Source organism: Coregonus lavaretus (assembly GCF_964263955.1).
Source record: "Coregonus lavaretus genome assembly, contig: HAP1_SCAFFOLD_255, whole genome shotgun sequence".
Classification (NCBI taxonomy): domain Eukaryota; kingdom Metazoa; phylum Chordata; class Actinopteri; order Salmoniformes; family Salmonidae; genus Coregonus; species Coregonus lavaretus.
The window spans coordinates 428319-499797 of NW_028157546.1; the positions used below are offsets into that span (position 1 = coordinate 428319).

Genomic DNA, 71479 nt, shown 5'->3' on the forward strand with positions numbered 1-71479 from the left:
TCCGACTTTGCAATTTGGCCAGACAGTGACGACCCTCTAAAGAGTAGGCTAAAGCAGGGTTTCTTAAACTACAGGTCCGGACCCAAAGTGGGCCCTGGGTTTGTGAGAGGTGGGTCGCGAGTTATGAGAATACATCTATAATCACACACTATTTCTTCTTAATTTGGGTCGTTGGAAGACGATTTGGGTCACGGTCAATTTCTCATTTGGGTCTCGAGCTGATAAAGTTTAAGAACCCCTAGGATAGATAGTAGCAAGAAGCTACTGTTAAACAGTTTAACTTTTTGACCTACTGCATAGTAAAACCTAGATATGTAAAGAGGAAAAGTCATTTGTTTCCTTTGGAGTCTGTCTGACCTACAAAGCGTTTCCATATGTTATTGTTGGACCTCCAAGTACCCCATATGGGGAATATGGGAAGGCTACTGCAGTCAGTCAAGTCTGCATCTGAAATGGCACCCTAGTCTCTATATAGTGCACTACTTTTGACAAGTATGGAATAGGGTGCCATTTGAGACACATCCTAAGGCTGCAGCGGTGATGGCATTTCCTTCTGGCTTCACATCTAGGCCACCACAACACGGGAGGAAGAAGAGGTTAGATTAAGAATAGTGGGGTTTAATGTTGATGTTTACATTTTTCACAGCTCTCCCTCTCTTCCTGTAGCCCATGCTTGATTTGGAGTGTGGGAGTGACTTTTTTAAAGTTTAAAATCAAACATTGCTAAACTTTGATTTGGATAAACATATTTGTCTAAAAACAGGTCAAGTTAAGGGTGACTAGCAAAGATGGCAGTTGGCCTGCAGTAAGATGGCAGTTGGCCTGCAATAAGATGACAGTTGGCCTGCAGTAAGATGGCAGTTGGCCTGCAGTAAGATGACAGTTGGCCTGCAGTAAGATGACAGTTGGCCTGCAGTAAGATGACAGTTGGCCTGCAGTAAGATGACAGTTGGCCTGCAGTAAGATGGCAGTTGGCCTGCAGTAAGATGGCAGTTGGCCTGCAGTAAGATGGCAGTTGGCCTGCAGTAAGATGGCAGTTGGCCTACAGTAAGATGACAGTTGGCCTGCAGTAAGATGACAGTTGGCCTGCAGTAAGATGACAGTTGGCCTGCAGTAAGATGACAGTTGGCCTGCAGTAAGATCGCAGTTGGCCTGCAGTAAGATGGCATTTGGCCTACAGTAAGATGGCATTTGGCCTGCAGTAAGATGGCTTTTGGCCTTCATTAAATGACTAAAACAAACAATGTGTGGTCTGAAAGGTGCACTAAGCATTCCTTAGTTTGCAAGTCACCCATTGGCCCACATCTGACCCTTTATTATTTTATAGATATGCCACAGCCTTTGTGAATGTAGCATGTGTGTTTCACTAAGGCATGGCTGTCTAGTTTATGGCTCAAATAGGGCTACAATCAATTCTCCTATCTGTGGGTTGGATATGGCTACTTCAAGCTGGTGCAAACAAAGCTTTTGGACAAAAGGAGCAAGAAGTTGTTTGAGATTGACGCATGTCCCAACCCTCCCATAACATCCACAACTCCTACATGGAAGTCTGTTGTTGGCCACAATGAGAGTTCAGTGACCAGCCGGAGGAAGACATGACAGGGATGTAGCTCAGTTGGTAGAGCATGGCGTTTGCAACGCCAGGGTTGTGAGTTTGATTCCCACGGGGGGCCAGTATGAAAAATACAAAAAATAATGTATGCAATCACTAACTGTAAGTCGCTCTGGATAAGAGCGTCTGCTAAATGACTAAAATGTAAATGTAATGACAGCACCCTCCTCAGGGGATAGGTACTCAGTGTAAAGACAATTAGTACACAGCTGGGCCCACTAATTGCTTTGTGTCTCACTCTATAAAGGTGTGCCAGGAGATGAGCTTGGGGCTGGGAGCATACACGGGGACCTGTGAGGATGTCGTACTTGCCTACTTCAGAGAAAGCGGCTGCTTCTGATTCACCTTGGCTCTGGGTTAAGCAAGGCAGGCTATAGGTAGAGAGAAGCGTTCCCCCTGTAAATGTTATGTGTAGACGATAGTCTAAAGATGCGTGAAGCCTTTTGTTGTTTTGTTTTCCCTGTTTGGCCACGGCCTTTAGGTCAACTGCTTTGTTTATTTGTATTCCTTTTTTTTCGCTGTTGTTTCAGCGGTGGACGCTACCCTGTACTGGAATCATTTTGTCAGGTGAAAGAACCCATTTATTGACAATAAAAAAAGCAAAGGAACCACAACCACTGCCTCCGGTCTGTTCATTTCATGCCTCCCGCCTCTGTTAGGGTGTTTCGGACAAGCTGATCTGTCACAATATATATTTCAAGATTAATACTATTTGAACCCAGGTCTAGACAAATCCTTATAGGCCTTTGTGAAAGGCCAGGGTTTTGTAATGAAATAGTAAAGTAGAAAATATACATTTGTCAGATCATTTTGGGTGGGTTTGACTTTGAGGAGAAACGTGAGTTGTTTGTTAGCTGCTTTGTTGCAAGATTCCAAAAGTGACCTCAGAGCAATAAATATCTTACAAAACATCTTGAAAGAAGTAATGCCTGTTAAAAGTCAAGGTCATCAGGTCAAAATAAATGTAGTTGGGAAAAGCCCCAGCCATCTAAAGTCAATTCTAGGTATGTGAAGTAGAAAATAAGAGCCAGGATTGACTTGACAAGATGAGAGTACAAATATTAAATAATTCAAGATCACATGAAACTGTTATCTACAGACCATGGAGTCTATAGACTGTATGGCAGTGGAGGCTGCTGAGGGGAGGACGGCTCATAATAATGTCTGTAAAGAAGCAAATGGAATGGCATCAAACAGATGGAAACCATGTGTTTGTATTTGATACCATTCAACTTATTCCACTCCAGCCATTACTACGAGCCCGTCCTCCCCAATTAAGGTGCCACCAGCGCTGTATGGTACAGAATAGATAGGTGCTTTTTTGCGATCGTTACTTTTCTAATGTACTTCTGCGCTCTTGTGGAAGTCGTGATTATTGCGCTAAAAGTTCCTACCTACATTTCTGCATCTGTTGCGCCATCTCGTGAAATAATCGAGCAGTGTGTCCAGGCCACTTTTTTTCCATACAGGTGAGTGCGATGCTGTAAATGTTTTACCTGGAGGCCCGTGACGTCAGATCTGACGTATTCCTTCAAGAACAGGAACCATGGAAGCCATGAGTACATTTATCCAAATGTAGACAACTTTAATGGCGAAAATAAACGCTTAAAAATTTAACTTGAATCTAAGCAGACAAAGCTTGTAGTGGTTGAAATACTTGCGGAGTGATCCATTTGGTACTGATAATGTCTGCCTCAGCTGTCTTCGTTCTGGACTTGAAAGGAAAGGTAAGATCACTTCTCATTTTGATTGTAGCGATTGATAACGTTATAAACAATGTCCGTTTTAGGTTGACTTGATCTTAACTCGCTTTTGTTTGGGATTGTAATCGAGTTTGTTCAACGTTTGCACTTGCCATAAAACATGAATAGATGGCCAAGTCGTTAAAGATTAATTAGTAGCCTGTGACAGTTCCATTCAAGCTTTGCACAAGTTACTTCCGGACACAAGTGGATGGAAACAGGTCATAAGGCCAGTGGCTGCATCCTTCTTAGACTTGACAAATTCTTATACCGGGGTTATGAAAAAAACTGCCACAAAATAATGATATATCATTTCCAAACATGAAAGTGAATATAGTAAGTGAGTCAAAGTTGCCTGGCACCTGTCATCTTGTGTACATGGGGGGCCAGTATGAAAATTAAAAAATAATGTATGCACTCACTAAATGTAAGTCGCTCTGGATAAGAGCGTCTGCTAAATGACTAAAATGTAAATGTAAAATGTACACTGTAGAAGGATAGTGCAAATATGAACACATTATAAATCACGTTTGGTTTGGCAGACAACACTGTAATTCCTATTGTAAACAGAAGAGAATGCTCTCTTCAGTTTTCTTATCCACAAACAAACATTGAACACAAAACCAGTATAGCCTGAATCTCTCACAGCTAGAGGTGTAATTTGATAAACAGATTCCATCCTTCTACAATAGGCCTAGAAGTCATGGGAGGGGAAAGAGGACATGGTTTCAGGTGGCACAACAGCAAAAGGTTGTACTATGCTACATGCAAATTAGTAGGCCTAGGCAACTATATTCAGCCGCCGTCCGATTTTGGTCGGAGCAGATGGTCGAGGGGCTAGAACATAATTATAATAATTTGTACACTGCAAATTGACCATAACTAAGCCCAAAAAGAGGTTGTATTTGAAAATACATTTACATTTGTACATTTAGCAGACGTTCTTATCCAGAGCGACTTACAGTTAGTGCATACATTATTTTTTTCATACTGGCCCCCCGTGGGAATCGAACCCACAACCCTGGCGTTGCAAACGCCATGCTCTACCAACTGAGCTACATCCCTGCCGGCCATTCCCTCCCCTACCCTGGGCCAATTGTGCGCCGCCCCATGGGTCTCCCGGTCGCGGCCGGCTACGACAGAGCCTGGATTCGAACCAGGATCTCTAGTGACCACTGCGCCACTCGGGAGAGAAATAACAACTTCAATTTCATACCTTGATTACATTGAGACATGATCACTAAATTAAACTCAATTTAAGCTGAATTCTTGGTGATGTTACCTCATCACCTCTCACCCATTGACCTCTGTTACATTACCTCATCACCTCTCTGACCATTGACCTCTGAAACATAACCTCATTACTTCTCTCACCCATTGACCTCTAGTAGGACCCAGAGTTTTTTTTACAGTCACGTTACATGGTTAGGAAAAACTCAGGTGCCTTAAGTGTGACCTCTGACAAATATGGTGTGTTATTGTTGTTATTTCCCTATTCATTTTCCCCTTACCCTGCAGGTGCTGATATGTCGGAACTACAAGGGCGACGTGGACATGGCTGAGATTGACCATTTCCTGCCTTTACTCATGACACAGGAAGAGGAGGGGCTTACTTGTCCAATCATGTCGCACGGCAACGTTCACTTCCTGTGGATCAAGCACACCAACCTGTACTGTATCCTTATAACGAGTTTAGTCGCTAGCCAGTTAAAAGTTAATCATTAACATTTTGTAACCTGTATAAATAATGTGTTAGCTTTACTAATGAGAAATGCCACAAAAATAGAACCTACACAAAGACAAATATTTATTTTTCCCTAGAGTAAAGATGATAATGAACTTCTTAAACATATTACCCTAGGAGCTTAGAATAAGCCTGAATGTGTTCTATCTACCTTGACGTGACGCTCTAACAGTGGTGGCCACTACCAACAAGAACTCCAATGCCTCTCTGGTCTACGCCTTCCTCTATAAAGTGGTTGAGGTGAGTCAGAGGTCTGTCTGTGTTGTCTTGACAACTGCATTGCTGTCATTTTCACTCCAATGGCTAAGTCAGAAGTGTTTTTCTCTACCAAAAGACCTGCATAATTTGTCTACTGGTTTCTCCCTACACATTTGACATAACATGTTCCTAACATTATCATAATTCACATGTTATTATTGAGGTTGCCAATCGATGTTATTTTGTTTCCAGGTGTTCACAGAGTACTTTACAGAGTTGGAGGAGGAGAGCATACAGGACAACTTTGTAGTGGTCTATGAGCTACTGGATGAGCTCATGGACTTTGGCTTCCCCCAGACCACCGACAGCAAGATCCTGCAGGAGTGAGTGACACCCGCTCACTTACTTACTTGCTTATGGCTGTCCATTGATGTCGATGATGATGCTGCTCACATACCCTGTTACACACATGTTCCCTGTTACAATATAGTAAATTAGTCATACAGGTGTACTGGGTAAATGCATGCAAAGTCACACGGAGACACAAAGGTACAACTTTAATAGACAGATACTGTTTCTAGACCCAACACCACAAAGTAAGGACAAGTTTTGGGACTTCTGAAAGTTCAATTGTTTTCGTAACGTCAGACTGACTGTCTCTACTACAGGTACATTCAGACTGTTATCTTGACCCCAGATCTGTTTGTGCTGTCTTGCCAACTCCTGATCCTTGACATTTATTGTCATACAAAACAGATCTGGGATCAGGCTACTGATATCCATACTGTCTGTCTCTCCAGGTACATCACCCAGGAGGGCACCAAGCTGGAGGTGGCTAAGACCAAGGTTCCCACCACCGTCACCAACGCCGTGTCCTGGAGGTCAGAGGGCATCAAGTACAAGAAGAACGAGGTCTTCATCGATGTCATCGAGTCCATCAACTTACTGGTGAGTGGTATACCATAAGGATGTTGGGTTTGATACATGTAGATGTTAGACAGATTTGAGCTGGTTTCATTCTGTCTTCATTTGCAGTGTAGTGAATTTGAATTTGCTTGCATTTGGGCAATATCAATAATTGTTATAATTGATTTGGTGTATAATGCTTGAGTCTCCATAGGAAGATATTGATAACTGAAAATGAAAATACCAATAACCTTTGCTTTCTGAGTAATTGATTATTTAAATGATTAAAGCTGGAATCCTTAATTGGTGGAACTGCCACGTCTGTTTGCGATATTACAACAACAAAGAAGTTACTGCAAACAACGAACACTGTTTTTTTCCTCAGACACCATTGCACGCGCGAACAGCAGAATATGTAGGCCTACTGCAATTTTTTTCCTCCTACTGCCGGACGCTCCTCTCCTCCATTTCTCCTCCACAAAACAAAAACAATACCAAAGGCGCTGGGGTGAACAGTGGCGCTGTTTCCCCTAATGTGGATTCGATCTTTAATTGACTGTGCATTCTCTCAATAAATCAACTCGCTACTGTATAAAAAGTGTGAGTCTCCATCAGAGGTTGACCCCTGTGTTGTCCGTTGACCCCAGGTGAATGCCAATGGCAGTGTGATGAGCAGTGACATCGTGGGCACCGTCAAGCTGAAGACCATGCTGTCTGGCATGCCTGAGCTGAGACTGGGACTCAATGACCGGGCACTGTTCGCCCTCACTGGCCGTATGTACAGTACACACACAGGCTAGCAGTGAGCACACACACACAGTCACCGCTTCTCAGATGCAATTGCATTTTAGATGTTGATGAAAATTAGTGTGTGTGTGTGTTCAGGAGACAAGGGGAAGACTGTAACAATGGAGGACGTTAAGTTTCACCAGTGTGTTCGTCTGTCCCGTTTCGAGAGTGACCGCACCATCTCCTTCATCCCTCCTGATGGAGAGTCTGAACTCATGTCCTACCGCATCAACACTCACGTGAGTTACATTAATACATTCATATTGTATCCCTGAAAATGTACACGTACAGTGAGGGAAAAAAGTATTTGATCCCCTGCTGATTTTGTACGTTTGCCCACTGACAAATAAATGATCAGTCTATAATTTTAATGGTAGGATTATTTGAACAGTGAGAGACAGAATAACAACAACAAAATCCAGAAAAACGCATGTCAAAAATTTTATAAATTGATTTGCATTTTAATGAGGGAAATAAGTATTTGACCCCTCTGCAAAACATGACTTAGTACTTGGTGGCAAAACCCTTGTTGGCAATCACAGAGGTCAGACGTTTCTTGTAGTTGGCCACCAGGTTTGCACACATCTCAGGAGGGATTTTGTCCCACTCCTCTGCAGATCTTCTCCAAGTCATTAAGGTTTCAAGCCTGACGTTTGGCAACTCGAACCTTCAGCTCCCTCCACAGATTTTCTATGGGATTAAGGTCTGGAGACTGGCTAGGCCACTCCAGGACCTTAATGTGCTTCTTCTTGAGCCACTCCTTTGTTGCCTTGGCCGTGTGTTTTGGGTCATTGTCATGCTGGAATACCCATCCATGACCCATTTTCAATGCCCTGGCTGAGGGAAGGAGGTTCTCACCCAAGATTTGACGGTACATGGCCCCGTCCATCGTCCATTTGATGCGGTGAAGTAGTCCTGTCCCCTTAGCAGAAAAACACCCCCAAAGCATAATGTTTCCACCTCCATGTTTGAGGGTGGGGATGGTGGTGTTGGGGTCATAGGCAGCATTCCTCCTCCTCCAAACACGGTGAGTTGAGTTGATGCCAAAGAGCTCCATTTTGGTCTCATCTGACCACAACACTTTCACCCAGTTCTCTTCTGAATCATTCAGATGTTCATTGGAAAACTTCAGACGGGCCTGTATATGTGCTTTCTTGAGCAGGGGGACCTTGCGGGCGCTGCAGGATTTCAGTCCTTCACAGCGTAGTGTGTTACCAATTGTTTTCTTGGTGACTATGGTCCCAGCTGCCTTGAGATCATTGATTCCTCACCATTCTCATGATCATTGCAACTCCACGAGGTGAGATCTTGCATGGAGCCCCAGGCCGAGGGAGATTGACAGATCTTTTGTGTTTCTTCCATTTGCAAATAATCGCACCAACTGTTGTCACCTTCTCACCAAGCTGCTTGGCGATGGTCTTGTAGCCCATTCCAGCCTTGTGTAGGTCTACAATCTTGTCCCTGACATCCTTGGAGAGCTCTTTGGTTTTGGCAATGGTGGAGAGTTTGGAATCTGATTGATTGATTGCTTCTGTGGACAGGTGTCTTTTATACAAGTAACAAGCTGAGATTAGGAGCACTCACTTTACAAGTGTGCTCCTAATCTCAGCTCTTTACCTGTATAAAAGACACCTGGGAGCCAGAAATCTTTCTGATTGAGAGGGGGTCAAATACTTATTTCCCTCATTAAAATGCAAATCAATTCATAAAATGTTTGACATGCGTTTTCTGGATTTTTTTGTTGTTCTGTCTCTCACTGTTCAAATAAACCTACCATTAAAATTATAGACTGATACTTTTTTTGTCAGTGGGCAAACTTACAAAATCAGCAGGGGATCAAATACTTTTTTCCCTCACTGTATCCCTCATAAATTACCTCTCTAAAAAACCTAATCCCTCCCTCATACATTTTCACTCTTCCATTGCACTGTTACGCTAGTGTACTGAAATCAATACTTGAGTGAGCTATAAGCCCTGTCTGTATCAAGGACAGTGGTGTAGTAGAGGGTAAAAACTGTTTATGCACCATTTTTTATTTTGCGTGAGCACTTACCCACCTTTCTCTGAAAAATGCATTGAAAGTAAAGAGTGTTACTTGACTCACCGCAAACAGCGATCAGCATTTACCCACCTATTTTTCTACCACTACATCACTGATCAAGCAGTATAATGTCTTTCCAGTTGGCAGCAGAACTAACTACATGCTGTGTCCCTACAGGTGAAGCCTCTGATATGGATTGAGTCTGTCATCGAGAAGTTCTCTCACAGTCGAGTGGAGATCATGGTTAAGGTAGTGTTATATAGTAACACTCAATGTATGAATCTATGCATTGTCCTATGCTACAGTTGCCTTTTCCACTTCTATAGGCTAAAGGTCAGTTCAAGAAGCAGTCAGTAGCCAACAATGTGGAGGTGCGGGTGCCCGTCCCCAGTGACGCTGACTCTCCCAAGTTTAAGACCAGTACGGGCCACGCTAAATACGTCCCTGAGAAGAACCTGGCTGTGTGGACCATCAAGTCCTTCCCTGTAAGTATTTCATCCAAGCAGCGCTTCTGTCTCCAGCCATTCTTCGCTGTATGACAAGACTCAAGGCCAAATATATATAGAGCCATTTTTTTTCCCAAGCGAACGCCACGTTCGAGGGATGCGCGCACATCTTTGCAACAAAAAGCTGTGTAGCAGGATAGCTAACCTTGATGTCGGGACCTTAACAGTGAGTGAGTGATGACCATGACAACACGCAAGACTGATGGCTATAGCTATGTTCAACATGTATATTATTCTCCTGGCTTTATCTAGCTCTATTTGTGGCATTTTACCTTGCCTCACTGGCTTGCTAACTTGCTAGGTAATTAATCCTCCGATGACATCTGCGATGTTGTAGACGATAACCATCTGATTAATTGCACGAGCTGCATCTGAAGTCAAGGATTTTGTATCCCACTCCCATGTAAATAAACCCCTTTCAGATTCTGAACTGTGCGCAACTTTTCATGACGTGGCCGCCGGTGGGGAAATGGGTCTATACTGTACCCTAGAATTTAGAACATGAAGGCTCCTGACCTGGAAAAAAACTCCAGGCTCTTAGTCTGGTCAGGACACATCATCAGGAGGAAAAACTCAGGGCCCTATACGAACCATCTCTCTCTTTCCCTAATTTTTCTCTCTGTATCTCTCTCTCCTCTCCCTCTTTTTCTCTCCCCCCTGTTTCTCCCCCCAGGGCGGTAAGGAGTTTCTGATGCGGGCCAGCTTTGGCCTGCCCAGTGTGGAGAATGATGAGATGGAGGGCAAACCTCCCATCACTGTCAACTTTGAGATTCCATACTTCACAGTGTCAGGGATACAGGTGAGCCATGTGTGTGCGTGCATATGAGTATCCTGTATTGACCTTTGAAAACAAGCTTATGCAGAACCAAAGTGGTGACTTACTTAGCATAAACTAGCATAGGCTACATGTGCCTGATTTGGTTAGGCAAAACAAATATCTCAAGTTACACTGACCTGATCTCTCTCCTCTGCTCTCCTCTGTCGCTCTGTGTGAGTTAAGGTGCGGTACATGAAAATTATAGAGAAGAGTGGTTACCAGGCCTTGCCCTGGGTCAGATACATCACACAGAGTGGAGGTAGGACTGCCATGCTCTTTAGATATAGCTTACTCATGTATAGAGAAAAGAGTCCCATCATTTAGTCATAGAGAAAAAATGATTTTTACTTTTTTAAATTAGAACTATAGTATTTATCCTATAGTATTTTTATTGTTCTGTTTTCTTTCATTTAGATTACCAACTACGGAGTAACTTCTAAACCAGGGGTGGCTAGCTTCTTCCTTTGCTTCCAGAGATCATAGCTCAAGGATCAATTTAATTGCACACACAAAAAAAGGAAAATGTCTTTGAATTTCACTGAAATGCTCTGCTTAATAATGTTACTGTATAAGATTGTTTGTGATTTGTACTTTTATTTCATGCAATGTAATTTGAGATTTAACTTGAGATTTTAATTGCTTTACTCATTGTTTAAAAATAATGTTGATATTAAATTATAGCCTTTAAATACATTTGTATGGGTGGGTTTCGTTTGTATATTATTACATTTAATGAACAAAACATTTTAGCTATAAATTGATTGTTTTCTATCATCCAAAATAGTAGCCGCTATTTTAGCCAGAAAGTATATAAAATCACATATCAAACGTTTTTCACACCCATTGGCGCGTTTTAATGACACAACTGTCAATCGCGGGCATTGGTGAATGATTTCTTCAGTAACCCGCCTTTTTTTCTGCCTGACTTTAGGGATTTACTATCAAATTTCAGAAATATGAATGAATGTACCTTGAAGACGTCAACGTCCGCAAAATTGCCCGCCTTCTACGCTATGGCTTCTTATTGGTCGACTCTACTGTTACCACAGTGATACTGTAGCAACTAAGTCATTACTCCACCCACCTCGCCATTCAACGCGCTGATTGGTCGAGATACGTTCTGTCCAATGTTTGTAAATGTTGGTTGGGTAAACGGTAGTGTAGTTCTCAGCGCGCAAATTAAAGGTCCTGCAGCCTTCAAAGTTATTAAACATTTACCTGTTGTGATTTATTTGAAAAGTACCTCGAAAAAGGGACAGAAAAGAAGAGCCAGTAACAGTCGGGATCTTTTCAAAACGGACAAGGTAACTACCTTTTCCTATGAGTTTTGATTCCCCTTAGACTGCTAGCTAGCATTATTATACTGCGCTAGCTAGATAAACAGAATTGGGCTCCACAATTTCAAAGAAATAACATTGTAAAGTATTTATATTGTTCTCCTTTTGTTATCACTATAATGTGTTGGTTGACCTACTCGCAACTAGCTTGCTTGCTAACGTTTGCCGGTTGGGGATAAATGATAGTGAGCTAGCTAACGTAGCTAGCTAACGAAACGAGCTGGTTAGCTTAGCTAGACTCGAACAGTTAGTTAAAATTAGATACTGGGTAGCTACTCAGTTGGCTATTTCTTCTATTCATATTGTAGGGAGAAAATATAGAAAGGCGTCTACAATGGTCCTGAGTCAGAGTGATGCGGCCAAGAGCCTGACCGCTGCCGCAGCCAAGGGAAATACGGACGAGGTCCGGACGATGCTGGGGCCGGAATGCAGAGTGCACCCCGATACTGTCAATGAATTTGGCAAGACCGCTCTACAGGTAACTAACTGGTCCTCATTGAACTGTCATTGTGTCCTAGCCTGTAATATTTAGACTCAAACTGTGTATGCTTTGAATGTACTATAGCTAGCTAGCTAGCTAAGTCTGTGTGGGTGGGAGAGGGAGACAACAACAGATCTGTCTGCCCATGGTTGCTTCCCCAGAATGGTTTTCTTATACGTTGTTGTTTGAATGAAGGACAGTGAAACCAGTGTTCAACTATTTTCTTTGAAGCATCATGTAACAACCGTGTCTATTGCTCGTTAATAGCTATTGTGTTGGACAACCATTCTGACAAATGTACCTAACCTAGCTAGCTATATAACTATGTTCTTCTTTATAATTCCCCTACATAAAATTCAATTGTTACAATCCCATGAACTCTCTCCCACTAGGCCTATGTCAAACACTGCATCATGTGATGAAAACATTTGGTAACGCCCTCTAACATCAAGTCTCCTTCTGTTCTCCATAGGTGATGATGATGGGCAACTCCAACGTGGCCAGCTTACTGTTGGAGCACGGAGCTGACCCAAACATCACGGACCGGCGAGGAGTCTCACCGGCGCATGATGCGGCACGCACTGGCTTCGTGGACACACTCCGGGTTCTGGTGGAGTTCGGCGCGTCAGTCAACAGGCCAGACCACACCGGCACCCTACCCATCCACATCGCTGTCCGAGAGGGCTACCGGGACGTCGTTGAGTTCCTTGCGCCACTCTCCAACCTCAAACACCGCAACACCAGTGGAGAGACAGCGGTGGACCTCGCCCGAGCCTCATCGTCGTGTACACCGGATTTGGTGGAGCTTCTAGAGAGACAGCTGGAATCTAAACTGTTCTCTCACTCCCCACCTCTCCCTCTTTAGGAGGAGTTAGATGGACTCTAGCACCAACCCCCCTCTCTATGCTGAATTGGATGGTGCATAGACTCCCCTTCTACACCTACCTTACCTACACTCTCCTCTCAAAACCTGGTGACTTGAATTCATTGATGTAAACTTTACATTGTAAAGTATGATTTTTAGTAACTGGTCGAGGTTGGCTTTTGTTTACCGTCTGTTTTGGCAGCTTATGGAAGAATAGGTATGGTGGACATTATTTGGACACCGTTTTTGCACAGAGCAAAGCACCTTTTGATGGTAAATTTGACCCCCCCCTTTTTGATTCAGGAGTGCACACTTGTACAAAGCTTTATTATTCAGTGTTTGGGGTGATTTATATTGCATTATTATTCCTCATTGTGAAGGAAATTGAACTGTTTATGTGATTTTTAAAAACTTTGATATTTTGACTTGACATGGTGTATCCCATGATGATTGCATTGCATAGTAGTTGTGTTTATCTTTGAAAACGTGTCTTTTATTAGGCGTATTTAGAATATCTGGAATTTTACATGTATTTATTTATTGAAAATATTCTTATGAACTTTTGTAAATAGCTACATTTATTGTTGATTGTTTTTTTGAGATGTTATTTATATACAAATACTATTGAAAACAAAAATAAGTATTCATTCCTTCTTGGAAGACTGAAGCACAAAATAAAGTGTTTAACTTGACCTTTTCTTTTTGTTTCTATTCTATGGGACTTGGCTAAAGAGTTACTGTTGGTAAAATAGCAACAACCGGTTATACAATTATAATTATGTCTGACTATTACAATTCAGAATCTTGATCAAAAGAATCTTCTATATTATTACACCCATGAAATCCATATACAAGGAATTTGATGAAAATTGCAGTTCTCTATTGTGACCACAGGAGATCACTATCCAACTAGAGTTGTGGAGCCAAGAAGGGAGGCAAACCCATAGAGATAGATAGAGGACTCATCTTTAGATCTGTGCGATTATAGCGTCTGTGACAGCATGGGCAGAGCCATTGAGGCTACAACCCATAGGAATCCCCACCCAGTTGACTACTTTAAAATGGCAGAAGCATGGTGGTCTGCCCAACGCATCACCGGGGGCAAACTACCAACCCTCCAGGACACCTACAGCACCCGATGTCACAGGAAGGCCAAAAAGATCATCAAGGACAACAATCACCCGAGCCACTGCCTGTTCACCCCGCTATCATCCAGAAGGCAAGGTCAGTACAGGTGCATCAAAGCTGGGACCGAGAGAATGAAAAACAGCTTCTATCTTAAGGCATCAAACTGTTAAATACCCATCACTAGCACATTAGAGGCTGCTGCCTACAGTGAGGGGAAAAAAGTATTTGATCCCCTGCTGATTTTGTACGTTTGCCCAGTGACAAAGAAATGATCAGTCTATAATTTTAATGGTAGGTTTATTTGAACAGTGAGAGACAGAATAACAACAAAAAAATCCAGAAAAACGCATGTAAAATTTTTTATAAATTGATTTGCATTTTAATGAGGGAAATAAGTATTTGACCCCCTCTCAATCAGAAAGATTTCTGGCTCCCAGGTGTCTTTTATACAGGTAAAGAGCTGAGATTAGGAGCACACTCTTAAAGGGAGTGCTCCTAATCTCAGTTTGTTACCTGTATAAAAGACACCTGTCCACAGAAGCAATCAATCAATCAGATTCCAAACTCTCCACCATGGCCAAGACCAAAGAGCTCTCCAAGGATGTCAGGGACAAGATTGTAGACCTACACAAGGCTGGAATGGGCTACAAGACCATCGCCAAGCAGCTTGGTGAGAAGGTGACAACAGTTGGTGCGATTATTTGCAAATGGAAGAAACACAAAAGATCTGTCAATCTCCCTCGGCCTGGGGCTCCATGCAAGATCTCACCTCGTGGAGTTGCAATGATCATGAGAACGGTGAGGAATCAGCCCAGAACTACACAGGAGGATCTTGTCAATGATCTCAAGGCAGCTGGGACCATAGTCACCAAGAAAACTATTAGTAACACACTACGCTGTGAAGGACTGAAATCCTGCAGCGCCCGCAAGGTCCCCCTGCTCAAGAAAGCACATATACAGGCCCGTCTGAAGTTTTCCAATGAACATCTGAATGATTCAGAGGAGAACTGGGTGAAAGTGTTGTGGTCAGATGAGACCAAAATGGAGCTCTTTGGCATCAACTCAACTCGCCGTGTTTGGAGGAGGAGGAATGCTGCCTATGACCCCAAGAACACCATCCTCACCCTCAAACATGGAGGTGGAAACATTATGCTTTGGGGGTGTTTTTCTGCTAAGGGGACAGGACAACTTCACCGCATCAAAGGGACGATGGACGGGGCCATGTACCGTCAAATCTTGGGTGAGAACCTCCTTCCCTCAGCCAGGGCATTGAAAATGGGTCATGGGTGGGTATTCCAGCATGACAATGACCCAAAACACACGGCCACGGCAACAAAGGAGTGGCTCAAGAAGAAACACATTAAGATCCAGGAGTGGCCTAGCCAGTCTCCAGACCTTAATCCCATAGAAAATCTGTGGAGGGAGCTGAAGGTTCGAGTTGCCAAACGTCAGGCTCGAAACCTTAATGACTTGGAGAAGATCTGCAGAGGAGTGGGACAAAATCTCTCCTGAGATGTGTGCAAACCTGGTGGCCAACTACAAGAAACGTCTGACCTCTGTGATTGCCAACAAGGGTTTTGCCACCAAGTACTAAGTCATGTTTTGCAGAGGGGTCAAATACTTATTTCCCTCATTAAAATGCAAATCAATTCATAACATTTTTGACATGCGTTTTTCTGGATGTTTTTGTTGTTATTCTGTCTCTCACTGTTCAAATAAACCTACCATTAAAAATATAGTCTGATCATGTCTTTGTCAGTGGGCAAACGTACAAAATCAGCAGGGGATCAAATACTTTTTTCCCTCACTGTATATACATAGATTAGAAATCACTGGCCACTTAAATAAATTGAACACTAGTCACTTTAATAATGTTTACATATCTTGCATTACTCATCTCATATGTATATACTGTATTCTATACTATTCTACTGTATCTTAGTCTATGCCACTCTGACATTGCTTGTCCATATATTTATTTATATCTTCTTAATTCCATTGCTTTACTTAGATTTGTGTGTATTGGGTATATGTTGTGAAATGATTACATAGTACTTGTTAGATATTACTGCACTGTCAGAGATAGAAACACAAGCATTTCACTACACCCGCAATAACATCTGCTAAACACGTGTATGTGACCAATAAAATTTGATTTGATTTGGAAGCCCTCAAGGGCAATGTCCATGCTAAAACGGGTTATATCCATGAGTCTATCTCTATGGGCAAACCGGATCAGGTGCAGGTGTCCCCATAACACTTGTGAGATAACAATGTGGTGGTTTCATACAATTTCAAGAACATTCACAAATTCATATGTAGATTATAGTCAGAAATATTTGAAGGTTTATGAGTCTTCTCTTTGTGACTGTCATACCTTTGTATTTTAAACCCAATCAGTTGTGTTATTAATCTATTGTATTAGCATTTCTAAAAAAACATTTTATAGTCACAAGGCCTTTTCAAACTGCATTTTCGTAGCTCTGGGCTAAGGAGGCTGTTAGCCCTGGGCTAAGTGCAGTGTGAACGTGGCTACAGAGACCGTACGCTTCTAGATAGAGTCCTTTACCTGAGGTAACATTGTCCATTGTATTCTGTTTTGCACTCATGAGTGTTAACCCCAAGGTGAGTCAACAAGGACATTTCTAATGACTCCACAATGGAATGTACTACACAGGGAAAACACTAAGGTAAAGGCAGATATCTGGACACCTGCGCACGGACGCACGCACACAGGGCTGAATGAAGGCTCTGTTTGGTTAAGTGTGGTCCAGGCAGTTTACCCAAGTCCAGGCATTGAAGGGCACTGCCTGGCACAATGGATGTGTTGTTCGACTATGTGCCACAAGCCAAAATTCACCTAACAAAACATCCTTATCTCTTCTTCTCCTGAAAACTTCATTTACTTGGCATTTATCATTTCAGCATGCAGAACTACTTGTTATACTGTAGGCTATAGATAGACTAAAGCAAGCAGAGGCTTGTCAATGGTTGGGGGGAAATAATCTGATCCTAAATCTGTGCCTATGGGCAACCTGTATTTGGGGCTGAAATAGTGCTTAAGAAGTATGGTGACATGATGATAATGTTATGATAATAATGAACCTTCCTAGTCTGTTAACCAGTCGGTGTAGCTATCATTCCACTCCTTGCCACTCCTTGTTATGCTAAACATCTTTGGCAAATGACACGGAGAACAAGGAGTGGAATGTTAGCTAAACAGACTGGTGCCCATGCTAGATCTTTCCATCATACCGGATCAATTTATGTATATTTAGCATGCATGATGAAGTAATATAATGAGTCATTATGAGCTTATCACATCTGTTAGGATAGGAAACATTGACACAGTTCCTGCCTCCCAGATATAGCCTGGTCCCAGATCTGTTTGTGCCGTCTTGCCAACGCCTATGGTCATTATCACGCCAATGACCATAGGCCTTAACAACACAGCACAAACAGATCTGGGACCAGGCTATCCCAGATATACAACACACTGAGTAACTTAAATCATGCAGTTGTTAAGCATTTCTCAAGTTTGCTGGAATTAAATTATATTGCTGGGAGGCACCTAGAGGAGATGAGATCAACTCCTATTTGTGTAAATATTGCATTATGATGACTAGACCTGTTGGCTGGTACACACCGAAACAAACATAACATGATACGCATTCAGAGACTTGTTATCATGCTCTACTTGCTAAGCAGCACAGTTTAGAGTCAACACCCAACCTATTACTCCTTCCGGGAACAATCCCTAGCCCCTCCTGTGTAGATCTGATAGTGATTTGATAGGTGTAAACAATATGGTAAGAACTTCACCCAGCCTATTCAAATGCAAGAAGAAGCAATTACCACACTTTGTGTACCTATCGAATTCTATCAGATCTACCGGAGTGTCTAGGCCAGAGGTTAGGGCTGCGTTAGGGCTTGTCTATGGCTCTGTCTCGGGGGGTTATTATACTGGGTTGTGTCTTGACTAATCCTGGACGTCATTTCCAAACTCCAGATCAACCTTTAACTGACACTACTGCCTGAAAGGGAAAGGAAATGATTGGCAGAGCAGAGTGGGACACGTGTGTGTGCATGCGCATACCACGGACACACTGGCGTGACAAACCGTGTTGTCTGCACACCTTTGGACATTTCCACTGGGTGCTTTCTCTCCCTCTATCTCTCTATCCACTCCCCCACCTTCCAACCTAGCCTACTCCCCTTGCTCCAGCAGGAACAGGGAAATGCAGTTTCCCTCCATTGGCCTCGTCTGTGATTGTGAGTGTGTGGGCTGGCCTGTGTGTTTGGTGATTACTGAGGTATGTATGTCCCTGGCTTGGCTGATATGAACCCTTGTTATGGAGACAAAAGGCAGGACATGACTGGGCTCCTTCTACAGGAGGAGAAACACAACACACTGACAACAGGAATGCTTTGGTGTGTTTGTGTGTGTTTACATGGCTGTGTCTGACCCAGTCCATTGTGACATTGTCCAGTAACTTGCATCTGTAAATAATCAGAATGGCCTGATGCCTTTTGTACATGTATGTATGTTCTAAACTGCCACCTGATACCTCCTAGCAGTGTTGTAGTACTCCAGTCCAGGACTCAGACTTGCGTCACGATTTTTGGACTCGACCAGTAGTGACTGTCAGAAACCTCTCTTTGTTGCATAATTTACTGTACTAGCTACAACAGCAAATGTTAGAGAGCTGTATTATCTAGTTATCTGGACAATGTGCAACAATGTAACATAATTTGCATTTAAAAAAAGGGTTGAACAGCAGCTTAAAGCACTTCCAAGGGACTCCTGACTCGAGTATAAAGGACTTGTAGTCGAGGTTTAGTGACTTGACTACATCACTGCCTCCTACTATCATTATAGTATAATACTGTAGTGAAGTATGCAACCTGTTGAAAGAGCTGAGTCCTCATACTGCTACAGTATTACTACAGTTCAGTACTGTCAGCTGACTCCTCATACTGCTATAGTATTACTACAGTTCAGTACTGTCAGCTGACTCCTCATACTGCTACAGTATTACTACAGTTCAGTACTGTCAGCTGACTCCACATACTGCTACAGTATTACTACAGTTCAGTACTGTCAGCTGACTCCTCATACTGCTATAGTATTACTACAGTTCAGTACTGTCAGCTGACTCCTCATACTGCTATAGTATTACTACAGTTCAGTCCTGTCAGCTGACTCCTCATACTGCTATAGTATTACTACAGTTCAGTACTGTCAGCTGACTCCTCATACTGCTATAGTATTACTACAGTTCAGTACTGTCAGCTGACTCCTCATACTGCTATAGTATTACTACAGTTCAGTACTGTCAGCTGACTCCACATACTGCTACAGTATTACTACAGTTCAGTACTGTCAGCTGACTCCACATACTGCTACAGTATTACTACAGTTCAGTACTGTCAGCTGACTCCTCATACGGCTACAGTATTACTACAGTTCAGTACTGTCAGCTGACTCCACATACTGCTACAGTATTACTACAGTTCAGTACTGTCAGCTGACTCCTCATACTGCTATAGTATTACTACAGTTCAGTACTGTCAGCTGACTCCTCATACTGCTATAGTATTACTACAGTTCAGTACTGTCAGCTGACTCCTCATACTGCTATAGTATTACTACTGTTCAGTACTGTCAGCTGACTCCACATACTGCTACAGTATTACTACAGTACAGTACTGTCAGCTGACTCCACATACTGCTACAGTATTACTACAGTACAGTACTGTCAGCTGACTCAACATACTGCTACAGTATTACTACAGTTCAGTACTGTCAGCTGACTCCTCATACTGCTATAGTATTACTACAGTTCAGTACTGTCAGCTGACTCCTCATACTGCTACAGTATTACTACAGTTCAGTACTGTCAGCTGACTCCACATACTGCTACAGTACTACTACAGTTCAGTACTGTCAGCTGACTCCTCATACTGCTACAGTACTACTACAGTATAGTACTGTGTACAACCCTTGATAGTGCTGACCTTAGATTCATCCTTCATTTATTTTTTACCATTGGTTGTGTGATTCACATGCCTGAAAGGTAGTTAAAACCACCAAGGGATGACAACAACAAAGGAATAAGAACGCTTCACTTGGGTCCACGTCATTCACTCATTACAGGTGGATTGTAAAATCATTGTGAAATACATTTGTGCATTGCATACCAGTGTCATCATTGTGTTGTTATGGTGTAAGAACACATTTCACTTTGTGAATGTACTGCAGTGTATCATAATGAAGCTTACAGTATTACTGTATATGATTAGCTAGTTGAATTGGCCTCCATCTAGTTTCAACTGATATGCATAAAACACAATGACCAACATTCATTCAATGAGTTACTCTCCAAGTCACTCAGCTAATGTAGGAAGAGATCAAACTCCCAAGAGACGGGCATTGAAAAGACTTCACTCTGCGTTTGTCACGTCTCCATGAGAGAGAGGAACCCTTTGTGCTGTATGAAACAATGAGTTGAACAGGATAGCTTCCCCATCCCTTTTTACCCTCTGGCTGGATGCAACTGAAGTTCTCTCTTTAGAGATCTCAGAAATATGATTCCTCTATTAGTACAAAACTAACCTACCAGGTAAATAAATTGAACAGGAGAGGTATAATCTTTGAGGAAAAGGAAACTGATACTCAGATGTTTTCATCCCAGTACCTTGTATTATGTGTGTTCATATCACCCTCCATCCTTTCTATGGCATAAAACATTCCCTCAAACTCACTCTGCCAGTTTTTCTCTGTAAACGTAGGCCTCTAATCAATCCATATCATGGAAATTCAGAGTTACATAGTTAGTGGAGGCTGCATTCACGGTAAACTTTGCATATGTCGGCTCAATCGGAAATTACCTTTACATTTTTTATAGCGCGCAATCTGTAACGCTTCAGCGAATAGTCCCCTTAACAAGCCTGCAAGGCAGCCTTCATGAGCAACGATGTTCAAGCTGCCAACAAGTTAAATAAAAAAAAGATAATGATCATATGACATATGCTTTAAGGATGACATTTCATCAAGGACACTTTTGATAGACATCTTTGTATTAAAAAACATTTTTAAAAAAGTATAGTCAAGACAATAAGTAGGTGAACATGATTTAAAGATGATTTGACCAAAATATATTACATTTGCTAATTATTCTATTGCTATACTGTATGTCCCTCCGAAATGTGCGAAAAGTCCTTTCTTGAACCTTATATGCTACGGTATGTCCATAGTTCCTTCCTTACTTGTCCTCTCGTACTTTCGGATTCATATTCTCGGATTTGCCTTTAAAAAAGTTAATCCCTCATGTCCTCACAACTGCAAACCCACCCAGAGGACCAATCATTTCCCACGGAGCTGAAATCTCTGACCAATCAAGTGTTACTAAACCTGACCCTTTATCCTATCTCTCAACTGTTGTCAGCGGCTTACGCACCAGGAGGAGTAAAAAGCCCTTTAAAGTAAGTAAAGTAATTGTCTCTCAACTGTCTTTCATCCTGCTCCGTACATCCGACGGCAGTAGATCCAGCAGGTTGTCCTCTACCACAAGATTACTGGTCTTCAACAGGGGACAATCCCCTATCTCCGAGGGTAGAGACTCTAGCCTGTTCCCCTTGAGCTCCAGGCGCACTAGCTGGGCCAAGTTAGCCACCCTGGGGCTAAGCGAGAGCAGGCAGTTGTTTCCCAGCGCCAGGGTCTTGAGCCTCTTGCAGGAGAACAGCTCCTCCGGCAGCTGTTCCAGGGAGTTAAAGGCTGCTGAGAAGAACTGGAGACTCTGGAGTATCCCTACCTCGGCTGGTAGCGATGTGAGCTGGTTGTGGGACAGGTTCAAGTGCCGGAGCTTGGTGCAGTAGAAGAGACGTGACGGAAGTTTCCGGAGCTTGTTCCAACTGACGTTCAGCGTCTCTAAGGACTTCAGCTTAGCAATGTGCTCAGGGATGTAGGTGATGCTGTTGTGCCAGAGACGAAGAGTTACCAGGCGCCGGCAATGTTGTAGACTCAGGATCTCCTCTACTGTAGTCAGCTTGTTTTCCTTCAGGTCCAGCTCCTGCAGGCTTGATAGGCTGAAGACCGCGCTGGGGATGCGCTCCAGCTCGCATCCTGTCAGCTCCAGAGAGGCCAGGTTGGTTAACTTCTTCAGGCTGCTGAAGGCTTGGAGTTTGAGGCCCTCATTATAGATGCAGAGACGCTGGAGGTTGACTGCCACGTCCCCGACACTCGGAGGGATCTTGGTTAGGCGGCTGCGAAGCGTCAGGACTCTTAGAGCTTTGAGTTCTCTCAGGGAGTCTAAGGTTGCACTGCGGGAGAGTTCGTGGGTCAACGGACCACTCAGGTGGAGCTCTTCAAGACTCTGAAGTGTGTACATCCACATTGGTACCTGCTCCAGGCCCTCAAAGGCTAGCCGGAGGACCTTGAGGTTCTCTCTGAGGTGGGTCAGGGCAGCCAGCTGGAGCTTGGCAGGGCAGTGGATGAGGGACAGCTCCTGGAGAGAACCTAGCTGGATCACACTGGAGGAAATAGTCACATTGTTTAGCAGCTCCAGTTTGAGAGATTCCACTTCAGGGACATCAAAGACGGTGTCAGGGAGACCTGGGAGCATGAAGAGATGGAGTTCCTGGCGGTTGTCAGCATTCCGGGAGAGGCGGCCCCGGAGCTTTTTGCCGGTCCACTCGTGGTTGAGGGTGACCTGGCGAAGACGGCTCTCGCTGACCTCGGAGAGGAAGACAGCGAAGCGTTTGGAGTAGAGCGCGTCGTACTGGTCACTGAGGTGGAGGAGGAACGCAAAGTCGTTCTTGACGTCTGGGATGTCGTTGATGCCCGTCTCCAGTCGAACATGCTCAAAGGAGTACTCTTTAAGAGGTCGATGGAAGAGCCAATAGAGGGTGTAGATGCACAGAAGTCCGTAGACTCCCACAAAGCAGATGTAACAGTAACACAGCTTGGAGAAGAGGTGGGCTTTGGTGTGGTTGCAGCAGTAGATGTCGAAGCCGGTCAGCTCCGGAGGAACTGAGCAACGAACTACAATCTCAATGTTGGGGACCAATGCAGTGCTGTAACAGGTGATGAGGACGAACTTGAAGACCTTGAGGGAGGTCTGGAGAACGTACATCAGGTAGAGCAGATCCGCTTCCTCCACATGCGTTCTGAACTTCTTCACCTTCTCGAACAGAGCTTTAGCCTGCTCCCCTTCCTTCTTGTCCAGGAGGGAATGTGCTGGCTGTAGTTCCGGGTTCTTCTTCTCTGGATTTGACTTGATGGACGACTGCCGGAGAAGTCCCACCATCTCCTCCTCCACCCCTGGCCCACTGTCCGGCGAGGCAGCGAACGCTGATGCCATCGACTTCGACATGGTGTTCTTCCTCCATATCACCATCTTTTCCTCGCCACGCTCCTCAGACACCTCACTCAGTGCCCGGGTGGTCCACGGCGAGTCGAAACACTTCCCCAGGATGGTGACAAAGATCTCGATCTTGGACGACGTCCCAGGGAACTTAAACCAGAAGCTGCTGGCCACCATGAAGATCAATGTGTGGATTACCACCAGGTAGGGGAAGTACTTGCCATACCAGTGCACGGCCCGTTCGTAGCAGTAGTGGTTGACGAAGATGTACTGGTGTATGTCAAGGTTGTTCTTCCGTCCGTGCACCTCCCGGATGATGGGGCTGTAAAAGAAGAATTTGGATAGTCCATCTGTAGATGCTGTACAGACTATCAGTAACATTTCAACTAACTATCTACTAACCCTAGCTCTAACCCAAATACTATTTGAACCCTAAATGTAACCCTTATTCTAAACCTAACCCTAACCGTAACCTTAGCAAGAAGTTGCTTATCAACCGAATAAATTGTGACTAGATTACTTTATTGTCTGTGGTCAAAAGGACACAGAGATATGTATTTTTGCTTTATCTGGACACCAGAGTTCCCTACTAGGAGCTGGGATTCTAACCTCTAGCTCTAGGCTACCTACCTGACGGGCTTGACTAAGGTATGGTGCTCCCATGTCTCGTTCTCCTTGTGGCTGCGGATGTGGCTGCAGTCGATGGCCTCTGGAGTTGAGCTGGAGAAATGGCTGGGAAGGCAGGAAATCTTCTCCTGGGTGAGCTATGATGGAGAGAGGGAGGGAAAAAGAGAGAGAGAAGCAGAGTGAGTGCTATTGGAAAGATTAGGCAATGGAACAACATGCAGAGTAGCCTACGGCTAATCACCTACATAACATAAGGCTTAGATTTTTGGGATCTATTTCTTTCCTGTTCCAGTTGATATCTAACAGACATGGGTTCAAATAGTATTGGTTTTCTTTGAACCCAGGTCTGATATCAACCAATGATTAAGATCGTGTGATGAGAAGATGACATATTAAATACGGAGTTTGTGACCTGATTCCAGGGGAAACACTGGTCGATTTAGCAGCGGCGGTGCTAAATGCATATAGGGGAAACACTGGTTAATGTGTCTCTGTTTTCCCTTCCCACTTGGAGGTCACCACCACTGATAAGAATGCTTTGGTACATGGCAGGAGTAGATTCAAACAGGACACACTAATCAAATCTAAAATGTTTTCAGAATCCAGGGCCAAAGGCTTTCTCTATATGATTGTACGTTAATTCGCGTTTTAAATTGTCCTCACATATTTACATTTACATTTACATCATTTAGCAGATGCTCTTATCCAGAGCGACTTACAAATTGGTGCATTCAACTTATGATAGCCAGTAGGACAACCACTTTTTTTTTTTTTTTTGAATTTATTTAGGGCACAATTATATTTCATTTACATAAGGTAAGTAATGCCATGTATTTTAATTTCATATACTGTAGGCACACCTATTCTTATCGCTACAGGCTACACACTGCCAAAATCTGTCAAGATCCAACAGTTCCATTAGGTGCTTACATTCAGCTGTTGCAATGATGCCCCGGGGGCTAATGTGCTTTAATGACGCACTCCAGCTACCTTTTGAAATGTTCCTGTTGAAAAACAATATCCCAAGTATAAATACAGTAATATACACACTTAAGGGTAAAAAAAATAGCTTCAAGGGTTGGCCATCATTACTCTGACTGATGTCATCGGCCTCCATAGCCACAGGAAGTAAAGGTGCTGAGGGTGCTGTAGCACCCACTGATAAATCACAAGAAAAAATAAAAGAATATTATATGAAAAATATCCCCCAACACCCCCGATTAGAACGGTGCCTTCAGAAAGTATTCACACCCCTTGACTTTTTCAAGTGTTACAGCCTGAATTTAAAATTGATTAAATTAAGATTTTTGTGTCACTGGCCTACACACAATACCCCATAATGTCAAAGTGGAATTATGTTATTTATCTTACAAATTAATACAAAATGAAAAGCTGAAATGTCTTCAGTGAATAAGTACTCAACCCCTTTGTTATTGCTAGCCTCAATAAATTCAGGAGTACAAATCTGCTTAACAAGTCACATTATAAGTTGCATGGACTCACTCTGTGTGCAATAATAGTGTTAAACATGATTTTTGAATGACTACCTCATCTCTGTACCCCACACATCCAATTATCTCTAAGGTCCCTCAGTCGAGCAGTGAATTTCAAAGACAGAAACCAGGGAGGTTTCCCAATGGCTTGTAAAGAAGGGCACCAATTGGTAGATGGGTAAAAATAAAATAAAAAACAGACGTTGAATATCCCTTTGAGCATGGTGAAGTTATTATTTACACTTTGGATGGTGTATCAATACACCCAGTCACTACAAAGATACAGGTGTCCTTCCTAACTCAGTTGCTGGAGAAAAAGGAAACCACTCAGGGATTTCACCATGAGGCCAATGGTGACTTTAAGACAGTTACAGAGTTTAATGGCTGTGATAGGAGAAAACTGAGGATGGATCAACAACATTGTAGGTACTCCACAATACTAACCTTATTAACAGAGTGAAAAGAAGGAAGCCTCTACAGAATAAAAATATTCCAAAACATGCATCCTGTTGGCAACAAGGCACTAAAATAAAACTGCAAAAGAAAATTGGAAAAGCAATACACTTTTTTTCCTGAATACAAAGTGTTATGTTAGGGAAAAATCCAATACAACACATTATTGAGTACCACTCTCCATATTTTCAAGCATAGTGGTGGCTGCATCATAATAATAATAATAATAATAATAATATGCCATTTAGCAGACGCTTTTATCCAAAGCGACTTACAGTCATGCGTGCATACATTTTTTTTTTTTTAAATTTTTGTATGCTTGTAATTGTTAAGGACTAGGGATTTTTCAGGATAAAAAATAAAAGGAATGGAGCTAAGCACAGGCAAAACCCTAGAGGAAAACCTGGTTCAGTCTGCTTTCCACCAGGCACTGGGAGATGAATTCACCTTTCAACAGGTAAATAACCTAAAACACAAGGCCAACTCTACACTGGAGTTGCTTCCCAAGAACACATTTTTTTATTTAATCAATTTTGAATTCAGGCTTTAACAACAAAATGTGGAAAAGTCAAGGGGTATGAATACTTTCTGAAGGCACCGTACTTATCATAGAATTAAAACGTATACCTTCAAGGTATTGTATAGGGGTCATTAATTGGTGGTTAGTTTGTATGAGTTTAGTCTTACCTGTAAGGTGCATCCGAACACTCCGATCATGAGCATGGCGATACATAGGTATTCCGAGAACACATCCCACCATGGCTTTAGAACCCGGAACTCTGGGTTCTGTGATGAGGCAAAGTTCCGAAACTCAGTTACTGGTATCATCCTGATCACTGTAGCAAAGTGAGGAAGAAGAGGAGGAGGCAGAAAGAATGAGGAAGTGACCAGTTGAGGATTAAACCAAAAATAAGCATATCATAAACAACATATTACTATATCATAAAGTATGGCTTTAGTTATAGTCACTATATTACAACATATATATGTTTAAGGTTATAGTAAGCCCACCCCACAATAGAAAACGCAGGTTGACGTTTATTGTCATGAATTTTGCCCTGGAGGCAGAACCGAGTGATTTCCGCATGGCCAGCTGCAAAGTCAAAATCGGCTATATTGTAAAAATTCATGAAGACAAAAATGATCTTTTTGGTCTATATTTAAAGTTAGGGATTAGGGATAAAATCAGGTTTGATGTCTTGTGCCAGCTAGTGACCACTCTGCAGAGCTGCCTACAGGGTGCCCCAGTATCTGTGAGTTAGAAACCTCTAGCGCCCAGGAAGCTCCGATTCAATCTCCCATTCACCAACTCTGAAACGTTATAATGTCAAAATATGTTTGTTACTCACCAAAGAGTTTTGCTGAGCAACTATCTTCATTTACCACCGTTACGGCCGGTATGTGCTTTCAAAAAAGGTGTAAATAAAAATGTACAAGCAACCTTTTTTGGAAGTGCATACCGGCCATAACGGGAGTAAATGAAGATAGTTGCTCAGAGAACATTTTCTGAATAACGAACGTACACTCAATGGCCAATTTATAGGTACACCCATCTAGTACCGGATCGGACCCCCCTTTGCCTCCACAGCAGCCTGACTTTTTCGGGACATGGCGTTCAATCGTTGCTCAATTGCTATCGAAGGATCTAACATTTGCCAGGAAAAACTTCCCCACACCAGTACACCACCAGCCTGTACCGTGACACCAGGCAGGATGAGGCCATGGACTCATTCTGCTTATGCCAAATCCTGACTCTGCAATCAGCATGATGCAACAGGAACCGGGATTCGTCGGACCAGGCGATATTTTTCCAGTCCTCATTTGTTCAGTGTTGGTGATCGCGTGCCCACTGTTTTTAGCTGATAGGAGTGGAACCCGGTGTGGTCGTCTGCTGTAATAGCCCATCCGTGACAATGATCGACGAGTTGTGCGTTCTGAGATGCCATTCTGCATACCACTGTGGTACTGCTCTGTTATTTGTCTGTTTGTGGCCCGCCTGTTAGCTTGCACGATTCTTAACTTTTTTTTTTCTTTCACCATTCTCTGTAAACTCTAGACACTGTCGTGCGTGAAAGCCCCAGGAGGGCGGCCGTTTCTGAGATACTGGATCCGGCGCGCCTGGCACCGACGATCATACCACACTCAAAGTCGCTTAGGTCACTTGTTTTGCCCATTCTAACGTTCAATAGAACAGTAACTGAATGCCTCAATGCCTGTCTGCCTGCTTTATATAGCAACCCACGGCCACGTGACTCACTGTCTGTAGGAGCGATCCATTTCGTGAACTGGGTGGTGTGCCTTATAAACTTGCCACTGAGTGTATTTTGACATTATGACGCTTGCAGAGCTGGTGAATAGGAGTTTGAATCTGAGCTTTCTGGGCATTAGAGAGGTCTCTAATGCACAGATATCCAGGAGACCTCCAGGGCAAGATTAATGACACTAAATGCCAACTACTTAGAAAACTCATCTGACACAAAGACTGGATTATAAGCGACATGTCTCTACCTGATAATAACCAATAATTTAGGAAGAAAGATTTATTTTGAGTTTTCAAAAGGGGTTGGGGAGGGAATAGAATGTGTTTCTCCTGATGTGTCTCCTACAGTATCTATGAGCCTTGCATGGGAAAATGAGGGGCTGTCCTGTAGCCGGTACTGTAGTCCAAAGTGGATAAACTACGCTGAACAAAAACATAAACGCAACATGTAAAGTGTTGGTCCCATGTTCCATGAGCTGAAATAAAAGATCCCAGAAATGTTCCATACGCACAAAAGGCTTATTTCTCTCAAATGTTGTGCACAAATTTGTTTACATCCCTGTTAGTGAGCATTTCTCCTTTGTCAAGATAATCCATCCACCTGACAGGTGTGGCATACAAGAAGCTGATTAAACGGCATGATCATTACACAGGTGCACCTTGTGCTGGGGACAATAAAAGGCCACTCTAAAATGTGCAGTACACAATTCCTAGAAGCTGAAAATGTCCCAGTTCTTCCATGGCCTGCATACACACCAGACATGTCACCCATTGAGCATGTTTGGGATGCTCCAGGTTGACGTGTACGACAGCGTGTTCCAGTTCCCGTCAATATCCAGCAACTTCGCACAGCCATTGAAGAGGAGTGGGACAACATTCCACAGGCCACAATCAACAGCCTGATCAACTCTATTAGAAGGAGATGTGTCGCGCTACATGAGGCAAATGGTGGTCACACCAGATCCTGACTGGTTTTCTGAACCACGCCCCTACCTTTGTTTTAAAGGTATCTGTGACCAACAGATGTATATCTGTATTCTCAGTCATGTGAAATCCTTAGATTTGGGCCTAATTTATTTATTTCAATTGACTGATTTCCTTATATGAACTGTAACTCAATAAAATCTTAGAACTTGTTGCATGTTGCATTTATATTTTTGTTCTGTATAGTATGACAATACAACAACGGCTGATCAACAAAGAGAGGTCTCTCTCTTTAAGGAAAGTGATACAGTTGAGGTAATCATATCTTGGGTGTTCACTGTTGGTATAAGCCTCTAAATTCAAGAGGTACATGACCATTTCACAACAGGCTTGGTAATGTTGTCTCCCACGTGTCAGTGGATTTAATAGCCTAGCTAATGACTGAGAATGCAACTATTTCATTCTGAAAACTTTACTTATATTGACCAAAACTATGAACATTTCAACATGCTTTGTGAAAGTAGCTTACACTTTTATAGGGTAGCCAGCCTATAACTTATCCTATAAGTAATAAAACGGACACTTTATGACACATGTATTACAGTGCACTACCCAATGAATCAGGAAAACACAGACTATTGCACATGAGCCAATTGATTTTACAGTTCGTTATGGCCACCGCCATACCTTCTGAGAAAAACACCTGTCAGACAAAATTGAAGACCTCATCTTCGTTTACAAAAGTATAGGCTTAGACTATGAATTCACATAATCTCTTTTCAAAACAATTCATAGGAGTTATTTTTTAAGTTCAAATGTATTAAAGATAAAGAATACGTTTAAAGAACCAAAAGTTCTCATATATTTCTGATATGAATTGTTTCAGAGCGGGCAATTTACCTGAGCTCGTGCGAGATCCACAGGGGGAGGGGGGTAGTCCGCGAGTTGCTCTCCTAAAAGAAAGTATCAGAACGCCGACGCATTGCTGCCGGGCAAGTCAATAGGCTATTGATGCCGGGAAATCCTTCTTGTTTTCGGCTTTTAGTCGATGACAACATGGACCCAAGTTTAAGTTTGAGATAGTTGTTTGAGTGTGAGGTGTCGTTTAGTAGCCTACCACGCCACACATGATTGTCGAAGTCCATACAGGTAATACAAGCCTTCTGCCTCCTAAAACACGTACGACGCATCGACGCTCAATCTTCCTTTGACTGGCCCACCCAGTGACAGTCATGCCAAAAAAAATTATCAACGGATGTGTCAATGTTTTGCTTACATAGGCTATTAAATAGGAATGTCACCTTGACATTGATCTAGAATAAAGAGAAGTACATCATCATTATTATTCAGCATGTTTTGTTTCTTTCTTGGTCTGTATAATAATTTCTAGGCAGGAAAGTAGCCTAGCTGTCGCTAAGGAAACTCAACTCCATTAATTTCAATGGAGCCGAGTTGCGATGAGTGTCGGCAGTGGACCTCTGACTACATCGAGTCGGAATCAGTCGATACTTACAAAAATGCCCATTCTTTAATGTTTACCTTGTACCTATGTTTGTCCTGTGTAACTGCATTCCTTTATTTGGGTGCTGCAATCAGCAGTTTTTGATAAAAATAGCATTTTACCGACCTCCACCAAGGGAGCCGTTGTTAATGGAGAAGGAGCAGCTCAGTTTTGGCAGGGGATGCATAGAAAGCAATGTTTTAAATCAAAAACGATGCATTGCAACTCCCACTGACAACTCTATAACAATCAGGACAAGCACAGGTACACAGTTAGCATTAAATACTTGATCTTTATAAAAGTAACCAGAAGACTGGTAGTGCATGTTTGAAGTGGCAAACTTCATACATTTCGCAGTGCAATTTGACAGACATCACATAGAATGCAATTTTTTTGCAAAAACTACAGATTAGCAACACCCAAAGAAAAGAACGCAGATCACCATGCGCAATGCCAAGTGTCGGCTTGAGTGGTGTAAAGCTAGCCTCTAATGGACTGGAGTAGTAGAAACACGTTCTCTGGAGTGATGAATCAGGCTTCACCATCTGGAAGTCCCGACAGACAAATCTGGGTTTGGCGGATGCCAGGAGAAGGCTACCTGCCCCAATGCATTGTACTAACTGTAAAGTTTGGTGGAGGAGGAATAATGGTCTGGGGCTGTTTTTCATGGTTCGGGTTAGGCCCCTTAGTTCCAGTGAAGGGAAATCTTAACGCTACAGCATACAATGACATTCTAGACGATTCTGTGCTTCCAACTTTGTGGCAACCGTTTGGGGAAGGCCCTTTCCTGTTTCAGCATAACAATGCCCCCATGGACAAAGCGAGGTCCATACAAAAATGGTTTGTCGAGATCGGTGTGGAAGAACTTGACAGGCCTGCACAGAGCCCTGACCTCAACCCCATTGAACACCTTTGGGATGAATTGGAACGCCGACTGCAAGCCAGGCCTAATCGCCCAACATCAGTGCCCAACCTCACTAATGCTCTTGTGACTGAATGGAAGCAAGTCCCCGCAACAATGTTCCAACATCTAGTGGAAAGCCTTCCCAGAAGAGTGGAGGCTGTTATAGCAGCAAAGGGCGGACCAAATCCATATTAATGCCCACGATTTTGGAATGAGATGTTCTACGAGCATGTGTCCACATACTTTTGGTCATGTAGTGTATATGGAGTTGAGTTTAGGCTACTGTTCTAAATCTACTGTAGCCCAGTGCCTATTTGGCATTCCGCTGCCAGATTCACCAAGGGAATGCAAAATGTCAAGTCATCATGAATGGCCTGTACTTACTATTAATTACTGGGGTTATAGCCTACAGCTTGTAGTTACATAATAAAATAAGAAATAATATTGAACAAATATGAAACATTAAACCATTAATAATAAAATATGTAAACTATGAATGTTATTTTGCTAATTTAATCCAAAATCCACATCAATGTTATCATCAATAACTGGTATGACGAAAATCTGTGTTTAGGCGCCATCTTGTGGCAACATGATGCTGACCACAGAGTTTCTAAACCCAGAAGAGCAACATCGCGAGACTTCCGGGAACGCTTGCGAATCAGACCAGGCCGGGGTTTGGCCTTAGATAAGTCAATGAGAGAAGTGAAACATTCTTCCTTAGTTGTACATTTTTTCGAAATGTAAAAGGCACAACCTAGATTCGAGCCAATGTCTTAAGTAGTTGAGCATGTTATTACTCTAACCTCGTGAAATTGACAAACTGACAAGTTTTCATTTTCGTCAAAACTTTATAGCGAAGGCCGTGCCTTTAATTTGAAGGCCTGCACATGCGCAGTTCTGCGTGAGACGACCGTTAGACCCGAATACGTGTTCTGCGCATGACTTTAGCCAGCCAAAGTCGCCATAACGTCGCCTACAAGCGTGATCGGGGATTTCTATTGGATTAGCAGTTTCTGCCCATCTTCGTACTGTCTTTGTGCAGACACTCCCTGATCAGGGCCCGGTATCCCAAAAAGCATTAAGGCTAAATTCATCGATGGTCCTAACGATGAATTTAGCTTTAAGATGCTTTTGGGAATCCGGATCCAGGTGCCTTTCTCTCAAAGCTAATTGGAGTATTGCTAAACTAGGATCAGATCACCCTGTTAATCTTATTCATTATGATCGAAAAGGCAAAAACGTATCCTATATCAGCACTCCTAAAATCAGATGCTGTGTGAATACGAGCCCAGAACTGGGATTTCGACAAAGAAACATATGCCACGGTTAAAATAAACATTATTTTAATATACAATGTGTTTTGTACAGTGTGTGTTTGCTGAAAAATGTACAAAGCATTTCTTTATTCTATTACATTTGTTTTAACTTCTGAGAAGAGGAAAAAAAGTCCCTTTCAAAAGAGGCAACATATCTTTACAAATGTTCAAATTTAGGCATTCAACAGGCATGCCTAAATACAATGCATGCTGCGCATTAATCAGGAAAACAATATCAGAGTCAAATTTTAATACAAAGTCGTTGTTGTCAGTCAAAGCAAACAAGGCCAGAAAATGAATAAATAAAAAACGTCACCTCTTAAATTCTTCTGTACAAGACTCTATTGGAATAGAATATCAATGTACAAAACATCACTAAAAACTTAGTTTAAACCGCTGTTACAAATACATTTCTTTAAGTAGCCCTTCCTAAATGGCACCCTTTTCTCCATTTAGTTTTGGCTGGCTCCGGCCCACTGACATTTTCTTCTCCATCGACAGAGCAGCGGAATTCAATTCAGCGTGAGTCATCAGGCAATATTTAGTGCACAACTCTTGATAAGGGCCCATAGGGCTCTGGTCAAACGTAGTGCACGACATAGGGAATAGGGTGCCATTTGGGACTTACACTTTTCTTTTCTTCTCATTTAGTGACATTATCAATGTGACTTAATCCACAACAATGGTCACTTGACTTGTGGTTTGGCCAGATGTGTGTACAAGTGTTAAAACCCAATAGCAATCGCAAGGGGAGTTTGGAGATATATTTGTGTGTAATGTTTAAACATTCATTGACACTTTTGTCCTCATGGGCAGACCTTGTGAGTTTCCTACTCTAAAAACGATTCAGTGCTACAGTATTCTCATTCTCTTTATGATTGGTTTGCGACGGTATTGAGCCGATAGTATCTAGACTCAGTCTTGGGGCTCTCTAGGCGTACTTCGACCACTGTAGGCTAAGTCTCCAACCCTTGGCCCAAGCACCAACGCGCTTTCTTGCCACCTCAGGCACCAGAGAGTGGTCTGTATACTGATGATGGTAATCATGCCAGCAGGCATAGTAATTAATGGCACTTTGCATTAGGAAAACCCTAAAATTCCCCATATGTCCACAGACGTTGCCAAAAGTACTACAGATGTAGGATCTTTAATTTGAGAGTTTGCTACAGCAGGAAAATAATCCTGCAGCAACAGGAAATGTGAATTATGTGGATTATAATTAATGGACATTTTTGTGTAGGGGTTGATACATTTTTCGTTAGGGCAAATCAAATCTGACATTTAAAGTTGAAATTACAAACTTTAGAAGCCTTTTTAAACCTTGAATACACTACACATTTGCATTTACTGCTGTGCAGGAAAATTCTCAGCAACAGGTACTTTGTCTTACAGGTACTTTGTCTTTTTGTTGTTGAAAGTATGCAATTTTGTATATTTCTTCCCCTCCCCCAAATATTTGGTTTACAGGCTGGTCTTGAAATAGAAAAAAGTGACTACTAATTCAGTAGACAGAGGTTAGTTAGTAGCCTTTCAAATATATTGTACAGCCCTTTCTCCTCTTGGTGTAGACCAGGGAAACATTGGTCATTGGTCCAAGGGGGCGCTATAATGCTACTGTGGTGGTATGGGATGGAGCACATAGAAGTAGAGTAGAACAGATGAAACAATCTAGAACTCCTATTTCTATGACTTTGCCCATCTGCATTGTTCTCACAGGAACAGTGAGTGAATCAACGTGCTGGATCATAAACTATATCAAATCAAACAATTTATCATTAAACAACTTGTCACACATGACTGAAGTTGTGTGAAACCAACAGGGCTAGGGAGGGCCTCTGCGATCTTGTGTTTTTCAGAAGACCTGTGTTTCTGTTTTCTATTCAAGGCGGGGGCACTTTTCCATGGAAGACTGAGGACTGAAGAAGACTCAGCCAGGGATGGTGGCGAGCGTACGACTCAAGTCCCCTTGCCGAAGGCACCGTGTCTGGAGTTATGGTACGAACCCTCCTGTCCCTGAACACCCTAAACTACCACCCTCACAACCGCCAGTGACCTCCGTCCTCTCATGCTTCAGACACTGGGCCAGGTCCTTTTGGCAGGGCTCCATGGTAACGGCCACGCCCACGCCACTGCGGCCCGACATCATGCGGGTCACCTCCGACCACGTGTCGGTCTCCGGGTCATAACACTCCACGCTGTCCAGGAACGTGTTCCCGTCATAACCTCCTGTAGAACGGGGGAGGAGAGGAGAATCAATCTTTAGGACATACGATGGGATTTATAACACTTTTATAACATAAGATAATTGCATCTCAAATGTAAATAATAATACATGTATTTTATATAGTGCTTTTCATTACATGTTGAATCTCAAAGTCGCTTTAAAAAAACAAACCAAACAAAACAATTTAACAAAACAAAATGGAGGATCTGGCAGTTATTGGGCGATGGTCTTCCACAGCTTTAGATTATAGGCAGTTCAGAAAGGTAGTATCATGAGCGGAGGGAGCATTGATGGTACAGCCTGGCAGGGAGGTAGAGACATCTGACAGACCGGCCATGGAGCTCTTCATCGGGCACCTCGTCGTCTTCGATGTTCACAGCTCCTCCTCTGTAGATCAGGCTGGATCGTCCACTACTGAAATGTAGCACGCGCCTGGGTGATGCTTCGGCCACTGTAAAAGTGCCAGTAAGACCACCACACCTCAGCAGTAGTCCTGAAAAGCCCCCTATGACGCGAGCCTCTACACCACCTCCCTCTAGGAACTGGAGCAGGAGGCCAAAAAGCTGATGTTGTTGACCAGGTGTTGCTGCTGCATTATTCAAATCGAGCTAGCTGTCAAATATAAACTGACTTGCCATAATCAGTCCTGCAATTCAGTGGGTCACCACCAGATATATTACGTCTCAAATTATCAAAAAAAAAAAAAAAGTTCATAAAAAAAATAAAAATCACACAAAAAACACTTAAAAAAAATAAGACATGCTCTCTCTATGTCATCCCACTTGAGACTGTAAAACTAAAAGTGACCTAAAATCTGTAGTACTAAATACTGCTACTGCACATCATATGGGGGTTGATTCTGTCATAGTAGGCAAGACTAGAAATGTATCAGCTAAAACACATGGGTATTTGGGGCGGCCTCTAGGGCTTTGTTTACGGCATTCAAAGAAAGAATTCTTGCACCGAAGCAAATTACTCATAATTACACTGGAGCATTGTTGCACTGGCAACAGTTTTTACAATACCCACCCAGTACATAGATCTTCCCATGGTGCGCGGTGACCCCCAGGGCAGAGCGCCGGTGCCTCATGGAGGCTGCAAAGCTCCAGGTGTCAGTCTCAACGTCGTAGCGCTCCACTGTGTTCAGCTGGTTGGTGCCGTCGTAGCCCCCCATCACGTAGATACGGTTCCCCAGCGCACACACACCTGATGTGTCAAAGTTCATTATTAGAAGGCCCTTCTTGACACAGGTGGGACTTTAGGCCTACACACAGGTTTCACTCTGATTCTCTACCCTTCACCCAAAAAAGTGCATTTAAAATCCATTTGAAAACATTGGATTTGTGTAAGCATGGCTGGAGAATTTCCACCATATTCCTTACACCTGTCCACGCCTTTTAAATAAATGAAGGGGCGTGTAAGCGCACACTTCGGGAGAAGGGTAGAGAATCAGACCATAAATTCTGTCCAAAGTCAGTGTGCCCCCTTTGTTCCTCACCTGCTCCAGAGCGCACAGTGTTCATGGCAGACATGCTCTTCCACTCATCTCTCTCTGGGTTGTAACACTCTGAGGAGGAGAGGCGGTGGGTGCCGTCGAACCCCCCCACCGCGTACAGCAGCCGGTTGATCACCGCCACGCCCACCCCGATACGCCGCGTCAACATGGGGGCCACCAGGTGCCACTGGTCCCTGTCCGGGTCATACCTGAGGAGGAGTGGAGAGACAGACACTGTTAGTCAGACACACTGACAAAACCTGCGGAGCAGGATCGAGACAGAATCAACCAACTGGACTATATTTAGGTTGGAAAATTGTGACATCAAAGTCATTTCTTCCTGGTCTATTTTCAGGCACAATCAACAAATACTTTCCTTGAGATAAAAAAAATAATACTGTATATACTTCCTTGTATAAAATATGTTAAGTTCCATATCAATACGTCACTTTGTTCCGCACAAAATACCAAGTCCTATGACGCCAAGGGCACTGTTCCAATCCTACATATCTAACCAATCATAACCCCAATCTAAGGACACAAAACGCAACTCCCGCTTCCTTCATCAAACCTCCCAATCAGATCTCAGTTCTACGAACCTCTCCACGCTGTTATGATGAATACATCCATGCGACCCTCCAACAGCATAGATCATCCCGTCAATCACCCCCACTCCTATCCTGTTCCTTGGTACACTCATGGGAGCACAAGGCAACCAGCAGTTGTTCATGGGATTATACAAATCCAACGTGTTGGAGTCCATATTCCCGTCAGGAGCGTTGTTCCTTCCTCCAACAGCGTAGAACAGCCCAGAGATGACCACGGCGGCCAGGCCACTCCGGGGGACCTGAAGGTCAGCTAGCCTCAGCCAGGACCCGGTACAGGGGTTGTAGGCTTCCAGGTAGGACAGGGACTGGCGGAAGTACCCCCCTGCCGTGTAGATGAGCTGGGGCACCTTGGGCGTGCGGCACGAGATCACCTAGGAGGACCACAAAAATCAATCAATCGATCAATCAGGAGATTACCTTGGAGGAAAATACGTGTTGGAAATAAGTTCTGTTGTATAATGTTATCATCTTCTGGGTTTTGTACTTTTTAAACTTAATTTAAAATCAAGGTTCTTGGCATCATCAGGAAACAGTATTGGATGTTAAGTGCTAGATACAGCAGCAAGGTCATTGATGTAAATCAGAAACAACAAGGGTCCAAATGGAAAGGAGGGTTTTGTACTTTTTAACTGTACCATTAAAAAAACGTTCTAAAAAACTATATCAACCACCCATCCATCTCACCTTGGTGGGCTTGTGGAGGGTGAGATCCTGGAAGATCTGAGCCAGGTAGTCTTTACACTGGTCGTCCCACTCCAGAGACTGCAGCTGGGCTTGGAGGAAGTGTGGGGTGAGGGAGTGGCACCGCACTGCCTGGAGCAGGGCCTGGACATAGGGCCGCCGGTTCTCCCGGTCGTACCGGACCCACGCCACACAAGCCTGAAAAACCACTGACTCACAGCGCACGTTGAGTTCGTCACGGCTGATGAGGGTGACCAGCTGGCATTGGGAGAGGTTGAAGAACTCCTCCTGGGTCGCCACCTAAAGGGGAGAAGGAGGAAAAGAAGGAGACTGTTTTAGACAGGCATCACTTGGTCGCCCGTCTAAAATGAAGTCATGGAGAATAACAAGGAATTATTGGATATGGGGCATGGGCAACTGTTAGGCTTTTAGAATTAAAAGGGGAGTAACAAAGCATTTTGGAGAAAACAATATTCAATGAGTACACTGAAGCACACAGTACACCTCTGGTATTCATCTTATTATGACTCATGATCATTATTTTGGGTGTGTGTGTGTGTGTATATATGTGTGAATCAGTGATCTTTGTAGAACATATGAGATACCTCTCTTCCTGGTAACCAGCCAGCCAACCAGCCAACCATGTTAAGTTTCAGTCTGACTCCCAGTGAAGTTATGCAGACTGACTGCTAGTACATTGAACATACAGGTAAACCCCATGAGCCCGCCCACACGACTCACCCATTCCACACATTGCTCACCCAAGGCACGCACAAAAACTAACCCAACACACACTCACCTAACCCACTACCACACAATAGCACAGGGCGATTATTCATGTTGAGTGTTCACCAAGGGCCAATGCAGAAAAGACAGACTACAGAAACAAAGATGGTGTACAGACCAGCTGAGACTATTTGCTTAGTAATAACACACTGTGGTGCAGGTGGTGATGCACCACCCTAGCAAAGCCTTGATGTTTCCCTTAACTAAACACAGTGATTCAGTTGAGGAAACAGTCTCTGGCTTTTCAAAGACACCAGTTACAGTAAGGAACTACAGATCATCTTTATAGCAGCTGAATGGTCTGACACAGTGACAGTGAAATATAATATAATAATAATAATAATATATAATGCCATTTAGCAGACGCTTTTATCCAAAGCGACTTACAGTCATGTGTGCATACATTTTTACATATGGGTGGTCCCGGGGATCGAACCCACTACCCTGGCGTTACAAGCGCCATGCTCTACCAATTGAGCTACAGAGGACCACAATGAAACTAATGATAAGGTTGACTGAATGACTCATCCATATCAAATCGAGATTAGGAGAGCTGAACAGTATCTGCTTGAATCAATTCAACTGATCAGAGTCAGGCAACGTGGTTATTTCCTGGAAAAACCCATAGGGCATATGGAAAGGTTAAGGAGCAAAGTGTCATGGTGAAACACTTGGTATCATCAACATGCTCTGGATACTGGAACTCCAGCTGCAGCCCAATTCAGTATCCTTCTCTCCGAAGTGTGCACTTGTTCACTCCCTTCATGAGTTTAAAAGGATTCTACCTCTATGGTTTGGGGAAATCGCAAAACCCAAATAACTATTTTTTTAGGCAAAGCTGATCCTGAATCAATTATGAGGGGGGAAAGCTAACGCGATGTGTTTATTTTAAAGGGATTGTTCGGGATTTTGGCAATGAAGCCTGTTATCTACTTCCCCAGAGTCAGATGAACTTGTGGATACCATTTTATGTTTTGCGAGCCAATTCTAACTAGCTTAGTGAAAAGACGGGAAGTCTTCGGGTACAGCTGGCATGCTAGTTAGCATTGGCTTGCGAAACTACCTCTAACTTCCTTCATACTAAATTAGATGCAGAGACATAAAAATAGTATCCACGAGGTCATCCGACTCTGGTGAGGTAGATATTTGCTAAAAACCCGAACTATCCTTTTAAGGCTGTAACGTAACAAAATGTGGAAAAAGTCAAGAGGTCTGAATACTTTCCGAATGCACTTTATCTACGCCACATACCTGGCTGAAGTTCATGTAGATATATTCCCGGGCTTTCTGGTGGAGCTCCGTGCAGCTGATCTGCTCGGCGAAGCTGGCTATGCCGATGGCGTTGCTAGGGTCCAGCTGTGTAACCAGGAAGTCGCAGCAGGCCTTGACCACGCTGTCGATCTGGTACATGACGGCGCCGTTCATGACGTGGATCACACACTTCTCCCCCACAGAGATGCTGGCCGTGTAGGCAAACTCTATCAGCCTGCCCATTACCTGAGAGAAAGGAAGAGAAAAGATTGGAAATGGAGAGAAGAGATGGGGAAAGGAAAGAGTAAAGGAAAGGGGGTGGGAGGGCAGGAGAGAGAGAGAGAGAGAGAGAAGAGAGGAGAGAGAGAAGAGAGAGAGAGAGGTGGGAGAAATATTGAATGAGACGAGAGTAGAGCCACAGTTAGACAAGATCAAGGAGAAAACAAGGACAGAAAGGGGTTGATTCATTTCTATGATTATCGTTGCATGAGGGTCCAGACTGACACAAACTGCCTCAGTATTGAGGAACTACACAATCAAATAAAACTCATCTAAATTGTATTTGTCACATGCGCCGAATAAAACTTTACCGTGAAATGCTTAGTTACGAGTCCTTTCCCAACAATGCAGAGTTAAAAAGTAAGACAATTAGCAAATAAAAATTGAAAATAGTAACACAATAAATACTATTAAAGCCATGGCAGTGTGGCACAGTTCTGAGTTAGCCTTTGACAGAGAGCAGTCAGAGAGCTGCTGGCTTATCAGTTCCCTCATTAGTCAACATGGCTAATCCGGCACGCTCTGTGAGCTTGGCATGTCTGCCTGTGTGCGTGTGTCTAAAGGAAGGGGCATGATTACGATCTCTCTGAGATAACTCAGTGGGGCTGTACGCACCAGCTGGAACAAGAAAGCCAGCGATAAAAAAGCAGGTGTGTGTGTGTGTGTATGTGCGTATTCTTACTACTGAAATACAACTGTCTTTCCTATAGAGTCAATCTTTGGTCACTCGTAGGAAAATGTGGAGTGATTGCATTCCTATCTTGAATGCAACGTGGATAATTACAACAGTGATTTCTAAAAGTCAAGCTCTACTGTTACGTCTGGATAAAAGGCGGCCTTCCCTTCCTCCTACTGACACTAGTCTCCCTCCTCTATCCAGTGTTCCCCACTATTACTCACTGATTCTCACATGATTTGGATACAGTTGGTTTCAATAGAGTTAGTTAACACTTTACTTTAGGCCAACAGGTATAAAGGTTTATTACATGCCTATGGTAAGTCTTATAAAATGTGTTATAACACTCACCCGGGGGTGTATCCCCTCGATGGGCACCACCTCCATCCCACACTCCTTCAGGCCGTTGGTGAACATGGCTCTGAAGACCGGAGAGGACGATGCCAGCACCACCTGTAGACGTGAACTGTCAGGTTGATATCTCAAACATATAAGTAGGGTTCCTACTGTATACGAACAATTCAATGAAGCAATATAATCGGTTATGCAACTTTTTCCAATTCGTTATGAGATTCCCCAAGATCGCCATGCACTCCTCTTTCACAAGATGGTTTTAAAAGGTCCCCCTCATTCACTAACATAACCATTATTATTATTGTAAAAAATTAAAGGCCAAGTGCTTTCAAAAACGTGATTTTCCTGTGTTTTATATACATTTTCACACTGAGGTTGGAATAATACTGTGAAATTGTGAAAATGATGATAATGCCCTTTTAGCATAAGAGCTGTCCGATGGAGTTTTGGCCTGCCTGGTGACATCACCAGAGGGTAAATTCGTTAATAGACCAATAAGAAGGAGAGTTCCAAACCAAATAACAGCTAATTTTCAGTTTTCCCCTCCCTACTTAGACCACAAATTGCTCTTTGCTAGGAAGCTATTTTAGTTTATTTTTGACAATTTTAATTGAAAAACAAAATCACAGTAAGGTCCTTAATTGTTACCCAGAAATGATTTGATATGTATTTTTTTTAAACGGCTGCATTAGAGCTTTAAAGGAGATCGGAGTGCAAAACAGACAGAATAGTGTTAGAAACAAGACATAGGATGAGGACCAGAAGGGAAGGGCACAGACCCCCCGTCGCCAAGGGGGCATGAGTGGTCCGAAGTCGGGAGCGTTACCGCTACACCAGACTCCGTCCCTAGCATAACCATTATTGACACAATGCTACACACCTTGTGTGCCACGAAGTCCACGGCCTCCAGGTCGTTGTAGCACACACGCAGCGTCACGTCACACAGCTGGCCGTCCAGCCGCAGCTCGTTCATGATGGCAAAGGCGGCCGCTGTGTGGCTCTCCAGCGTGTAGCTGAAGACGCGGTGGCCGTTGCGCGTCGATGGCGTCACCACCGCCTTGCACTCCGTCGGGCACTCGTTAGACATCCTGACTGACGAAGGATCCTTCCTGGTGCTTCTGTTGAAGCTGCGACAACAACTAAGAACGGTGTTGGGGGTGACTACTGCCGGACATCCTTGCTCGCTGAGGGGCAAGGAAACACTAGGGAAAGGTTGAAAACTGGAGAAGTTAGGGAGGGATTGTAGAAGGCTAGGACCCTTTCCCTAAGGTCTTTGTTGTTTTTGGTTGAATGTATGTCTGTGACTAGAGTTCAGAGAGTATCAAATCGGCTCTCTTAGAAAGGTCCGTAAAACAGTTTCTTAGCCCTTACTCCTTATTCCTCAATTCCAGCCATTGTGTCTATAAGAGTTTTTTGTACAGTCCTACTTATTCCACAAGCCCATACATAGTGTACATTCAGGTGCTAGTGTAAAACTAAAACTACTGCCAGTCATGGTTATGTATGCTATAACCAGGCCAATCGTAATCCACTGCGATTTATCGCATCATTCAAACCAGTGTTCTAGATTCTCTCCCACCTGCCCTCGAGTAAACTTCTCTTCTTCTCTAGTCTTTTAATTAAAGGGACAGAAATATTTATGGTCTTTATGGCAGGAAGTATGCAGCAGGTCTTACAAGCCGCAGTAGGGAAATTATTTAACGTTCGCTTGTTGATGTGTTTTTCTCCTAAAGGGGAACTTTCTGAACAAAGGAGAGAGTCATCAACAGTCAGAAAAAGACAGACAGATGCGTCTAGTACTCTGACATCTTCTCTCAAGTCCAACTACTCAGTTCAGAAGTTGTCTTTTTAAAAGTTACGTTATTTCAAGCGTCCACAGAGTCCAAAGACATCAATTTCCAACAGAAAAATGTTTTGCCTGTGAAGATAAGCGATCGCAGGTCAAAACTTGCTTATTGATTTTTCACTCTGAGGCCCAAGAAACAGACACTGATATACTGCTGCATCTTAAAATGGTGGTCATAATTATAAAATCAGGACATAGCGCATGGAGCTAGCTCCACTTCTGCCAGGAGTTGGGAAGAAGAGGGATAAGGATAGGGTGGTAGAGGGGTGTAAACTCCTAAACTCTGTACAGAGAGAAAAAAGAACAGGTGCCAAAAATGTCGTCAGCGTAAGCTAGCAGCCCTCAGGATTCAGGAATGAGAGGGAGAGCTCAGTTTAGTTTGGTTGATCAGTTGCTCCACTCTAGAAGCTTTCCCAGAAGTCGCCCCGCTCTGGAATCTCAATTTGTACTGTTGTGTTTACTGGGAAGGTCTGGGCGCCGTTGGCAACTAGAAGAGAAGAGAGAAAGACAGGACAGTTCGGTGTTAGGGTGGATAGTGTTTATCTAATAGTGATGGGGGAGGGGGGGAATCAATACATTTACATATCGGGATATTACAATAAAAATGTTGCACTAGTTGGCTGTATCTGCACCAAAATATCAGTATTTTCCCTTCATAGCTTGTTCGCCATCTTCTTTTAAATAAAGATCCTATTTGTTTTTAGCACTTTTATTTCCATGACTGATCAAAACTTGTTTCTCAAGGCTCTCTCCTGTCCCTCTGCAGCAGACATACAGTGAGCAATATGTTGGGAACATTGAATAAAATCACAGTATCGAATTGCAATACATATAGAATCGTGAGAATCGCAACACATATCGTACAGCCACCAAAGTATCGTGATAATATCCTATCGTGAGGCCTCTGGCAGTTCCCAGCCCTGTTATCTAACAGTTGTTTTATTGGTCAATGGTCATCCTTATTGACAACCATCTTCAGATGTTGTTTTTACATGTTTGGTGCCAAACCTTTTGCCTGGTATCCAAATTTAACCCACCCTGACCCTCTTCTTTGATTTTATTGATTTGCTTGTTTTCACTGTAATTTCTTTCACTTCAACAATAGTGAAACAGATAGCGGATTGAGTTTGAGTATCAATCTAGAGCTTTCATTTTTGAGCGAGAGTGATTTAGTGTTATACGACAAGCGAATGACTCAGCTAACGAACATTCCGAAGCGATCTAACCTCAATCACTCCAGTCAGAACAAAAGTCACACCCATGAATCCTCTTTGGAGGAGTCACAGTTTCTCTTAGTCACTGTGACTAGTGTCAATGTGCTTTTAGACGACATCACAGCTCTTGGAGAGCTTGAGTGTCTACAGATTCCACACAAGGGAATGCGGAGTCCCCCCCCCCCCCCAGACATGGGTTCAAATACCATTAGAAAGAATTTCAAATACTGCACCTGTGCTTGATTGAGCGTGCCTGTTGCAATGGAACCAATAGAGAAGTCTCAAAAGTGCAAACCCCACCCACCTGGCTCTCCAGGCAGACGAGCAAACGCTCAAAGTATTTGAAAGATTTCTAAAAGTGTCTGAACCCAGGTCTGGCGGGGAGTGGGTAAGATAGATCAGAGCCTCGGCTAGTGGTTGGGCTGAGTGACGTACTTCATTCTGAGGAAGACAGAGTGAGTGACTTATATTAGGACAGAATTGAAGTAGTCAGCGTGACTGTGTTTTTTTCCCTGGACTGTCCTGTGACCAATCTGGCTACAGCAGTGGAGAGTAGGAAAATAAACACACACACAAGTTGATAAGTAAGCTACAGGCTATACAGGTGTTAAGCCTGTTCATTCACAACTAGGCCAATACAAAAGTCACTATAGAGAGAGGGTAATAGTTACTCAGCATCAATTGTTATCGTGTTATTGCAGCTGCTCTGGCCTGAGTGGGTAACATCACTGCAATGTTACGTTTTGCACTTAATGATTACCTGTACAAGTAGATAAGAAAACTGACTGGCTGGACTGAAGGGCTGGGAGGACAAGTTATATGGCCTACCTGTTCTAGGCTGCCTCCCAAATGGCACCCTATTCCCTATATAGTGCACTACTTTTGACCGGGGCCCATAGGGCTCTGGTCAAAAGCAGTGCACTGTGTGTACTCATAGAAAAGGTGCCATCTAGAACCTAAAAGGGTTATTCGACTATCCCCATAAGAGACCCCTTTGAAGAACCCTTGTTGGTTCCAGGTAGAACCCTTTTGGTTCCAAGTATAACCATTTTGGGATCCATGTAGAACCCTTTCCACAGAGGGCTCTACATGGAAGCCAACATGGTTATACCTGGAACCAAAACGGGTTCTCTTATGGGGACAGCCGAATAACCCTTTTGGAACCATGTTTTTCTAAGAGTGTAGGGAATAGGGTGCCATTTGGGATGCAGCCTTAGTTGTATGGTCTGCCTACCTCCAGTTCTATGTACGTCATTCTACTACCCTCCCACTATATTACATGCAATCCTGTACAACTCACTGAAGTGAAACAAAGATTAGACTATTATTATATGGTTGGACCATTCTCTGTAATGAAGACAATGCTTACATTGGACACTGTTTGATATCATATTATTACAATGTGTAGGCCTAACTAAAGTATAGTTGGGTCATTCCTACAATGAGGTGCATTTTGGACCTCGTAACTTTTAAAAAAAGTTCAGAAAAGGACGTTTGACTTTCAGAAAAACATATTGGTCAAGCTCAGGTACTTAATTAAAAAAAAAAGAGTTTTACCTGTTAGGTGCATAATCCTAACAGGGTGGAACTGTTGAGCCTGAAGCCATATCCCTGTGAGTGAGCAAGATTGAGCTAGCATAATGGTGAACACTTGAAAATGATTTTTACTTCTCTATCAAACATATTTTAAGCTTTTGAAATTTGGTGAATTCTCTCTATAATTTAGCCTAACAGGGTGGACATTTATGAGTTGGACATACAGACTAACAACATGAAACATGGACAAATAGATACAACTGAGTGTTTATATTTATTTAGCTTTGCACCGTTGTTTTCTCACCAAAGAAATTAAGGGTTGTTTTCTTAAGTGGAGAATTACAACAAACTAACAGGGTGGAAAGTGATATCAGGGGCACACAGAAAATCTTAAATAAAATACAATAATCATGAAAAAAAAAATATTGTTGAGAGATAATTTAACTAGGACTATAAAATAATGAAGAAAGATTCTAAATATTTAATGGCTTATATTTCTCGTGGAAGATGAAGAACACCCAGGGACATGACAAAACGCCTACATCCACTGAAAGAAAACTGTTCCAAAATGCATTAAATTTCAGTTTCAAGATCCATATTTTTGTGTTTTTAGGGTAAAGGACACCTGACCTTATATTTAAAGCCTTTTGGAATCCACATTTTACACTAAAGAAGAAGTGATATTTCCTGGGGTAAGAAAAGGCACTGCATTGTAGGAATGGCCCAGTTACACTATGTAACTATAGTATAGTTACCCATTATAGCCTAACTAGGAGATGTAGGAGATGTAGCTTAACTAGGAGATGAAGGAGTTATAGCTTAACTAGATGTAGGCTACAAAGCAGCAGTAGTAGACCTACAGTTGAAGTCGGAAGTTTACATACACTTAGGTTGGAGTCATTAAAACTCGTTTTTCAACCACTCCACAAATTTCTTGTTAACAAACTATAGTTTTGGCAAGTCGGTTAGGACATCTACTTTATGCATGACACAAGTCATTTTTCCAACAATTGTTTACAGACAGATTATTTCACTTATAATTCACTGTATCACAATTTCAGTGGGTCATAAGTTTACATACACTAAGTTGACTGTGCCTTTAAACAGCTTGGGAAATTCCAGAAAATGATGTCATGGCTTTAGAAGCTTCTGATAGGCTAATTGACATCATTTGAGTCAATTGGAGGTGTACCTGTGGATATATTTCAAGGCCTACCTTCAAACCCAGTGCCTCTTTGCTTGACATCATGGGAAAATCCAAAGAAATCAGCCAAGACCTGGTTCATCCTTGGGAGCAATTTCCAAATGCCTGAAGGTACCACGTTCATCTGTACAAACAATAGTACGCAAGTATAAACACCATGGGACCACGCAGCCGTCATACCGCTCAGGAAGGAGACGCGTTCTGTCTCCTAGAGATGAATGTACTTTGGTGCGAAAAGTGCAAATCAATCCCAGAACAACAGCAAAGGACCTTGTGAAGATGCTGGATGACACAGGTACAAAAGTATCTATATCCACAGTAAAACAAGTCCTATATCGACATAGCCTGAAAGGCCGCTCAGCAAGAAAGAAGCCACTGCGCCAAAACTACCGTAACAAAGCCAGACTACGGTTTGCAACTGCACATGGGGACAAAGATCGTACTTTTTGGAGAAATGTCCTCTGGTCTGATGAAACAAAAATAGAACTGTTTGGCCATATTGACCATCGTTATGTTTGGAGGAAAAAGGGGGTTGCTTGCAAGCCGAAGAACACCATCCCAACCGTGAAGCACGGGGGTGGCAGCGTCATGCTGTGGGGGTGCTTTGCTGCAGGAGGGACTGGTGCACTTCACAAAATAGATGGCATCATGAGGAAGGAAAATGATGTGGATATATTGAAGCAACATCTCAAGACATCAGTCAGGAAGTGAATGCTTGGTCGCAAATGGGTCTTCCAAATGGACAATGACCCCAAGCATACTTCAAAGTTGTGGCAAAATGGCTTAAGGACAACAAAGTCAAGGTATTGGAGTGGCCATCACAAAGCCCTGACCTCAATCCTATAGAACATTTGTGGGCAGAACTGAAAAAGAGTGTGCAAGCAAGGAGGCCTACAAACCTGACACAGTTACACCAGCTCTGTCAGGAGGAATGGGCCAAAATTCACCCAACTTATTGTGGGAAGCTTGTGGAAGGCTACCCGAATCGTTTGACCCAAGTTAAACAATTTAAAGGCAATGCTACCAAATACTAATTGAGTGTATGTAAACTTCTGACCCACTGGGAATGTGAAGAAAGAAATAAAAGCTGAAATAAATCATTCTCTCTACTATTATTCTGACATTTCACATTTTTTAAATATAGTGGTGATCCTAACTGACCTAAAACAGGGGATTTGTACTAGGGTTTAATGTCAGGAATTGTGAAAAACTGAGTTTAAATGTATTTGGCTAAGGTGTATGTAAAATTTCGACTTCAACTGTATATTGTGTATTTGTTGTGTGAAAAGCAGGAGTTTGAAATCTCATGGAAGGCCTATCCCTCCCAGTTTCTTGAGAAAAAAAAGTCACAGTTTAGTAGTAGCTTGTTGCTCAACACTCACTCTGACAACTCACATAGTATGCTCATCATGGAAGAACTCACCCCTTCAACTAGCTGTGTTTACTCAACTTCATGATACATACACTAAGTGGACAAAACATTAAGAACACCTTCCTAATATTTGTTTGGACTCTACAAGGTGTTGAAAGTATTCCACAGGATGCTGGCCCATGTTGACTCCAATGCTTCCCACAGTTTTGTCAAGTTGGCTGGATGTCCTTTTGGTGGTGGACCATTCTTGATACACACAGGAAACTGTTGAGTGAAAAACTCAGCAGCATTGCAGTTCTTGACACAAACCTACTACCATACCCCGTTCAAAGGCACTTAAATTAAGTCTTGCCCATTCACCCTCTGAATGTCACACATACACAATCCATATCTCAATTGTCTCAAGGCTTAAAAATCCTTCTTTAACCTGTCTCCTCCCCTTCATCTACACTGACTGAAGTGGATTTAACAAGTGACATCAATACGGGATCATAGCTTTCACCTGGTCCGTCTCAGGGAAAGAGCAGGTATTCTTAATATTTTGTACACTCAGTGTACATCTCGATGGAGTTGAGTTGCGACGAGTGTGAGCGGACTGTAACTGTGTAACTGCCAGCTTTTCTTTGGGTGCTAAAATCTGTAGTTTTTTTTAATAAAAGTAGCATTTTACGTGAACCCTGCAAAGGGTGATGTTATTTGTTAACGGAGAAGGAGCAGCCCATCATTGCTGGACAGACTTTTTAGTTTTGGAAGCGGACAAAAAATATGCATTCAAAATCCAACTAACAACTCTATAACAATCAGGACAAGCACAGGTACAGAGTAAGCTTTAAAGAATGGATATTTATAAAAGTATTGTGTGGTAGTGCACGCTTGAAGTCGTAACTTCCTACTCCATTGAAAAACTGTGGATTGCGGGGCGCAATTTGACAGCCGTCAAAAACTACAGATTTCAGCACCCAAAGAAAAACCTGAGTTACAAAGGACAAACATATGCCGCGTTCACGTGCTAGTCGGAACTCCAAAATTTCCGACTTGCTAACTGGTTGTAGTTATACACGTGCCGTGTTCAAGCAGTTAGCAAGTCGGAAATGTCCGTTTCTTTGATCTGACTAGCACGTGAACGCAGCAATAGGTACAGTGGCTTGTGAAGGTATTCACCCCCCTTGGCATTTTTCCTATTTTGTTGCCTTACAACCTGGAATTAAAATTGATTTTTGGGGGGTTTATATCATTTGATTTACACAACATGCCTACCACTTTGAAGATGCAAAATAATTTTTTGGGTGAAACAAACAAGATAAAAAAACTGAAAACTTGAGCGTGCATAACTATTCACCCCCCCCCCCCCCCCAAAAGTCAATACTTTGTAGAGCCACCTTTTTCAGCAATTACAGCTGCAAGTCTCTTGGGGTATGTCTCTATAAGCTTGGCACATCTAGCCACTGGGATTTTTGCCCATTCTTCAAGGCAAAACTGCTCCAGCTCCTTCAAGTTGGATGGATTCCGCTGGTGTACAGCAATCTTTAAGTCATACCACAGATTCTCAATTGGTTTGAGGTCTGGGCTTTGACTAGGCCATTCCAAGACATTTAAACGTTTCCCCTTAAACCACTCGAGTGTTGCTTTAGCAGTATGCTTAGGGTCATTGTCCTGCTAGAAGGTGAACCTCCGTCCCAGTCTCAAATCTCTGGAAGACTGAAACAGGTTTCCCCTCATGAATTTCCCTGTATTTAGCGCCATCATCATTCCTTTAATTCTGACTAGTTTCCCAGTCCCTGCCGATGAAAAACATCCCCACAGCATGATGCTGCCACCACGCTTCACTGTGGGGATGGTGTTCTATGGTTGATGAGAGGTGTTGGGTTTGCGCCAGACATTAAGTTTTCCTTGATGACCAAAAAGCTCAATTTTAGTCTCATCGGACCAGAGTACCTTCTTCCATATGTTTGGGGAGTCTCCCACATGGCTTTTGGCAAACACCAAATGTGTTTGCTTATTTTTTTTCTTTAAGCAATGGATTCTTTCCTGGCCACTCTTCCATAAAGCCCAGCTCTGTGGAGTGTACGGCTTAAAGTGGTCCTATGAACAGATACTCCAATCTCCGCTGTGGAGCTTTGCAGCTCCTTCAGGGTTATCTTTGGTCTCTTTGTTGCCTCTCTGATTAATGCCCTCCTTGCCTGGTCCGTGAGTTTTGGTGAGCGGCCCTCTCTTGGCAGGTTTGTTGTGGTGCCATATTCTTTTAATTTTGTAATAATGGATTGAAATGGTGCTCCGTGGGATGTTCAAAGTTTCGGATTTAAAAAATTATAACCCAACCCTGATCTGTACTTCTCCACAACTTTGTCTCTGACCTGTTTGGAGAGCTCCTTGGTCTTCATGGTGCCGCTTGCTTGGTGGTGCCCCTTGCTTAGTGGTGTTGCAGACTCTGGGGCCTTTCAGAACAAGTGTATATATACTGATATCATGTGACAGATCATGTGACACAGATTGCACACAGGTGGACTTTACTTAACTAATTATGTGACTTCTGAAGGTAATTGGTTGCACCAGATCTTATTTAGGGGCTTCATGGCAAAGGGGGTAAATACATATGCACGCATCACTTTTCCATTACTTATTTTTTATAATTCTTTGAAACAAGTAATTTTTTTCATTTCACTTCACCAATTTTGACTATTTTGTGTATGTGCATTACATGAAATCCAAATAAAAATCCATTAAAATTACAGGTTGTAATGCAACAAAATATGAAAAACGCCAAGGGGGGTGAATACTTTTGCAAGGCACTGTACAAGGGAAAGCATTAAGGGGTAGTTCACCTAAATTATAAAATGACACATTGGTTTCCTTACCCTGTAAGCAGTCTATGGACAAGGTATGACAGCAATTCATGCTTCGGTTTAGTTTCCCTGGCACTGTTTCCACATGCTAACGTTTTAGCATTTGTGGCACAAATCCCATTCACGTCATGAGACCGATATTAGCATTTTTCACGTATCATGTCCAAATCGCCCCAAAATATAAAAAAATGTATTGTGAAGCTCAACAAAGTAAATTATAGATGATTTGAACATGATGCAAGAAAAATGCCATGACTTGTGGCGGTACCATAGAAATATAATTAATAGAACAGGCGTCCCCATTCAACTCAATGATGGCATAATGGGTAGACTGGCAGCAGTGGTGGTCGGTGCCACTTAAGATGAGGGAGGACGATAATTTTTTTATGGGCCTTATTTCTATTACAGCATTTTGGAGGACTGTCATTCATATTCCATTCACCTAGCTCAATGTAACATCGATAGGTTTAGATTACTACACGATACTCAGATTTTCCCTATACTCATCATGAGGTTGCTACAACCTAGCCTATGAATGAAAGTTTACAACGTAGGTGCACAAGTCAAGAGAAAAATTGAAGTAATCAAGGTGACAAACATTGACACATTCAATACCGCCTTGCACACTCTTGCCTGCATCTAGCTGATCTAGGGTGTAATCGTTACTCCAAAAGTTGCAAACGAGAGTTTCTATTGGACAAATTCAGGTATGTTCATCCCCATTTTGTTGGCCTCCGTTAAAGAAACGTTTTTCAACAGAATCGGCGGAATTAATACACCCCTGATCATACGCAAACACAGTTCACTTTCATAGCAGCAACATACAATCAGCATGATCACTTTGCTTGTTAATTTCTTCTCGCATCTTCGCTCTCTCCTCCTCTCACCTTTTCCCTTTGCTTGTGGACGAAAAAACCTTTCCAAACCAAATCTTCATATCATAACCGCTACACACAGCCTACATCTTTGTCACCATTTTAGCTAACGTCATACTCATAAACAACATAGCTACTAGAACTAACGCGTAGTAAACCAGCTACAATCATGGAGTACAGCCAGCAGTTTAGCAGTTACACCGGCAGGCCCCGGTGGCAATAAATTAATCAAACCAAAAGCTTACCTTGACTTGGGAAAAAGTTTCAGTGTTGGAAAGCCATAGCCTGCTAGCTAACATGGCATCCCTCTCTGTTTGAGCCAGGTGTTTGAGTAGGCTAAACTATCTAGCTACATTCGCTAGCTAAGTAAGTGAAAGTGAAAACAAATTACACAACGACATATAGCTAGTTCTCTCTCTCTCGCTTCTTCATTTTTTAAGCGATTTATTTGTTAAAAACTGTTCAACTATTGTCTTTCTCTCTCTTTGAGTCAACTACTCACCACATGTTATGCCCTGCAGTGCTAGCTAGCTGTAGCTTATGCTTCCAGTACCAGATTCATTCTCTGATCCTTTGATTGGGTGGACAACATGTCAGTTCATGCTTCAAGAGCTCTGATAGGTTGGAGGACGTCCTCCGGAAGTTGTCATAATTACTGTGTAAGTCTATGGAAAGGGGTGAGAACCATGAGCCTCCTAGGTTTTGTATTGAAGTCAATGTACCCAGAGGAGGACAAAACTAGCTGTCCTCCAGATCCTCATGGCGCTACTCTACAGAGTGCTGTTGAGGATTCATTGCAAAACAGTGCGTTTTAATCAATTATTTGGTGACATGAATATATTTAGTATAGTTTTATCTAAAAAGGATAAGATTTTAATGTTTCACTATTTTTATGAAATTCACTCTCCTCTGAGGAGCCTCCACTGACTGTCAGACATTGAGTGTACCCATGCCTAGGTTTAAGATGGGAAGGTTAAGACAACTGATTCACAACAATGTGGAGGTTCTACCGCTCTGAATCAACCATGGGACCAACTCAAGCATTGTAGCTATACTGCTTAGGCAGAAGGCAAGCGGTCTGAAGCAGATCATAAGGTTTGTGGGGGGAAAAATAGCTTTTTAAACTAATGCCAGGAAAAAGACTAAAACGATCTAGCCAGCTAGCTAACGTGTAGGTTAAAGATTACAAGGTTAAGACAACGGGGTTCTAATATCCCATAACTCTTTGCAATTAATGGGACCAGCTTTGCTAATTAGAAACGGCCCTGTAGTCGGTAGCCTACACTCATCTGGGCGGATCGCGCTAGAACCCTGTATGGAAGACATCCATATTACAGGGATCTAAACTAGAGCTCAACAGGCCTACAATCCCCGGCCTAAAGTGGACACTTTCTCCGCGCCAAATACGATAACGTTACTCCGCGTAGAAGGACAATGTGTTTCAATTTGATGTGCGACATGAGATACGCACTTGCAACAATTTAGACTACAAAACTGCTGGATTGACTGGGGGAATCTGTATTGTTGCTTAATCGGAGTTGCACTAGTAACCCGAGCCCATAACTTTCTCGCGCTTCTTAAATCATTAATTGACACAGACATTGTACATTTTGATAGATATTGACACTAGACAAACGACAAACTGAGCGACTACCGGTAGCCTAACCTTTCCTAAACTATTAGAAACAATGGCTTATGTCAAACAAGATTGATAGATTGGCAATGCGCCTTGTCAGTGACTCATCTCATCGTGGACTGTGTAACAGTAACTAGCGCTGACTGTGATGAGGGAGTTGGAGGGAGCAAATTATGGAACTGCGTGTACCAAAACATGACCCAGAAGTCAAGAGTCCTTATGTAAACCGATATAGACGGACATAAAGAAAGTGCTTACCACGCAATTATAATGCATCATATGATTTTGTTACAGATTTCAGACAAAGGGATGGCGATTTCCCACCAAATAGGCTACAGTGATATATTTAGCTTCCTTGGTGAGTCAAACATGTATAGCTACACATTGAAGTGGTGGCATGTACTTACGTTATTACTTCACTACTCGTTCACAACAAGCTATGACCATTAGGAAACCAGTCAATTTAACTGTTAGGCTACAGAAACAAAACACCACGGCTATTAAAAGCAAAAGTTGTGAAAAACGGTGTCTGTCTAAATTTGCTTCGCTGTCAACTGCCTGGCATTATTGGTGTCGACTCGATTCGTAGACAAAAATGTTACCAATTGGAATCGTAAACATTATTCATGAACATAAACATTCTCGTGCAAACGACGAATTCCCGAACATTCTATCGCTTCGGCTTTCTTAACAGTAAAATAGACTCACATAGCTGAATAGTTCCATCGCTGTCTGTGCGCCACATAGGAACGGGGGAAAGCTGTAACTCACCATGACTAAGCATTGTACTAAACTGATTCTCGCTGCCAAAATAAGAGTGGGCCTCAAGACGAGTCTGGTGGCCTCCATAGACAAGTATGAGCGGTGAACCGCAAGCGGAGGGAGGGGACTTTTACGGAAGAGGAGTTCTGAGAATAAAGGAAGCGGGACTAGTTCTGCAACGTTCTAAATGCGCTTCTGTCAATCAAATCTGGACAAAATGAGCCCAATTTTCTCCAAATATATATTATAAAGCCGTATTCGAAGAAATTGTCAGTTTTTACTAATGCAAAATCTGTGAAATAAATGTATGTGCACTATATAAGGAAATAAGGAACAAAGCATTGAATGAAGTGGAACAAAGCATTGAATGAAGTGCTGGCTGTGCAATTTTCAATAAAGCTGAGTTACAAGTTCACACAGAAACAAAGCACAGAGAAAACTGAATGAATCATGACAATAAACTACAGTAGATTGAATGAAGCTAGCTTTTACACTGACAGTGTAGATTTTTCTTTGAATGAATGACGTCATTCTGAAATAGACCGCTGTTCAGTTGAATAGGCCTATCTGAAAATATACATTTAGTTACATTCAACAACCCCCTAATAACGATTCTTATATGCCTCACCTGAAATAGCTCACTTCATATTCCCATGGATTTGACCCTTTGGATAAATTCTCCATTGAAGTTCACGAGAGATGATTCTTGTACAATTGGACACCTAATAAACTGCTTGTTCCAGGTACGGACCGGGCTGACACATCAATAAAAAAAATCTCACATGGGCAGTGATCTGTCTAGAGAAAATACGTAATTCCAGCAAATACTGTATGTTCCAGAACCGAGACACAAGGTGGCAATGAAAGCTTAGTTTGTTATGCTGGGCATACACTACACGACTTCTAACATTTTAACAATTTAGACGTGCTCACATTTCCCTATTTCCTTGTCTCAAATATTTTATTCCTCGCATCCTCAACCCCAGGACGTGGGTGCTCACATTAAACGATGATTTCCTAGTTGATCCTGCCCGGCGTTTCTCGGTTGTCGCAAGAAAAAAATGCCAAGCAAACAGCAAGCTGCTGCCTTTATAACTGTGCGCACTATTATGTGCAGAAACATAAAAAAACAGACGAGGGGCAGAATATGGACACGCAAATGGTTGGGCAGGACAATATGGATTTATATTCTACAGAGGGAATTGAAGGTGAAAACTTGTAATATTGAATATTCTCTCCACAGCTCCACCAGTCTGTCATAATTATCTAAACCCCGCCCATTTCTACAATGTCTCTTCTTAAATGTTAAACCTAACCCTAACATTAACCACACTGCTAACCTTATGCCTAACTCTAACCTTAAATTAATACAAAAAAACTAATTTTGTTTTCATGAATTTTTATGATATAGCTTGTTTTGACTTTCTGGCTGTGGTAACTAGTGACAACCTGCATGTTGTTGTTGCTTTCCTCTTCTCCATCATGTGCTTAGTGCTCATTGGCTATTGGCAGTAGTCCTTGTGCAATCGCATACTACAAGATGCACGACAAAAATTAATTATTGGGACATCAGATAGGGGTCTGGAGAAGGGAACAGCCATCATCTGTGCGTCCTTGAACCGCTCAAACTACGCCAGTCCCGACGTACTGATCCTAGCCCAAGTTCATAGGATTTCACCCCAATCATGATAATTCGTGGTGAAATCTTGTAGTGTATGCCCGGAGTTGACCCTACTATACCTCCAAAGGGACAGATCGAAATTTGATCCAACTCAAGGTGTCATAAAAAATTATACAATAATAATATAAAATATACTACATGACCAGAAGTATGTGGACACCTGCTCGTCGAACATCTCATCCCAAAATCATGGGCATTAAAATGGAGTTGGTCCCCACTTTGCTGCTATAACAGCCTCCACTCTTCAGGGAAGGCGTTCCACTAGATGTTGGAACATTGATGTGGGGACTTGCTTCCATTCAGCCACGAGAGCATTAGTGAGGTTGGGCACTGATGTTGGGTGATTAGGCCTGGCTCACAGTCGGCGTTCCAATTCAGCCGCCGAAATTGTCGCAACCCCTATTACTAGCCTGTTCAATCTCTCTTTCGTAACGTCTGAGATCCCCAGAGATTGGAAAGCTGCTGCGGTCATCCCCCTCTTCAAAGGGGGTGACACTCTAGATCCAAACTGTTACAGACCCATATCCATCCTGCCCTGCCTTTCAAAAGTTTTTGAAAGCCAAGTCAACAAACTGATCACCGACCATTTCGAATCCCACCGTACCTTCTCCGCTATGCAATCCGGTTTCCGAGCTGGTCATGGGTGCACTTCAGCCACGCTCAAGGTCCTAAACGATATTATAACCGCGATCGATAATAGACAGTACTGTGCAGCCGTTTTCATTGACCTGGCCAAGGCTTTCGACTCTGTCAACCACCGCATTCTTATTGGCAGACTAAATAGCCTTGGTTTCTCAAATGACTGCCTCGCCTGGTTCACCAACTACTTCTCAGATAGAGTTCAATGTGTCAAATCGGAGGGCCTGTTGTCTGGACCTATGGCAGTCTCTATGGGGGTGCCACAGGGTTCAATTCTTGGGCCGACTCTTTTCTCTGTGTATATCAATGACGTCGCTCTTGCTGCTGGTGAATCTCAGATCCACCTCTACGCAGACGACACCATTTTGTATACATCTGGCCCTTCATTGGACACTGTGTTAACAAACCTCCAAACGAGCTTCAATGCCATACAACACTCCTTCAGTAGCCTCCAACTGCTCTTAAACACTAGTAAAACTAAATGGATGCTCTTCAACCGAACGCTGCTTGCACCCGCCCACCCGACTAGAATCACTACTCTCGACGGGTCTGACCTAGAGTATGTGGACAACTACAAATATCTAGGTGTCTGGTTAGACTGTAAACTCTCCTTCCAGACTCACATTAAGAATCTCCAATCCAAAGTTAAATCTAGAATCGGTTTCCTATTTCGCAACAAAGCCTCATTCACTCATGCTGCCAAACATGCCCTCGTAAAACTGACTATCCTACCGATCCTTGACTTCGGCGATGTCATTTACAAAATAGCCTCCAACACTCTACTCAGCAAATTGGATGTAGTCTATCACAGTGCCATCCGTTTTGTCTCCAAAGCCCCATATACTACCCACCACTGTGACCTGTACGCTCTTGTTGGCTGGTCCTCACTACATATTCGTCGCCAAACCCACTGGCTCCAGGCCATCTATAAATCACTGCTAGGCAAATCCCCGCCTTATCTTAGCTCATTGGTCACCATAGCAACACCCACCCGTAGTCTGCGCTCCAGCAGGTATATCTCACTGGTCATCCCCAAAGCCAACACCTCCTTTGGCCGCCATTCCTTCCAGTTCTCTGCTGCCAATGACTGGAACAAATTGCAAAAATCTCTGAAGCTGGAGACATTTATCTCCCTCACTAACTTTAAGCATCAGTTGTCAGAGCACCTTACCGATCACTGCACCTGTACACAGCCCATCTGAAATTAGCCCGCCCAACTACCTCATCCCTATATTGTTATTTATTTTGCTCATTTGTACCCCAGTATCTCTATTTGCACATCATCTCTTGCACATCTATCATTCCAGTGTTAATACTAATTGTAATTATTTTGCACTATAGCCTATTTATTGCCTTACCTCCATAACTTGCTACATTTGCACACACTGTATATATATGTATTTCTGTTGTATTTTTGACTTTGTTTTGTTTTACCCCATATGTAACTCTGTGTTGTTGTTTTTATCGCACTGCTTTGCTTTATCTTGGCCAGGTCGCAGTTGTAAATGAGAACTTGTTCTCAACTGGTTTACCTGGTTAAATAAAGGTGAAATAAAAAAATAATTAAAAAAAATCCTAAAGATGTTCGATGTAGTTGAGGTCAGGGCTCTGTTTAGGCTGAACCATGAAAAACAGCCCCAGATCATTATTCCTCCTCCACCAAACTTTACAGTTGGCACTATGCATTCGGGCAGGTAGCGTTCTCCTGCCATCCGCCAAACCCAGATTCGTCCGTCGGACTGCCAGATGGTGAGGCGTGATTCATCACTCGAGAGAACGCGTTTCCACTGCTTCAGAGTCCAATGGCGGCGAGCTTCACACCACTCCAGCCGACGCTTGGCATTGCGCATGGTGATATTAGGCTTGTGTACGGCTGCTCGGCCATGGAAACCCATTTTACGAAGCTCCTGACGAACAGTTCTTGTGCTGACATTGGTTCCAGAGGCAGTTTGGAACTCGGTAGTGAGTGTTGCAACCGAGGACAGACGATTTTTACGTGCTACACACTTCAGCACTCTGCGGTCCCGTTCTGTGAGCTTGTGTGGCCTACGACTTCGCGGCTGAGCTGTTGTTGCGCCAAGACATTTCCACTTCCCAATAACAGCACTTACAGTTGACCGGGGCAGCTGTAGCAGGGCAGAAATTTGACGAACTGACTTGTTGGAGAGGCATCCTATGACGGTGCCATGTTGAAAGTCACTGAGCTCTTCAGTAAGGCCATTTACTGCCAATGTTTATCTATGGAGACTGCATGGCTGTGTGCTCGATTTTATACACCTGTGAGCAACAGGTGTGGCTGAAATAGCCGAAAATATAGAACATTTTTGTGTATGGGTAGTCCTGGGGTTCGAACCCACTACCTTGGCGTTACAAGCGCCGTGCTCTACCAGCTGAGCTACAATATATTTGATACATTCCACTTATTACTCTCCAGTCATTACAATAAGCCCGTCCTCCCCAATTAACGTGCCACCAACCTCCTGTGATACACACATAATTTAAAAAGTGACAGAGATTGCGCAATAAAGTTTGGGGGTGCTGGTGAACCATGATATGCAGGCATAATCAAAGTTACAATGGACTAGCGCACTTGCCAGAGTCTTTAGGGTGTCTATAGGTTTCCAAGTGGCGGCAGATTTTCATGCGAGTATTCAAAAATCTGCTTAAAAACAGTATGCACATTTCAGGGTTTCCTTTAGGAAAATTTAAATTTACCAGACACTTGAGAAATATACCGGACATCCATATGCATTCAGATCCGACTTGGCGCAGCCAGCACCATCAATAAACAAAGGATATTTTAAGCCACATTTACGTGTCCTTAAAAACAGCCAATAACAAATACACTATTCCTTGTGTTTCGATATGTAGCATATGCAAAACATTATAGCCAATTTTTTTTATTGGTTTTTGGGCTTCTTTCCTAAAACAAATATTGTCCACCCCACGTCTCAGCTGTTGGAGATTTGAGCACTAAATGCATCAGGGTATTGCATGCATAGGCCTATAGGCTTAGGTGTCCACTGTATGATACTAATATAAAAAAAGATGTATAGCCTATATAAAGGAAGAGAAGCTTAGGCCTAGCCCCATAGAGATAGAGATAGAGATATGCCGGCGGCATGCTACGACACCGACATGCATTTCTTTATGTCAGATGGCTATTGCGTCTGCTATATAGATATAGACATACAGAAGGAGGCTAATTCATTACTTTTTGATAATAATATTTTGTATAAAGATAATCATTACAGTGGGGGAAAAAAGTATTTAGTCAGCCACCAATTGTGCGAGTTCTCCCACTTAAAAAGATGAGAGAGGCCTGTAATTTTCATCATAGGTACACGTCAACTATGACAGACAAAATGTGATTTTTTTTTTCAAGAAAATCACATTGTAGGATTTTTAATGAATTTATTTGCAAATTATGGTGGAAAATAAGTATTTGGTCAATAACAAAAGTTTCTCAATACTTTGTTATATACCCTTTGTTGGCAATGACACAGGTCAAACGTTTTCTGTAAGTCTTCACAAGGTTTTCACACACTGTTGCTGGTATTTTGGCCCATTCCTCCATGCAGATCTCCTCTAGAGCAGTGATGTTTTGGGGCTGTCGCTGGGCAACACGGACTTTCAACTCCCTCCAAAGATTTTCTATGGGGTTGAGATCTGGAGACTGGCTAGGCCACTCCAGGACCTTGAAATGCTTCTTACGAAGCCACTCCTTCGTTGCCCGGGTGGTGTGTTTGGGATCATTGTCATGCTGAAAGACCCAGCCACGTTTCATCTTCAATGCCCTTGCTGATGGAAGGAGGTTTTCACTCAAAATCTCACGATACATGGCCCCATTCATTCTTTCCTTTACACGGATCAGTCGTCCTGGTCCCTTTGCAGAAAAACAGCCCCAAAGCATGATGTTTCCACCACCATGCTTCACAGTAGGTATGGTGTTCTTTGGATGCAACTCAGCATTCTTTGTCCTCCAAACACGACGAGTTGAGTTTTTACCAAAAAGTTATATTTTGGTTTCATCTGACCATATGACATTCTCCCAATCCTCTTCTGGATCATCCAAATGCACTCTAGCAAACTTCAGACGGGCCTGGACATGTACCGGCTTAAGCAGGGGGACACGTCTGGCACTGCAGGATTTGAGTCCCTGGCGGCATAGTGTGTTACTGATGGTAGGCTTTGTTACTTTGGTCCCATCTCTCTGCAGGTCATTCACTAGGTCCCCCCGTGTGGTTCTGGGATTTTTGCTCACCGTTCTTGTGATCATTTTGACCCCACGGGGTGAGATCTTGCGTGGAGCCCCAGATCGAGGGAGATTATCAGTGGTCTTGTATGTCTTCCATTTCCTAATAATTGCTCCCACAGTTGATTTCTTCAAACCAAGCTGCTTACCTATTGCAGATTCAGTCTTCCCAGCCTGGTGCAGGTCTACAATTTTGTTTCTGGTGTCCTTTGACAGCTCTTTGGTCTTGGCCAATGTGGAGTTTGGAGTGTGACTGTTTGAGGTTGTGGACAGGTGTCTTTTATACTGATAACAAGTTCAAACAGGTGCCATTAATACAGGTAACGAGTGGAGGACAGAGGAGCCTCTTAAAGAAGAAGTTACAGGTCTGTGAGAGCCAGACATCTTGCTTGTTTGTAGGTGACCAAATACTCATTTTCCACCATAATTTGCAAATAAATTCATTAAAAATCCTACAATGTGATTTTCTGGATTTTTTTTTCTCAATTTGTCTGTCATAGTTGACGTGTACCTATGATGAATATTACAGGCCTCTCTCATCTTTTTAAGTGGGAGAACTTGCACAATTGGTGGCTGACTAAATACTTTTTTTCCCCACTGTATATTGTTAGATTATAGGTGTAACTCTGGTAGGACTGAAACATTCTTCCTCACCTCAAGTTCAGCTGTCGGTGTCAGTTGGTAGGCACTTGCCTTTGTTGGTAATTGCTGCAATATAGCCTGTTCCAAACTTTTGTGAAGGTTTAAACCAGTTAAACCTGCAAGTGTTAGGCCTACGGCTGCTAGGTAGCTCTCTCTCTGCTCTCCCCCTCCCGTCTGTCTGTCCTTGATTGCAGGAGTGATGTCTGGTGTGCGGGAGTCAGGGTTCCAGCTGCAGCTCATTCACCATAATCACCTCAGCTTTTAAGACCCGGTCAAACTTGCCACTCATCGTCAGATCATAGTCAAGACGACCATGTTAGTCTCGCTGTTGACTCAACCTGCTTGTTTCGCTCTTTGTGTTTTTGGCCTGTTCTATTTACTTTTTTCCTGTGCCACAGATTATTGGAACCTGACTCCTGCCTCCGCTTCACTCCTGCCACCACCATCCTGCTTTCCACTACCGGACCTCCCTTTTGGACTCACCACGGACACTAGGACGTTACGGTACCACTCCTGCTCAGAACCTGGATCTGTTACCATCCCTGTAAACCTGGACTTGCTCTTCCCCTATTTTTGGAAACCTGGACAATTGCACGTTGTAAATAAACCTGTTAAACCTTCTCTGGCTCGGTGTAGTTGTCTGCATTTGGGTTCAAATCTAGTTAAATCGTGACAGCAAGTGCCTACCATACCCAACAAATGACAGAAATAGGCTAATGTTACTTATTTTACAACAGACCTACTTATAACCTATCTAAACTAAATACTGAGCACACAATTAAAAAGACAGATCAAATTTAATTTAGCCAATGAAAATGTCTCAACAGAATTAAACAAAACAGGTTTTGCATATTTAAAGAACTGGTTTAGGCTTACAATAATAACAATGATATACAATCATAATAATAATAATAAAACAAACTATAAATAATGTAAGTTCCCGAAATGTCATCCTACCTGAATAGGGAGTTGCACAGTAGCCTGTATTCTTCTCATCTTAGTCTACTACAATATTACAACTTATATTAAATTCCCCTTGTAGGCTTTTCACTATAGTTATACTCTTTTCCCTCTAACTTTTGTTTTACTTAAATGAAAAACGCCTCCATCTTCGCAATCAACAGTAGCCTAGGCCAAGGCTCCTCTGTTGCACTCTCTCATCAGTAGCAGGCGCACCTGCGCGCAAGGCGTGAGAGAATGGTGCTGAAGCCCAAATTCAGGGTGTAGGGTATGATAGACAGCCTCTGCTGGACAATTTGGCCTGCTACAATTTATTTATCTATTTATTTATCTGCTTTAAAAATATATATCAGCCAAATGCTGGCAATTACCAGCTAAGGAAAACCCTGGAGCATTTTCCCATAAGAGTTGAGTTTCCATCAAATCAAATCAAATCAAATCAAGTTTTATTGGTCACATGCGCCGAATACAACAGGTGCAGACATTACAGTGAAATGCTTACTTACAGCCCTTAACCAACAGTGCATTTATTTTAAACAAAAAAAGTAAGAATAAAACAACAACAAAAAAAGTGTTGAGAAAAAAAGAGCAGAAGTAAAATAAAGTGACAGTAGGGAGGCTATATATACAGTAAAATAAAGTGACAGTAGGGAGGCTATATATACAGGGGGGTACCGTTGCAGAGTCAATGTGCGGGGGCACCGGCTAGTTGAGGTAGTTGAGGTAATATGTACATGTGGGTAGAGTTAAAGTGACTATGCATAAATACTTACTTAACAGAGTAGCAGCAGCGTAAAAAGGATGGGGTGGGGGGGCAGTGCAAATAGTCCGGGTAGCCATGATTAGCTGTTCAGGAGTCTTATGGCTTGGGAGTAGAAGCTGTTGAGAAGTCTTTTGGACCTAGACTTGGCACTCCGGTACCGCTTGCCGTGCGGTAGCAGAGAGAACAGTCTATGACTAGGGTGGCTGGAGTCTTTGACAATTTTGAGGGCCTTCCTCTGACACCGCCTGGTATAGAGGTCCTGGATGGCAGGGAGCTTTGCCCCAGTGATGTACTGGGCCGTACGCACTACCCTCTGTAGTGCCTTGCGGTCAGAGGCCAAGCAGTTGCCATACCAGGCGGTGATGCAACCAGTCAGGATGCTCTCGATGGTGCAGCTGTAGAATTTTTTGAGGATCTGAGGACCCATGCCAAATCTTTTTAGTCTCCTGAGGGGGAATAGGCTTTGTCGTGCCCTCTTCACGACTGTCTTAGTGTGTTTGGACCATGATAGTTCGTTGGTGATGTGGACACCAAGGAACTTGAAGCTCTCAACCTGTTCCACTACAGCCCCGTCGATGAGAATGGGGGCGTGCTCAGTCATCTTTTTTTTCCTGTAGTCCACAATCATCTCCTTTGTCTTGGTCACGTTGAGGGAGAGGTTGTTGTCCTGGCACCACACGGCCAGATCTCTGACCTCCTCCCTATAGGCTGTCTCATCGTTGTCGGTGATCAGGCCTACCACTGTTGTGTCGTCGGCAAACTTAATGATGGTGTTGGAGTCGTGCCTGGCCATGCAGTCATGGGTGAACAGAGAGTACAGGAGGGGACTGAGCACGCACCCCTGAGGGGCCCCCGTGTTGAGGATCAGTGTGGCAGATGTGTTGTTACCTACCCTTACCACCTGGGGGCGGCCCGTCAGGAAGTCCAGGATCCAGTTGCAGAGGGAGGTGTTTAGTCCCAGGATCCTTAGCTTAGTGATGAGCTTAGAGGGCACTATGGTGTTGAATGCTGAGCTGTAGTCAATGAATAGCATTCTCACGTAGGTGTTCCTCTTGTCCAGGTGGGAAAGGGCAGTGTGGAGTGCGATAGAGATTGCATCATCTGTGGATCTGTTGGGGCGGTATGCAAATTGGAGTGGGTCTAGGGTTTCTGGGATTATGCTGTTGATGTGAGCCATGACCAGTCTTTCAAAGCACTTCATGGCTACAGACGTCAGTGCTACGGGTCGGTAGTCATTTAGGCAGGTTATCTTAGAGTTCTTGGGCACGGGGACTATGGTGGTCTGCTTGAAACATGTTGGTATTACAGACTCAGTCAGGGACATGTTGAAAATGTCAGTGAAGACACTTGCCAGTTGGTCAGCACATGCTCGGAGTACACGTCCTGGTAATCCGTCTGGCCCTGCGGCCTTGTGAATGTTGACCTGCTTAAAAGTCTTACTCACATCGGCTACGGAGAGCGTGATCACATAGTCGTCCGGAACAGCTGGTGCTCTCATGCATGCTTCAGTGTTGCTTGCCTCGAAGCGAGCATAGAAGTGGTTTAGCTCGTCTGGTAGGCTTGTGTCACTGGGCAGCTCGTGGCTGTGCTTCCCTTTGTAGTCTGTAATAGTTTTCAAGCCCTGCCACATCCGACGAGCGTCAGAGCCAGTGTAGTATGATTCAATCTTAGACCTGTATTGACTCTTTGCCTGTTTGATGGTTCGTCGGAGGTCATAGCGGGATTTCTTATAAGCGTCCGGGTTAGAGTCCCGTTCATTGACTTGTTGCAGATAAAAGTCTGTGTGTAAATACGTAATGCACATAAAAATACCTTTTGAGGTTAAATTCCCATGTACTGAATACAAAATACAAGTTACATTTGTTTCCATTGCATTTTCAACTCTAGTCATACTGATGGTTTTGTCATAAAAAATGTTGCGTAGGGCATTGGCACGTTCACTCTAGCCAACAGCTTGCACATACAGTGGAGCTGTAGTCTACTACATGATGAGATTATTATGGACAAAGTGCAAGATTATTTGTATTTGTCAAATGGCAAGCATCGATCATCATGTCACCAGAATAAGACCAGAATAAGACCCTCGATATTTATTGAAAGGAGTTCATAATAACTTATTTCATCTGTAGCCTAATATACTGCATGGGGGGGGACGGACGTGTCTTACCCACATTCTGAAATTGCATTTTTGTCCCCCCCCTCTCTCCCCCCCACCCCAGTTTTATCAGCGGAATGTGATACAAAGGCAACAGTGTGCTTTAGGACCGTGCGGACGCCTCCGAGCGGTCAGGTAGGCTGTTTGGAGTGTTTATCCAAAAAAATAATAATAATATGACCCCCCCACTTCTAAAACCAAAGTTGCGTCCCTGGATCTGATAGATGCAGCTCTGCCTTACCACTGAGCTAGTGTACAGCTAGGGACTGTTCCTCAAACTCAACAGTAAGGGCCTTACAGTAAAGTGGGCTATCCCCAAAGTCGTGTGCCTACGCTCCCTCACCCTGAACCTATAAACCCGGCACCTTCTCAGGATCGTCCGGGCCAAAGCTTAAACTTCAGCACAGTATGAGCGGGCCGCCCTCCTCTGGGTTGGCTTAGCCCAGAGACACCCCTCTTACGACTCCTACCAATGCACTCAGTACCTATAGTTGGGTCTCAGATTCCATTATACCAGCCGGTCGGGTTCCAGATAGACTAATTAACCAGATGCTAAAAATCCTCAATTAATCAAGTCTATTTCAGACCCCTAGAGTAAAACGACATGCACTTGTATGACTCTTTGATGACACAGGGTTTCAGAACAATAAAGCAAGTTTATTCCAAATTCCAGGAACAGGCATAAAAAAGACCAGATCAATCAGTCAATCACAAATCAATATCACCAATCAATGACAAGCGCCCTTAAATAAACCCTTATTGCAGTGCCAATAAAATATTTGTTGTCTTTCACAATTTTATGAGAAGCACAGTATTTAATAACAAGAAAAACGGATTCTTACCTTCTACAACTTATAAACAGCTTTTTGTCTCCCCCCTCAGGATGATCAGTCCCTCAGTTGGTGTCTAAAAAACTCTTAACAGCTACTAACACTTCTATCAATTAGGTAACCTTAAGGATTCTTCCTAGAATTTTACTTTAATACTTTTAAGAATAAATAAAAAATATAAGTATAAAACATTTTTATACTTGTATATATTTTAAGCTAAAAAGCTACAGCAAAAATATTCTTCCAGCAGGCAACAGGTTCTTCTAGCAAGCTCAAAGAGAGTCGTACCTCTCCCAAAAATCCAGCCTCTTTTATACCCTACTCCTCATCTTCTGCTAACTCATTGTGACTAACACCTGCCCCGATCACGCATTCAGTAGTTGACACCTAATGTGGCCATTTCTCAAAAGGTGCTTTTTCAGCACCCACTAGCCCCCACCTTTTCCTCACCTAGGCAAGAGGTGCGCCTCCACAGGATGCCCCCCCTCCCCCCTCCTTGCCTCCTCCTGGCTGCTCTGACCTGGGGATTTCCAGGGAAAGCTAACACCCTTAATATACTTCATTAACATTACTTTTTAAAACATTACTTTTTAAACATTAACCTTTCTTATTCTCTTCTAAATTCACTCAATTCTAATTATACTCCAACCTAATTTATTACTCCAGTTATATCTTAAACACCCAACATTTTAAACATCTCAACATTATAACATTTCATCATTATGACATTTCATTATCAAACCTCCTAGCCTCTTCAACATAATCCAAATGTGCTGTATTCTTCTTCATGCTCCGTGCGTGGTTGCAAGTGAAACTTCTTCATGAGTGTGTGTGTGTGTTAGTGGGGCCTTCCTAGCCATGCTCTCTGTTACTAAAATGTTACAGAAACTAGGCCTTAGCCTGCTATCCTTGACAATATATTGAAGCGTTCTACGTGCGCAAGGAATAGCCGCTCGGATTGGTGAGGAGGCAGAGCGTGTGTTAAGCTTTCCTGAATAACTCGGCCTGCCGGGAGCATATGTGGGCACATTATTATAGGACGACTTGGGGGAATGATGACCTGCAACAGACAGCGCATTCAGTATCAGAAGTAAAAATACAGCCGGACTGGCCTGCTACTGTGCCTTTCTAGACCTTATAAACTGTCGAGAGTAAACACACAACTGATCCAAGTGGTCCAAGTGGTCCTCTGTGGCTCAGCTGGTAGAGCACGGCGCTTGTAACGCCAGGGTAGTGGGTTCGATCCCCGGGACCACCCATACGTAAAAATGTATGCACGCATGACTGTAAGTCGCTTTGGATAAAAGCGTCTGCTAAATGGCACATTATTTATTATTATATATCCAAATGAAATGAAACATTTAAATCACACGGCTTTTGCGCCGTTATTCAAATTACATTTTCACTGCAGCCTAGAGTAGGCTAGAATGTTGTACTCACTTGAAAACAATAATGCAATTATTCATTGTAGGATAGTCTACACTCTTAGAAAAAAGGGTTCCAAAAGGGTTCTTTGGCTATCCCCATAGGAGAACCCTTTTTGGTTCCAGGTCGAACCCTTTTTGGTTTCAGGTAGAATCTTTTTGGGTTCCATGTACAACCCTCTGTGGAAATGGTTCTACATGGATCCCAAAAGGGTTCTACCTGAGGACAGCCGAAGAACCCTTTTAGGTTCCAGATCGCACCTTATTTTCTAAGAGTGTAGGTAGGAGATTTTTGAGCTGTGTGTCATGTTTTCACTGTTCTTTCATGCACAATGATGCCTATTGCATATCTGGACAAACGATCTACCTACCACTATTCTCACTATGAATGGTGGATAGAGGGCAGGATAGACTGTTAGACTGGTAGATTATACTTACCTGTGGTATGGTAAGCGTTAGCACACGGAAAAGCGTAGTGCATAAGGGAAGTACCAAAACACCTTGATATAGGCCAGGCGCATGCAAGCAGGAAATTTGGCTAGGATGGAAGAAATGATATAGTAAAACCTGCAAAATAGTGAATGGAAACATTTACATTTTAGTCATTTAGCAGATGTTCTTATCCAGAGCGACTTACAGTTAGTGAGTGCATACATTTTCCATACTGGCCCCCCGTGGGAAACCAGGGAGAAAACGTGCTACCCTCACCTGTGCCCCAAAAAAGTTTGACAACCCTCCCCTATTTTGGACCACCCCTCCCCCCAGTAAATTGCGATCTGTCCATAACATCCAATTATCTCATATCGCCATTCTCCAATTACCTGGGGCCTTTAGGAACAGGATCTATGAGAAAAAAACATGTCTTAGACATGATTTGCACATCAATGCTGTTGCTCATTGAGAGATAGATCATCTTAATTGGCAATAACCACCACAGGGCTAAGATGATCGAAACCACTCTTTGCAGAGAAGGTATTTAAAGGCCCAGTGCAGTCAAAAACATGATTTCCCTGTGTTATACAGTACCAGTCAAACGTTTGGACACACCTACTCATTCCAGGGTTTTTCTTTATTTGTACTATTTTCTAAATTGTAGAAAAATTGTGAAGACATCAAAACTATGAAATAACACATATGGACTCATGTAGTAACCAAAAAAGTGTTAAACATATCAAAATATATTTTATATTTGAGATTCTTCAAAGTAGCCACCCTTTGCATTGGTTACAGCTTTGCACACTCTTGGCATTCTCTCAACAAGCTTCACCTGGAATGCTTTTCCAACAGTCTTGAAGGAGTTCCCACCTATGCTGAGCACTTGTTGGCTGCTTTTCCTTCACTCTGCGGTCCGACTCATCCCAAACCATCTCAAATGGGTTGAGGTCGGGGGATTGTGGAGGCCAGGTCATCTGATGCAGCACTCCATCACTCTCCATCACTCTCCTTCCTAAAATCTAAAATATATTTTCATTTGTTTAACCATTTTTGGGTTACTACATGATTCTATATGTGTTATTTCATAGTTTTGATGTCTTCACTATTGTTCTACAATGTAGAACATTTTAAAAATAAAGAAAAACCCTTGAATGAGTAGATGTGTCCAAACTTTTGACTGGTACTGTATATATTTACACACTATGAGGTTGGAATAATACTCTGAAATTGTGAAAATGATGATAATGCCCTTTTAGTGTAAAAGCTGTTTGAAAAGCCACTCAGACCACTCCCAGACAGTCCTAGCAAAAATCTTGCTAGAGAAATTGCTCTTTGCTAAGAAGTTATTTATGTTTCATTTTGACCATTTTAATGGAAAACAATCACAGATAGGTACTTAATTGTTACCCAGAAATGATTTGATATTGAGATAAAAACAGCTGCATTGGACCTTTAATAAACTTAATATTGCAGGAGTAGCCCAGAGCCAGCCTGCAGCAGGGACCACATTGAAACTCATTGATGTCTAAAATCCAAAGGTTAATGTCTATGCTTGAATGAAAATCAATGTTCACACTTCATTCCAATAACATCTTATAGAGCCTTGGGAGACAATTCTTAAATCAGCTTTAATTTGTGTGACACTAGCAACTCATCTGTGTGAATTCACTATATCCATGGCCCATTCTGCCATTCCACTGCAGGAAGGAAAGGTGGCCCAGGGCCAGTGCTTGGGTATTCCTGGGACTGATACATGGGAGTCTCTACCTCACCCTCTACCCCGGCTCCTTAGTTGTGCATAAGAGACTGAGAACAGCTGGGGGGAATCGATTTTACAGTCCTGCAGCGCAGTGGTGAGTGCCCCAGGAAGGAAGCCAATGTTAGCGTTCACCGACCTTTGACATCTTTCAGAACATGGTCATGGAGGTAGTGGCACAGTGTGGTGCTAACAAGTTGGGAAACCTATAGGCCTATATAAATCAAATCAAATCAAATCAAATTGTATTTGCCACATGTGCCGAATACAACAGGTGTAGACATTACAGTGAAATGCTTACTTACAAGCCCTTAACCAAAAAATTCAGTTTTTTAAAGAAAAAAGTAAAATAAAAAAAGTGTTAAGTAAAAAAAAGAAAAGCAAATAACTAGAGAGCAGCAGAAAAATAAAATAACAGTAGGGAGGCTATATACAGGGGGGAACCGGTACAGAGTCAATGTGCGGGGGCACCGGCTAGTCGAGGTAATTGAGGTAATATGTACATGTGTTTAGAGTTAAAGTGACTATGCATAAATAATAAACAGAGTAGCAGCAGCGTAAAAGAGGGAGAACAGTCTATGACTAGGGTGGCTGGAGTCTTTGACAATTTTTAGGGCCTTCCTCTGACACCGCCTGGTATAGAGGTCCTGGATGGCAGGAAGCTTGGCCCCAGTGATGGACTGGGCCGTACGCACTACCCTCTGTAGTGCCTTGCGGTCAGAGGCAGAGCAATTGCCATACCAGGCGGTGATGCAACCAGTCAGGATGCTCTCGATGGTGCAGCTGTATAACTTTTTGAGCATCTGAGGACCCATGCCAAATCATTTCAGTCTCCTGAGGGGGAATAGGCTTTGTCGTGCCCTCTTCATGAGTGTCATGGTGTGTTTGGACCATGATAGTTTGTTGGTGATGTGGACACCAAGGAACTTGAAGCTCTCAACCTGTTCCACTACAGCCCCATCGATGAGAATGGGGGCGTGCTCAGTCCTCTTTTTTTTTTTCCTGTAGTCCACAATCATCTCCTTTGTCTTGATCACGTTGAGGGAGAGGTTGTTATCCTGGCACCACACGGCCAGGTCTCTGACCTCCTCCCTATAGGCTGTCTCATTGTTGTCGGTGATCAGGCCTACCACTGTTGTGTCGTCGGCAAACTTAATGATGGTGTTGGAGTCGTGCCTGGCCATGCAGTCATGGTTGAACAGGGTGTACAGGAGGGGACTGAGCACGCACCCCTGAGGGGCCCCCGTGTTGAGGATCAGCGTGGCAGATGTGTTGTTACCTACCC

General features: G+C 43.0%; 4 protein-coding genes across 9 annotated transcripts; 2 read left to right on the plus strand and 2 right to left on the minus strand.

Annotated features, from left to right (window-relative positions):
• The first annotated feature begins 3120 nt into the window (after positions 1-3120).
• ap1m2 (adaptor related protein complex 1 subunit mu 2) lies at positions 3121-11048 on the plus strand. Its single transcript, XM_084199348.1, has 12 exons — positions 3121-3339; positions 4873-5029; positions 5271-5338; positions 5549-5679; positions 6097-6244; positions 6850-6976; positions 7088-7230; positions 9210-9281; positions 9359-9517; positions 10212-10337; positions 10539-10614; positions 10770-11048. The coding sequence occupies exons 1-12, from the start codon at positions 3298-3300 to the stop codon at positions 10793-10795; spliced, it is 1275 nt and encodes a 424-aa protein (XP_084055474.1). The 5' UTR covers positions 3121-3297; the 3' UTR covers positions 10796-11048.
• A 467-nt stretch (positions 11049-11515) lies between these two features.
• On the plus strand, positions 11516-13729 carry cdkn2d (cyclin-dependent kinase inhibitor 2D (p19, inhibits CDK4)). The gene is made up of 3 exons (XM_084199350.1): positions 11516-11659; positions 12001-12170; positions 12646-13729. The coding sequence occupies exons 2-3, from the start codon at positions 12027-12029 to the stop codon at positions 13036-13038; spliced, it is 537 nt and encodes a 178-aa protein (XP_084055476.1). The 5' UTR covers positions 11516-11659; positions 12001-12026; the 3' UTR covers positions 13039-13729.
• Positions 13730-20183: 6454 nt separating this feature from the next.
• On the minus strand, positions 20184-30512 carry LOC311125306 (volume-regulated anion channel subunit LRRC8C). Of its 2 annotated transcripts, XM_084199356.1 has the most exons (4): positions 30189-30512; positions 26792-26940; positions 24162-24295; positions 20184-23853 (listed from the first exon to the last, which is right to left on the minus strand). In XM_084199356.1, exons 2-4 carry the CDS (start codon positions 26930-26932, stop codon positions 21672-21674), a joined length of 2457 nt encoding a protein of 818 aa, XP_084055482.1. In that variant the 5' UTR covers positions 26933-26940; positions 30189-30512; the 3' UTR covers positions 20184-21671. The 2 variants fall into 2 exon arrangements, with proteins under 2 accessions (XP_084055482.1, XP_084055483.1); XM_084199357.1 differs by lacking the exons at positions 26792-26940; positions 30189-30512 and adding an exon at positions 25089-25154.
• A 2510-nt stretch (positions 30513-33022) lies between these two features.
• On the minus strand, positions 33023-55306 carry keap1b (kelch-like ECH-associated protein 1b). Of its 5 annotated transcripts, none has more exons than XM_084199364.1 (9): positions 55283-55306; positions 42247-43699; positions 41364-41465; positions 40058-40303; positions 38024-38320; positions 37331-37710; positions 36735-36940; positions 36266-36442; positions 33023-35238 (listed from the first exon to the last, which is right to left on the minus strand). In XM_084199364.1, exons 2-9 carry the CDS (start codon positions 42451-42453, stop codon positions 35003-35005), a joined length of 1851 nt encoding a protein of 616 aa, XP_084055490.1. In that variant the 5' UTR covers positions 42454-43699; positions 55283-55306; the 3' UTR covers positions 33023-35002. The 5 variants fall into 5 exon arrangements, with proteins under 5 accessions (XP_084055490.1, XP_084055486.1, XP_084055488.1 ...); XM_084199360.1 differs by lacking the exon at positions 55283-55306 and adding an exon at positions 54601-54751; XM_084199362.1 differs by lacking the exon at positions 55283-55306 and adding an exon at positions 54664-54736.
• Positions 55307-71479: the final 16173 nt, after the last annotated feature.

What these genes read in the sequence shown, in the direction of transcription:
- ap1m2 (XM_084199348.1), top strand. Translation starts at nt 3,298, where the DNA reads ATGTCTGCCTCAGCTGTCTTCGTTCTGGACTTGAAAGGAAAG. An exon ending in GACAGCAAGATCCTGCAGGA is followed by an intron (nt 5,680 to 6,096) that starts GTGAGTGACACC and finishes CTGTCTCTCCAG; the next exon opens with GTACATCACCCAGGAGGGCA. An exon ending in TCACAGTGTCAGGGATACAG is followed by an intron (nt 10,338 to 10,538) that starts GTGAGCCATGTG and finishes GTGTGAGTTAAG; the next exon opens with GTGCGGTACATGAAAATTAT.
- cdkn2d (XM_084199350.1), top strand. Translation starts at nt 12,027, where the DNA reads ATGGTCCTGAGTCAGAGTGATGCGGCCAAGAGCCTGACCGCTGCCGCA. An exon ending in TTGGCAAGACCGCTCTACAG is followed by an intron (nt 12,171 to 12,645) that starts GTAACTAACTGG and finishes TGTTCTCCATAG; the next exon opens with GTGATGATGATGGGCAACTC.
- LOC311125306 (XM_084199356.1), bottom strand. Translation starts at nt 26,932, where the DNA reads ATGATACCAGTAACTGAGTTTCGGAACTTTGCCTCATCACAGAACCCA. An exon ending in TGTTCGGATGCACCTTACAG is followed by an intron (nt 24,296 to 26,791) that starts GTAAGACTAAAC and finishes TCTCCATCATAG; the next exon opens with CTCACCCAGGAGAAGATTTC. An exon ending in ACCTTAGTCAAGCCCGTCAG is followed by an intron (nt 23,854 to 24,161) that starts GTAGGTAGCCTA and finishes CTTCTTTTACAG; the next exon opens with CCCCATCATCCGGGAGGTGC.
- keap1b (XM_084199364.1), bottom strand. Translation starts at nt 42,453, where the DNA reads ATGTCTAACGAGTGCCCGACGGAGTGCAAGGCGGTGGTGACGCCATCG. An exon ending in CCCTCCACAAGCCCACCAAG is followed by an intron (nt 37,711 to 38,023) that starts GTGAGATGGATG and finishes TGGTCCTCCTAG; the next exon opens with GTGATCTCGTGCCGCACGCC. An exon ending in TGGGAAGATCTATGTACTGG is followed by an intron (nt 35,239 to 36,265) that starts GTGGGTATTGTA and finishes CCCGTTCTACAG; the next exon opens with GAGGTTATGACGGGAACACG.